Source organism: Nicotiana attenuata, chromosome 2, assembly GCF_001879085.1.
Source record: "Nicotiana attenuata strain UT chromosome 2, NIATTr2, whole genome shotgun sequence".
Taxonomy (NCBI): domain Eukaryota; kingdom Viridiplantae; phylum Streptophyta; class Magnoliopsida; order Solanales; family Solanaceae; genus Nicotiana; species Nicotiana attenuata.
In genome coordinates, this window is record NC_031990.1 from 91,632,766 (window position 1) to 91,696,083 (window position 63,318).

Consider the following 63,318-nt stretch of genomic DNA (forward strand, 5'->3'; position numbering starts at 1 on the left):
ACGACAAGTAATAGTGTAGACTAACTCAGAGCGAGGTGCGTACTAACTTTAACAAATGTCTTACACGGAGTATTCAAATGGGTAAAAATCGCTCGTATCCGCTCACTTGTCTTTGCACGAAAACTCTTCGTGTTTCCGAGCAAAAAGGGGCAGCTGTGAGCACGTGATTTTTTCCCTATATGAATTATTCCTACAGTTTCAAAACAAAATAATCTCTTTCTATTATTTGCAACTTCGTGGATTCTCGTGGCATTTTCTATTAATTGTTCGCATTTTTGTGTGTGCATTTTAATTAGTGGAAAAATACAAAAAAAAAAAATATATGTTGCATGTTCATTTAGAAGTTAAGTTTGCATTTTAAGAGTTACTTAGTAATCAATTGTTTTATAAAATAGAAAAATTACAAAATATAGTGTAGTTTGCACTTTTAATTTTAGTTTTGATTTTTGAGTAGTTTTTGTGTTAATTTAGTTTAATTAATTGCGCTAATTGTCATTTTGGGTTTAATTAGTTTTTTTAGTTTTAGTTAATTCAGTTGTAGGAATTAATTTAGATTTATATTTAAAGAAGTTAAAAAGAAGGTTGAAAAGAGAAAAAGAAAAAAAAACAAGAGAAAAGAATTTGGGTCTGTTTTGACATTAAATTGGGTCATCTCTGTCTAATTGCTCAGGCCCAAACGTTTATAGCCTTGACTCAGCCCAAGCCCCGTCCCAACCCGGTCTGCCGCCCAGCCCTAAGCCCAAACGATGTCGTTTTAGGTAGAACAAATCTTGGCCGTCAAGGTTTTCAGATCTAACGGCTATGAAGTAGGGTCTTTGTGATATAAGAGTGTCCAAAAATCTTTCCCCCCTACCCCTTCCTCGTCTCCAAGCCTCCCCTGTAACGCCACCGTCTGCCGCCGCCGAAAATCGCCCCAAGGCGGCGGCAGGTCTCCGACGACCACCAAATTCACACTACAAGTTCACCTCGCTCCCCCCGTGATGAATCCACCATTATCTTCCATCAAATAAGCCTGGAAATCCTCGAATCTAGATTTGAAACTATGAACCCTAGCGCCGCCACAAATTCTCCGGTGGCGGCGCCGCCTCCAAATCCAACCAAAATCACACCCTGTGGTCTCCTCACCCCCCCCCCCTCTTGCCGAATCCACAACCATTAGCCCTCGAATTATCCCCGCATGGCTCGAATTTCAGATTGAAGATTAGCCTGGAACCCTAATTTTCTCAAGGCTGGGGGTTTGACCATTATAGGGTTTAGCCGTGTGTTTTCTTATGAGAACACACGATTAAACACTAATTTGGTCAAACAATTTCAAAATAATTTGTCCAGGATTTAGCCCAGTTCTGGTAATCTGTTTCTCTCATTTTTTTCTTTATTTTATTTCTGTCTTCTCTTGGTATTTGATCGTTAGTTTTCTTAGATTTCTTTTCGTTAAGTTTTAGTTTCTTTGATTCAGTTTCAATTCATAGTTTGATTTTTTTTTTAAAATTTTGATTCACGATTCAATGTTTTTTTTTTGCATAGATAACATGACTCGGTGTGTGGTTAATGTGAGAATGTTCTCCTAAATCCTTGTTTAATTGATAAATGCCAATAATTTGTTTAATTCAGGATTAAAAAAAAAATATTAGTTCAATTGAATATTGTTTGATTAATACTGAACATGCTAGGGTCCCTGTTAGTTAACCTTGGTCACTTTAACCAGGTTAAGAGGGGATGGGGTTAGTTTAGCCTAGGTTAGTAATTTAAGGGTAAGGTCAGGGGAAGTGTAGGCATTTTACAGTAAAGGAATCTTGCATTAACAGATTAAGAAGCCCCTAGAAGCTTCTAGGTGGGGTGAGAACTGCAATTTCTGGTTTTTGATAGCATTTACTTGGGTAGCAAGGCAGGAGTTGAGGGGTAACTTAGCTAAAAAACAAAATTCAAAAGGGGGTAAAGGGGTAAATACTACTTTCTGAATACTGCCCTAAGACTTGCCTATAAAGGCATTGTTTTCTTGCCTTAGAAGGCAAACCTGATTGATAGAGAATTCTAAAAAAATATACAGTACGGAAATTACTGAAAGAATCACTGTTTTCATCAGGATTCTGCCAGGATTTTGATACTTTGATCTGTTAAAATTTGTCGTTTCATTTGAGGTGAAAATGGTTTGAATTTGGTCTTTTAAAAGCTTGGTTTGAGATCAGTGTTAAGTACTTTTGATAGAGGGTGAATCATTCTTGGGTTTTCATGGAGTTGATTTCTTGGTTGAGTTGTTTGGATTAGCTGGGTTTTGTTATTGATCCCTGCTGTTACGCTGCTGATACCTCACTATTTCTTTTCCTGTTGCAATCTCCAGGTATCAATTCCAATCTTATTATGATGTAGCTCTCAATTTGAGGGTGAAATAAAGCCAAATGTTGATTTCTATGAAGTTTACTTTTCCGTCCATTCATCTCCAATGTAGATTAGTTAGTTCTGATGGATTAGCTAGAATTTGCATGTTGTAATCAATCCCAGCTTGTTGAACTAGACACTAATGTTTGTAAGTCACATCTAATATCTACTTACACGTATATCAGCACTCTGTTCTCCAAAGTGGATTGATATAGTGTATTGCTCTGACTGAATCTTTAGGTTTGAATAATTGAAGTTTACTGCTGTGTTTAACTTGGCACAGATTTGAAGGGTTGGGACACCATTTGCTTAGCCTAATCAGTGATTAATCTTGCATACAATTCTGTTAAGCAATATGATGCGAGTTGTATGAGATGTTGTTCCTTCTACTGTTGGGTTTATTTGATATTTTTTGTGGTTTATTTGATGTGTTAAATTGATTTTGTCATGTTTGGGTAATCCTGGTTTCATATAAATGAAAAACTGGAACAGATTTTAATTCAAGGTCAGTATATTTCGTTTGCATGAGTATCAATTTAGTGGCTAAGAAATGTTAAAATTGGGGCTAAGTGATTTCATGACTTATGCTTCAGCGGTTGAGTTTTATTCAGTATTTTGAAGTTTTTTTTTGTGATTATTTGATGCAGATCCAGAAGTATGCAAAGCTAAAATCAGTTGTCAATGCATCTCCCTTTAGATATAAATTTCTTCTGTGTAATTGCTTAAACATGAATCCTGGACCTCCTCCCCTTCGATCTGGGTCCATTTCGTTGACACTGGGTCGGCTTCGAGCCCAGGAAAATTCTGGCCTGCCAGGGTCATTGCCAGTGATTTCAGAGGCTCCAGCTTACTCGCATTTCACATGGAATGGGCTCGTTTCAAGCCCAAGCTTTGAATTAGTTTTGGCTTTGTTCAAACAGTTGTCTATTTGACTGGGCGAATCAGATCCGGCTTCTATTTTAGAATAATTACAACCCTTTTTAAAGCTTGCTCTTACTTAATTAGGTAGTCTCTTTAAATGTAGATGAGAGGTGTGCCATATTAAGTAACGAATAGTTTATGGCCCTCCGAACCTTTAGTTTAAGTATCCTTTAAAATAGAATCGAGGTGCGCCGCGCCAAATAAAATCACAATCGCGTGACCCTCGTTTAATTAATGTTTAAATAAATCTTAGAATTCGAGGCGTGCCATTTAGCAAATTCCATGGCCCTCGCAAAGTTAATAACGCGTTAGTGGCTTTTAGGCGCGTCTTTAATAATTTTACCTTCCTAAACTCGGGTGCACATTTATGTGACCCAAATCCAAATCCCAACGAAGTTAAAATATGTCAAAAATCACGGGTGCATTTATGTGACGTGGTTCGAGACGCGTTTTAACGACGTTGCAATTTTTTTTAAAAATGTGAATAAAAGCGGTTAAAAAGTTAAAATTTTCACATAGGTTCATAATTGTTTTAAAATCAAATAATTAAGCCGAATACGACAGTTGAGCGACCGTGCTAGAACCACGGAACCTGGGAATGCCTAACACCTTCTCCCGGGTCAACAGAATGCCTTACTCGGATTTCTGTGTTCGCGGACTGTAAAACAGAGTCAATCTTTTCCCCGATTCGGGATTTGAACCGGTGACTTGGGACACCATAAAATTATCCCAAGTGGCGACTCTGAATTTTTTTAATAAAAGGATCCCGTTTCGATTGTCACTTTAAGTTGGAAAAAACTCTATTATACCCTCTCCTGGGGGTGTAGTGAAAAAAGGAGGTGTGACAGCTGTTATAACCTTAGAATTTAGACTCCTTGTTTATAACTGTTGCCTCCCCACAGCATGCTCCCCCTCCCTTATAAACTGCTCATTTTCTGTGTATTTTTCTGCAATATATTTCGTAACTGCACAGGTTTATCTTGTAGTCCGGTCTAGCCTCGTCACTACTTCGTCGAGGTTAGGCTAGGCACTTACCAACACATGGGGTCGGTTGTGCTGATGCTACACTCTGTGCATCTTTTTGCACAGATCACAGTGCCGGAGCGGCAGCTTTTGGACAGCAGTAGGAGCGTTGGGAGTTGACTTCAGTCCAGAGATTCCGAGGTAGCCTTGTTGACGTCTGCATGGCCCGGAGTCTCTTCTATCCTTATTTCGTTTGTTGTCCTTGTACCCGAACAAACAGTATTGTATTTTATTCAGACTCTGTTTTTAGTACTCTATAGATGTTCGTGAGTTAGTGACTCCAGTCTTAGGTAGAGGTTGTAATTGAGTTTCCACACTTGTTTTCCATTTATTTATATATTTGAGACTTTCGCTTCATCATATTACGTTTTGTTTCATTAAATGGACGTTAAATGCTAAAAGAGGTAATTGATAATTGGCTTGCCTAGCTCCTACTAGTAGGCGCCATCACGACCCCCGAGGGTGGGAAATCCGGGTCATGACAAACTATTTGCATAAAAGAATATTCTTTACAATTTTTCCGGTCATATGTGATTTTTTTTAGATTAGTTATTCCCACATATTTCAATTAAATTAGCTTATTAAAAGCACAAAACCCCTCGGTAAATATAATTTATTTAGTTTTCCAATGAACTTAGATATTAACTATATTAAATTAGTAATTCCAAAATGTACCTAGATATATGAAAATTATACAAAAATTTACATGAACAATAATGTTAGTGATAGATAATTAATTATTATATTCTATCTATGTATTTGTTAAGCTAACTATTTTTGTTGTGTGGGTAAGTTTGTAAGCAAAAATAATTCATTTAGTTACACGATTTTGTTTTAGGTAATTTTATGTAGCTAAAAGATTACTATTGCTATAGCAAGTTTTAACTTGTGGCAAAAAATAATAATTATTTGCGGAATTTTATCTCAAGAATAAATGTGTGGCTATATCATCTTATCATGCAAATTGCTGTAGCTATTAAACCAATTGTTGCCACGGTAATTTAGTTCTTGAAGCAAAAGAAATTTGTTTAACTATAATATTTTATTTTAGATAACTTGTTGTGGCTAAAAGGTTATTATTGCTTCGATAAATTTTAATTCGTAGTTAAAATTAATATTAGCTACGAAATTATGGTATAGCAATAACTCTGTGGCTATATTATTTAACTATTGCCACAAGTTTTTGATAACTTGAAGCAAAAATACGTATTTAGCTACTACTTTTTGCTTCAAATAATTTATTATGGCTAAAAGATTACTATTTCTACGACAACTTTCATGTGGCAAAAAATTATGATTAGCTATGAAATTTTACTGTAACAATAAATTTATAGCTATTTAGGTAATTATTGCTACGATTGTTAGCAATTATAGCAAAAAAGAGGAAATAGCTTTGCCAATTTAATTTTTGTAGCTAAGAAATTTTATAAATTTATAAATAGCCATGGAATTTGAATTTTTGTGGCTATTGTTAGGTACTTGCCATGATTTTTAAATCTATAGCTAAGATTTCGTGGCTATATATGCATAATGTTGTAGTGAACAATAAATACGAAACGAATATTAAAATGAGTAATGATCTAACCTAAGCATGAATAACATAATTAACGGGAAGATATAATACAAAGAAATAATTTTCACCTGCATGTTTTAACCCAATGATAATGCATAAGTACTCGTCACCTTGTATATACATTGACCCCACACATAAAACACGTAGCAATTAGACCAACAAGTCCTAATCCCTCAAGTCAAGGTTAACCACGATACTTACTTTACTTCGCAACCAAATCAGTGCTGAACTGCGGCTTTTCCTCTAGAATTAGCCTCCAACCCGATCAAATCTAACCAAATATAGTTCAAATAATTCAAAATAAGCTTTAGAAACTACCCATTAATGAAAGAGGTTAAATTTTGATCATTTTTACAAAAATCAACAAAAGTCAACCCCAGGCTTGCTTGGTCAAAACCAGATGTTGGACCAAAACTTGATTACCCATTCACCCCCGATCCTAGTTATGTGATTTATTTCTAAATCAGACCTCAATTTGAGGTCTCAATCTCAATTCTAAAAAAATTCCCAATTTCTACCCAAATCCCTAATTTCTACCATGGAATCCTAAATTTGATGATGAAATCTCATGAAAAGTAATGGGTAATTGAAATCAAATGGATTAAAGTTACTTTGAAAGTAAATTCTGTGTTCCGAGGCCTTAAAAACCTCTTTTTGTCTCACCTCGATTTGCGTGCGCAGTTTGGGCGCGTTTCAGGAAAGCTTTTATGTGAAAACTAAGTAAAATAAGGAAATTGGCTTTTAAAATTGAATAGAATTGACTTTGGTCAACATTCTTGGTAAACAGACCCGGACCCGTTATACCGACGGTCTCGTAGGGTCCGTAGTAAAATTTGGAACTTGGGCATATGCCCGGAATCAGATTCCGAGGTCCCAAGCCCGAGAAATGAATTTCTAAAGAAAATTGTTTTCTAGAAAACATAGAGGTTTTTAGAAGTGAATTGATGCATTTTCATGATGGTATCGGGCCCGTATCTTGGTTCTGGAGTCCGGTACAAGTTTGAAATAATAATTATGTTGAATCTGTAAAATTTGGTAAAGATCAGAATTGGTTTGGTATAAATCGGACCTATAGTTGAGAAAATAGTAATTTTGATGTTCTTGAGTGATTTCATGAATTTGAGGTTTAATTCATAGATGTTGATGTTATTTTGATGATTTGATCGCACGAGCAAGTCCGTATGATATTTTTGGACTTGCGTGCATGTTTGGTTTGGAGCCTCGAGGGCTCGGGTGAGTTTTGGATAGGCCACGGAGTGAAATTGGACTTAGGAAAATTGCTGGTGTGTTGCAGATGGGTAGCAAGCCTCTGATCTCGCAAATGCGAGATCAGGCATCGCAATTGCGATGGAAGCAGGGATCGCAAATGCGGTGATTTTGTCGCAAATGCGAAGATCCCAGGGCCAGCCAATTCTCGCAAATGCGAGATATACTTCGCAAATGCGAAGTCTTCAATGCATGCCCAAAAGTCGCAAATGCGACACTTTTATCGCAAATGCAACTGGTCCCTCGCAAATGCGAAGGTGATCGGATTTTCCCATGGTCTCGAATGTGACATATTCTTCGCATTTGCGAAGTCAGCAGGTCCTGAAGGGGTTCGCAATTGCGAACCCTGGTCGCAATTGCGACATCAGAGACGTGCTAAATGAATTTCAGACGGGATTTCAACCATTTTTACAACTTTCTTAAAACCTAAACTCTCTTGGGCGATTTTCTAAAGAAAATTTCTTCTCCAAATCAATTGTAAGTCATTTCTGACTCATTTTCTTTAATATATAATATCTTTTCACATGATTTCAACTCAAAATCAAGGGTTTTCATGGGGGAAATTGGGTGTTTTGGGTAGAAAATAGGATTTTCAAATATTAGGTATTTGGAAACAAATTATATACTTGGGTTCGTGGGTGAATGGGTAATCGGGTTTTGGTTCGAACCTCGGGTTTTGACCATGTGGGGCCGGGGTCGATTTTTGAGTTTTTGGGAAAAACTTTAGAAAACCTATTTTCACGCATTAGAATTGATTCATTTAGCATTTATTGATATCGTTAAGTAAATTATGGCTAGATACAAGCGAATTGGTGGTGGAAACAAGAGGTAAAGCGGTAGTTGAGGCTTGAATTGTGTTCGTGGCATTGAGGTAAGTGTTTGGTCTAACCTTAGCTTGAGGGATTAAGAGTTGTGTCTTATTTGCTATGTGCTAATTGTTGAGTACGAGTATAGACATGGTGACGAGTATCTATGATAAATGTGACTCGGTTTCGTATTGTTCATGCTTTATATGATGATTAATATTGTTGAACAAGGCTTGTGGAAGTATTATTGGTAATTGAACCTTGTAGAGCGTTGGCTCAAGTTGAGAATTGAGTTGTGAAGTAATTGTGGAAAAGAGAAGAGGTTTATGATTTTGTCTCCCTTGCCGGGATGTTATTGCTTTTGATATTATCTTCCTTGCCTGGATGTTATTACTTTTGATATTGTTTCCCTTTCCGGGATATTGTTGTTATACTATTGTTCCCTTGCCGGGATTTTGTTGAGATGTTATTGATTCCCTTGCCCAAATTGCTTTGTGATTGTGCTTGGGTGAAGAAGAGTGTAAAGCCCGAAGGGTGATGCCGTGCATGATTTTGAGAGTGTTAAAGCATGAAGGGTGATGCCGTGCACGATATTGTGAGGTAAAAACACGAAGGGTGATGCCGTGCCGCACGATGTACAATGCCGTGCCATGATATGAGTGATAATGCACGAAGGATAATTCTGTGCCGTGATTATGTGAGGTAAAAGCACGAAGGGTGGTGCCGTGCCGATTATATTGATTCTTATGGTGAGGACGAGAGTAAAAGCACGAAGGGTGATGCCGTGCACTTGTCTTTGATCTCCTGATTCTTGATGATAATTGAATTATGGTGTTCTTTACATTTATCTATTGGTTTTTTGTTGTTACTTGATATTCCCCGCAGCATGTTTTCCCCCTCCTATCTTTACCTGTAAATTTCTGCCTTTACTTTTCCGCTGTATATGATTAAACTGCACAGGTTTATTTGGTAGTCTGGTCCTAGCCTCGTCACTACTTCACCGAGGTTAGGCTAGGCACTTACCAGCACATGGGGTCGGTTGTACTGATACTATACTCTGCACTGTGTGCAGATCCCAGTGCTGTAGCTTTTGGACCACAGTGAGGTTGCTGCTTCCAGTTCATCAGGCGACCCGAGGTAGTCCTGCAGGCGTCCGCAGGCCTTGGCGTCTCCTTCTATCTTTCCATACTGTTTCTTTTATGTACTTCAGAAACAGCGTTGTATTTATCTTTCAGACCCCTATTTGTAGTACTCTTAGACAGTCTGTGAGATTGTGACACTAATTCTGGGTAGCTTATGTTTATGGATTTGTATCGGTATTATTATTAAATTGTTACATTTCATTCTTCCGCTTTATTATTTCCGCTGTTTATATAATATTTATTCACAACTGTTAAGGGATTAAAAATGAAAAGGGTTAAGTAATTGGAATAATTGGCTTGCCTAGCTTTCACTAGTAGGCGCCATCACGACTCTCGAGGGTAGGAAATCCGGATCGTGACACACTTACCAATGAATTTGGGAAGAAAAGTCTCTTGGAAAATGTTACGATCCAAAATCCACTAAAGGTCGTGATGGCGCCTAATACCGCCGTCAGGCAAGCCAACGATGAATGATTAACTTAATTACTTATTTTAGTATTTTGAAAAAAAAAAATTCATCAATTAAATAGTAAGAAATAGAATTTACAAGGTAAATGATAATATTTTCACAACTACAATAATGAACAACCCGTAAGCACCCCCAAAACCCGGTGTCACAAGTGCATGAGTATCAACTAGGAAATATAATAAAATACAATATCTGTCTGGAATACAAATTAGAATGGAGAACATAAATAACTCTGATGGAGACTCTGCAGGTTGCGGATCGTAACACGAAATGCAGCTCACGGTAAGTCCCCGCAACATCCGGATCTCTATGCCCAAAAGAGTACCAGAGATATATGTACCTGTAGAATGTTCAACAAGTGTAGCATGCGTACGTAAATCAACGCGTATCCAGTAAGTATCTAGCCTAACCCTAGAGAAGTAGTGATGGGGGGGAGGGGGGGGTCGACATCGACACTTACTAATGGCCCAATAAGACAGTTACAATAAGAAGTAAACAGATATGGGGCAGAGTAAACAAACGAAATAAACAAGTGTAAATACGTGTACAATCCTCCTCTGTACAATAGACTCAAGCTCTCAATTACCAATTACCTCCTCAACCGGAGCATATAATATAATGGACCTCACCAGATAGGTCGTCAGAAAGGAAGACTCATAGATACACTGACTTCTTGTCAAATATTACGCACGATTCCATGAGAGCATTTTATAAAAATACCGAGGTGTACGACCCGATCCCATCATAATCTGTGTACTGCCGAGGGTCGAATGACACGAATCATAGATGCATATATTATACTGCCGAGGAGAATGACCCACTCCCATGAGAATGTGGTACATAATCTTGTCGAGGCGAACGGCCCGATCCTACTAGAATAAGAAGCTTTAACGGGCCCTTGACCCTGCTCACGAATAAACGTATGAGTTATAATTTTAAGGAAAGCCTTTCAATGAAAACGTATAGCGCGGGAGAAATCCGTAAGAGGAACACAATTATTCCGTGGCTAATCATGACACTCGTCAAATCTCCACAATAGCAAGTTTATCGCTCTACGCACGTCTAGTCTCAAGTCGTAATGCGAAATAAAGGAATTAAACGAGCAAAGATAACCCCTGTAGTACAAGTGTGAACCTAAGTCTACCCGAACAATATCACGAATCTAACTACGTACGGGCTCTCATCACCTCGTGCGTACGTAGCCCCCGCAACAAGCCACACATATTATATACATCACCTGGGGCTAGTTTTCCCTTCACAGAGTTAGACAGGAGACTTACCTCGCTCCGAAGTTCCATAACCGGATCCAACGCTGCTCTAACACCTCACCCGGTGCCCGTCGCTCCAAAACTAGTCAATCAATGTGCAAATTCATAAATGTATACTCTAATACTCATTATAAATCTAATTATAACAATTTCCAACTTCGCTCGAAAAATCGATAAAGCCAACCCTTGGGCCCACGTACCCGGATTCCGAAATTTTTTGAAGATAAACATTACCCATAACATTACTAACTCAAATATATAATTTATTCTCAATTCCATGCCAAAATTCGTGGTCAAACCCCAAAATACCAATTTCTAGGTTTCCTTCAAAATCTCACAATTTCTACCAATTTCCATGCTTGAATCCATATAAAAACTATGTATTTAACTCACAATATGGAGAAATCACTTAACCCATAATAGTTGTTGAAGATGGCACTCCAAAATTGCTCCAAAATCGGCTCCCATGGACGAAATGAAGTGGAATTGAGCCAAACCCTTTGTTTTAAAAGAACATTGCCCAGCCTGACTACCTGCGGCCGCTTCACCGCATCTGCGGTCTCGCAGGTGTGGCCAAAACCTCGCACCTGCACATACTCTCTGCCCAGCATAGCTCCGCACTAGCAATGCCAAACGCGCCCCTGCGGTCTCGCACATGCAGAGACCTTCTGCTTCTACGACTCCAGCTGCCCAGCTCACATTCCGTTTCTGTGGAGCGTTCCTCGCATCTGCGGGCTCGCAGATGTAGAAACATCCTCGCATCTGTGGCCATACAACATCAGCGCAAATGTCGCTTCTGCGACCACATTGTCGCACTTGCGGGCTTGCACCTGCGGCCCTTTCCACGCAGGTGCGATTGCACCAGATATCAGCTGCCTCAGCACTTCTTCCAAGTCCAAACTCGATCCATTGATCATCCGAAATCCACCCGAGGACCTCAACCAAATATGCCAACACGTCTTAACATATGATACAAACTTAGTCAAAGCCTCAAACCACGTGAAACAACAACAAAACTACAAATTGCGCATCGATTCAAGCATAATGAACTATGGAACTTCTAACTTCCACACCCGATGCTGAAACCTATCAAATTACGTCCGATTGACCTGAAATTTTGCAGACAATTCATATTCGATATTACGGACCTACTCCAACTTCCGAAATTGAAATACGAACCTGATATCAAAAAGTCCACTCCCGGTCAAACTTCCCAAAAACCATCAAACTTCCAACTTTAGCCAAGTGACCCCGAAATGACCTACGGACCTCCAAATCCACATCTGGATGCGCTCCTAAGACCAACATCACCATACGGAGCTATTCTCTAGCTCGGAATCCCAAACAGACATCGATAACATTAAAATACACTTCAACCCAAATTTATGAAATTTTTCCAAAATACCAACTTTCCACAGTAAGTGTCGTAACGCTTCCGGGTCATCCAAAACCCGATCCGGACATATGCCCAAGTCCAAAATCACCATATGAACCTATTAGAACTTTCAAATCCCAATTCCGAGGTCGTTTAATCAAAACTCAAATCCTAGTAAATTCTTCCAACTTAAAGATTCCAAAATTAGAGATTCTTTCAAAATCGACTCCGAACTTCCCGAAATCCAATTCCGACCATACGTATAAGTCATAATATATTAAGTGAAGCTACTTAGGGCCTCAAACCGCCGAATGACGTGCTATATCTCAAAATGACCGACCGAGTCGTTACAGAAAATATCCTCTAAAATGATTAGGATTGAGAAATGGTGTAAAATAAGCTAAGTCTCAATTTTTCCCTATTTTACCCTGTTGCGGATGTCACAATTGCGAAATCATGTTCGAAATTGCGACATTGGAAGTGCGAGACATGGATCACAAATGCGAGACATGGATCGCAAATGCAAAACCTGTCTTAGAAGAGCAGAAGTCGTAAATACGACAAATTAATCTCAAATGCAAATAACCAGCCTTCGCAAATGCAGCTGATATCTTCACAATTGTGGAGAAGTCCAATTTTTCCAGGCAACGCAAATACGACCAAGTGATTTTAAAAGTGATCTCGAGCTGTTAGCAATTGGGAACCAATTCCTCGCAATTGCGAGGTTACCCCATCCCAGGCCCTGCTCGCAATTTCTGCCCCAGAACACCAGAGCTGGATGAACAACGACTACCTTCAAACCATCCAAACTTATCTAAAACACGTTCGAAACTCACCTGAACCCCTCGGGATCCAAACCAAACATGCACACAAGTGTAATAACATCATACAAACTCGCTCATGATCAAAACACCAAAATAACACCTAGAACTACGAATCAAACATTAAAATGCATGTAATTTTCAAAGAAACTCAAGAACATCCAAATTCACAACCAAGAGTTCGAACCTTATAAAATAACCTCCATTTTGCATGAAATTCTGCAAACAAGTTTTAAATAGTAAAATAAACTTATACTAAGTTTCGAAACTAAATTTCAAACCTGGTAGCAACAAAGTCAACCTACTATAAACCTAGGAAATCTTTAAACCTTCAAATTACTAGTTTTCAAAAAAGCACGTCAAATTAAGTTAGGGACTTCCGATCTCAATTTCGAGCATACGACCAAGTCCAAAATCATGATACGGACCCTCCGAGACCAGCAATATACCAATCCGGGGTTGTTTACATAAAATATTGACCATAGTCAACTCAAGTTATTTTTAAAGCTAAAATTAATTTTTCTTCAATTTTTTCACATAAAATCTTTTTTGAAAAAGATACAGACTGCGCACGCAAATAAAAAATACTAAACGAAGCTAATCAAGGTCTTGAAAAATAGAAATAAGGGCTAAAAGTCAAATTGACTTATCGGGTCATCATATTCTCCACCTCTAAAAGAACGTTCATCCTCGAACGGACGTAAAAAACTACCTGGACTGGTTAAACAATGGGGGTATCTACTTCGCATATCGGGCTCGGAATCCCACACAACTGCTTCGATCGGCTGACCTGTCCATTGCACTCTAACTGAATGATAACTCTTAGACCTCAACTTTTAGACCTGTCGTGATAGAATGGCCACCAGGTCTGCCTCATAAGTCAAATCCTTATCCAATTGGACTGAGATGGAATCTAATACATGGAACGGATTACCATGATATTTCACGGGACCAGTTTCTACCGCTCGCGGAGTTTGCTTAAAACAACAGTTATCAGTCGAGTATTCAGATGGCTCCGTATGAGGCTTTATATGGGAGATGGTGTAGAACACCAGTAGGTTGGTTTGAGCCGAGCGAGGCTAGGCTCTTGGGTGCAGACTTAGTACAGGATGCTTTGGTCAAGGTGAAAGTGATTTAGGAGCGGCTTCGTACAGTGCAGTCAAGGCAAAAGAGTTATGTTGACAGAAAGTTTTGTGATGTGTCTTATATGGTTGGGGAGAAGGTTCTACTGAAGGTTGCACCCATGAAGCGTGTCATGAGATTTGGGAAGAAGGGCAAGCTGAGCCCTCGGTTCATTGGGCCTTCTGAGGTGCTTCAGAGGATTGGGGAGGTGGATTATGAGCTTGCCTTGCCACCTAGCTTATCGGGTGTGCATCTAGTATTTCATGTTTCTATGCTCCGGAAGTATATCGACGATCTCATGTCTTGGATTTCAGCACGGTTCAGTTAGATTGTGATTTGACTTATGATGTGGAGCCAGTGGCTATTTTGGAGCGGCAGGTTCGAAAGTTGAGATAAAAGGATATAGCTTCAGTGAAAGTGTAGTGGAGAGGTCAGCCCGGGAAGGAGGCTACTTGGGAGACCAAGCGGGAGATGCGGAGCAGATATCCACAACTATTTGAGGCTTCAAGTATGTTTCTAGACCCATTCAAGGACGAACGTCTATTTAAGAGGGGGAGGATGTAACGACCCGGCCGGTCGTTTCGAGAGTTATAGCCCCATTTCCCCATTTTTGCTTCTTTTTGTGTTCTTCAGCTACATTATGATATGTTGGGTCAGTTTGTTCGGGTTTGGAGTGGTTTCAGAGAGGGTTTGAGACACTTAGTCTCTTTTGTGAAGGCTTAAGTTGAAAAAGTTTACCGGACGTTGACTTATATGTAAACGACCTTGCATTTGAATTTTGATGGTTCCGTTAGCTCCAATAGGTGATTTTGGACTTAGGAGCGCATTCGGAATGGGATTTTGAGGCCCGTGGTATAATTATGCATGAATTGGCGAAAGTTGGAATTTTGGCGATTTTGGTCGGTAGTGGAAATTTTGATATCAGGGTCGAAATGGACTTTCGGAAGTTGGAGTAGGGTCGTTGTGTCATTTCTGACTTATGTGCAAAATTTGGTGTCATTTGGACGTGATTTGATAGGTTTGGGCGTCGTTTGTGTAATTTGGAAGTTTACAAGTTCTTAGGCTTAAATCCGAGGGTAATTCGGTGTTTTGATGTTGTTTTGGGTTTTTCGAAGGTTCAACTAAGTTCGTATGTTGATATATGACTTGTTGGTATGATTGGTAGAGGTCCCGAGGGACTCAGGTTGATTTCGGGTGATTGACTGAACAAGTTTGGAATTGGAGGAATGCTGAAGTTGAACTCAGCTGCCATAACCGCACCTGCGGAGTGGGAACCGCAGGATGCTTCCTCAACAGCTATCTTTAGAATGTCCTATCTCTCTCTTCAACGCTTTAAAACGAGCTAGAAGGCTTCTCTTAAAGCAGAAAAATAGGAGTTATAGTAGTTTCAGCTATTCGATTTGAATGTTTGTGATTTAGTGGCAGTGGGTGGCAAGGTGGCTTTGTTGCCTATTCCATTAGGAACCGCGGATTTCTTGGTACATCACATTCATGCATTTATGATTCATGTGACGTTACTCGCAATTGACTCCAAAATCATTGTTGATTGATTCAATGAAAATAAAGAAGCCCCTAAAATGTGCGAGCCCGCAGAAGCGGAGAAGGAGCCGCAGATGCGGCCAAGGCTGAGGTAGGCAGGAGCTGCAGGTGCGATGGACGGGTTGCATCTGCGAGCCCGCATGTGCGAGACCTGGGGTGCAGATGCGGAAGAGGGGAATATGGCCAGTACCGCAGAAGCGGGCAAGGCCCGCAGGTGCGCACCCGCAGGTGCGATATTTGGACCGTAAAAGCGGATTCTGAGGGAGTAAGTGGGATCCGCACCGGCGATGGACCTTCCGCAGGTGCAGCATCGCAGAAGCGACAGTTGTACCGCAGATGTGGTATCTTTGAGCAGAAAGTATAAATTGCACACTTCGCAAATTTCGGTCCATTCTTCACCATTTTCTGTCGGTTTTGAAGCTTTTGGGAGCGATTTTGAAGAGGGATTCAAGGGATTATCAGTGAGGTAAGTTTCTTGAGCCCTAATACTCACATATGTGGTGATTTCCCGCTGTTTAATCATGTAATTAGTGAAGATTATGGGTGAAAATGACGGGTTAGGACTTGGGATTTTGGAGAGTTTGATTTGAGGATTTGAGGGGCCAAATGGAGTCGGATTTTGATGAATTTCGTATGTATGGACTCATGAGTGAATGGGCTTTCTAGTTTTGTGATTTTTGTCAGATTCCGAGACGTGGGCTCGGGGGGCCGGGTTTGGGTGAATTTCGGGATTTGTGTCCAATTAAGTAAATTTTCGTGTGGAATTGGTTCCTTGGCCTATATTGATTGCATTGTATTGATTTTGGCTAGATTCAAGATGTTTGAAGGCCGATTCGAGAGGCAAGGGCGTCGCGGAGTAGGATTTTGGCTTGGTTTGAGGTAAGAAACGCTTCCAAACATGTTTCTAAGGGTTCGAAACCCCGAACTATGTGTTATGTGATTAGTATTGAGGTGACATGCCAAGTGACGGGCGTGCGGGCGTACACCGTGAGAATCGGGACTTGGTTCATTCCGTGGCACCGTTTAGTGACTCTTTTTTGGTGATATCCGTGTTTCCATCATGTGATTAAGTAAATGAGCTGTAAATCATGCTAGATATCATGTTAGGGCTTTACGCCGATACTGTTGGGACCCGAGTGGTCGTTTCTTACTGTCATCTCACTAGTTTCATTGATATTCTATACTCAGTTTTATTCATGCATTTCATATCATGTCTCAATCTCGGTTATTATTTATTGGCACATCATGTCATTGTTCCGGGCTAGTTTACAGGGCATTGTGAGCCCGTGTGTGTGAGACTGGAGAGTGATGACTGAGTGACGCCGAGAGCCTGATTATGAGTGACATTTATGGGATCGGGCTGCACGCCGCAGCGGTTATGTTGATGATTATGATAGTGCTTGGGCTGTAGGAGCCCCTCCAGAGTCTGTAACACACCCCCAGTGAGCGTAGTTGATATTATTGAGGGATGGATCTTCCCTGGACACGGATCTTGTCTGAAGTATTTATACCTGGAGATGGATCTTCTCCATAGGGCTGGAATGGCCTTCCTCGATACTGAGTGGTTGTTTTCCGTGATGTGTATATATTCCGGGATGGATCTTCCCTGGGTCGGATGGCCATATACTGTACCGAGTGGTTGAGCACTTGATAGTGGAGGTACATGGTATATTTTCATGCATTCTGTGCATTGGCACGTAGAGATTAACTGAGCTTTATACTTCACATTGTCCAGATATGTATTTACTGTTCTGCTTGAGCTGAATACTTGAATTGAAAGCATGCCTACTTTTCTGCACAGTTTATTTCTATTACCTATTGAGCTTAGGTACTTCACTACCTCTCAGTCCATAGTTTGGATTTGTTACTTACTGAGTTGGTGTACTCACGTTACCCCCTCCACCTTGTGTGCTGATCCAGGTATCTCTGGCCACGGTAGCTGTTGTTGATTACTCAGTAGCGGATCATCGGAGATAGCGAGGTAGCTGCCTGGTGATCGCAGTCGTGATTTTCTCCTTCTTTATCTTCCCTTAGTGTATTTTGGTTATTATCAGACTATGTTAGTCTTGCTATTTTCATAACAGTTGTAGTCGTTGCTCATGACTAAGTGACACCCCGATGTCGGGCTTTCTTTTCCGCACTTTTGTTTTGATTTGAACTCCTTATTTAGGGTTTTATATTATATAGCTTGGAATTTGTCTTGAAAAAGAGAAAATCGTTTTGTTTTGGAAATGTGTCGGCTTGCCTAGTACCACGATAGGCGCTATCACGATAGGGTTAGTTTGGGTCGTGACAACAAATGCGAGACAAGGATCGCAAATGCAAACCCTGTCTCAAGAAGTCGCAAATACAACAAATTGATCGCAAGTGCGAATAACGAGCCTTCGCAAATGCGGTCAATATCTTCCCAATTGCGAAGAATTCGAATTTTTCCAAGCATCGCAAATGCGACTCAGCGATGGAAAAAGCGACCCTGAGCTGTTCGCAATTGGGAACCAATTCCTCGCAATTGCGAGGTTACCCCATCATAGGTCCTGCTCGCAAATGTGAACTCTTGTTCGCAATTACGAGCCAGACCTCGCATTACGAGATCTGCTCCAGAACATTAGATATGGAAGAACACCAGCTGCCTTCAAACCATCCAAATTTATCCGAAACACGTCCGAAACTCACCTGAACCCCTCGGGCTCCAAACCAAACACACACACAATTGTAATAACATCATACAAACTCGCTCGTGATCAAAACACCAAAATAACACCTAGAACTACAAATCGAACATCAAAATGCATGCAATTTGCAAAGAAACTCAAGAACTTCCAAATTCACAACCAAGAGTCTGAACCCTATCAAATCAACTCCGTTTTGCATGAAATTTTGCAGACAAGTTTTAAATAGTAAAATAAACTTATACCAAGTTCTGAAATTGAAATTCAAACTTGGTGGCAACAAAGTCAACCTACGACAAACCTAGGAAATCTTTAAACCTTCAAATTACTAGTTTTTAACAAATCACGTCAAACTAAGTTAGGGACTTTCGATCTCAATTTCGGGCATATGACCAAGTCCAAAATCACGATACGGACCCACCGGACCATCAAAATACCAATCTGAGGTCGTTTACATAAAATATTATCCGTAGTCAACTCAAGTTAACAATTGTTTCACATAAAATATTTTTTGAAAAAAGATACGGGTTGTGCACGCAAATCAAAAAATACTAAAGGAGCTAATCGAGGTCTCGAAAAATGGAAATAAGGGCTAAAACTCAAATTGACCTATCGGGTCATCATATTCTCCACCTCTAAACAAACGTTCATCCTCGAACGGACATAAAAAACTACCTGGACTGGTTAAATAATGGGGGTATCTACTCCGCATATCGGGCTCGGACTCCCACGCAACTGCTTCAATCGGCTGACCTCTCCACTGCACTCTAACTGAAGGATAACTCTTAGACCTCAACTTTCGGACCTGCCGTGATAGAATGGCCACCGGCTCTTCCTCATAAGTCAAATCCTTATCCAATTGGACTGAGCTAGAATGTAATACATGAGACGGATCATCGTGATATTTCCGGAGCATGGAAACATGAAACACCGGTGAACTACTGATAAGCTAGGTGGAAATTCAAGCTTGTTAAACACCTCACCAACTCTCTCAAGGATCTCAAAGGGTCCGATATACCTAGGGCTCAACTTGCCCTTCTTCCCGAATCTCATCACACCCTTCATGGGTGAATCCTAGAGCAAAACCCTCTCTCCAACCATGAATACAACATCACGAACTCTTCTGCCTAGACTGCGCTACACGAAGTCAATCCTGAATTATCTTGACATTTTCCAAGGCATCCCAAACTAAATCAATACCAATAACCGAGCCTCTCCCAACTCAAACCAACAAATTGGAGAACGACACCGCCTCTCATATATGTCCTCATAAGGAGCCATCTGAATACTCGATTGGTAGCTGCTGTTGTAGGCAAACTCCATAAGTGGTAAGAACTGATCCCAAGAACTCTTGAAATCTATAACATAGGCACGAAACATATCCTCCAATATCTGAATGGTGCACTCGGACTGCCCGTCTGTGTGGGGGTGAAATATTGTACTCAACTTTACTCGTGTGTCTAGCTCACGTTGTATGACCTGTAGAAATGCAATGTGAACTGTGTGTCGTGATAGAAAATAATGGGTACTGGCACACTGTGAAGACGAACAATCTTGCAGATCTAGATCTCAGCCAACCGCTCTGAAGAATAGGTAGCTGCCACCAGAATAAAATACGGCGACTTGGTCAACCTATCCATAATGACCTATACTACGTCAAATTTGTTCGAAGTTTGCGGGAGCCCAACAATGAAATCCATGGTAATATGCTCCCACTTGCACTCGAGAATCTCAAGTCTCTGAAGAAAACCACCAGGCCTCTGATGCTCGTACTTCACCTGATGGTAATTCAAACACCAAGCTACATACGCACCTATATCTTCTTTATTCTTCTCCACCAATAATGCTGCCTCAAATTTTTATACATCTTGGCAGTACTCGGATGAATGGAATACCGCGAACTGTGGGCCTCTTCAAGAATCAACTTACGAAGCCCATCCATATTGGGCACACAAATCCGACACTACATCCGTAACACCCCATCATCTTCAATAGAAACCTTCTTGGCATCATTGTGCTGCACCGTGTCCTTTAGGACAAGCAAATGGGGGTCATCATACTGACACTCTCTGATGCGCTCATATAAAGAAGACCGAGAGACCATGCAAGGAAGAACCTAGCTAGGCTCCGAAGCATCTAACATCACGAACTGATTGGCCAAGGCCTGAACATCTGATGCTAGCAGCCTCTCACCAACTGGAATATATGCAGGGCTACCTATACTTACATCCTTTCTATCAGTGCATCGACCCACCACGTTGGCCTTTTTGGGATGATACAAAATGGTTATATCATAGTCTTTTAACAGCTCTAACCACCTCTGCTGCCTCAAATTGAGATCCTTTTGCTTAAACAAATATTGTATACTCCGATGATTTGTGAATACCTCACATGACACGCCATAAAGGTAATGCCTCCAAATCTTCGATGCATGAAAAATAGCTGCCAACTCTAAGTCATGAACAGGGTAATGCTTCTCATGAACCTCAACTGCCGATACGCGTATGCAATCATCCTACCATCCTGCATCGATACTCTACCAAGCCCAATACGTGATGCATCACAATACAAAGTGTAGGATCCTGAACCTGTGGGCAACACCAACATTGGGGCTGTAGTCAAAGTAGTCTTGAACTTACAAAAGCTCAACTCACACTCATCGAACCACCAGAATGGGGCACCATTCTAGGTCAATCTAGTCAATGTGACCACAATAGATGAAAACCCCTCCGCGAACCGGCAATAATACTAGGAAGCTCCGAATCTCAGTATCTGAAGGAGGTCTAGGCTAGTTCTAAACTGCATCAATCTTCTTAGAATACACTTTAATACCCTCGGCAGATACAACATGTCCCAAAAAGGCATCCGAGTCCAACCAAAACTCACACTTTCAAAACGTGGCATACAACTAACTGTCTCTCAGAGTCTGAAGTACAATCAGAAGATACTGCTCATGCACCTCTCGACTACAGGAATATATCAAAATATCTTCAATAAAGACAATCACAAAATAATCCAAATAGGGATTAGATACCCGATTCATAATATCCATAAATGTTGCTGGGTATTTGTCAAGCCAAATGACATCACTAGAAACTCATAATGCCTGTACCGAGTCTAACAAGCTGTCTTAGTGACATTTGATGCGCTAATCTTCAATTGATGATAGCCAGATCTCAAATCAATCTTCGAGAACTCTTTGGCACCATAAAGCTGATCAAATAAGTCATCATTCCTCGGCAACAGATACTTTTCTTGATAGTGACTTTGTTTAACTACCGATAATCTATACACATCCTCACCGAACCATCATTCTTCTTCACAAACAGCACTGGCATATCTCAGGGCGAGACACTAGGTCTAATGAATCCTTTATCAAGCAAATCCTGCAATTTCTCCTTCAGTTCCTTTAAATCTAGTAGGGCCATACGATATGATGGAATAGAATGGGCTGAGTGCTAAGAGCCAATTTAATACAGAAGTCGATATCTCTGTTGGGTGCATCCCCGATAGATATGCATGAAACACCTCTAGAAATTCATGCACGACTCGTACTGATCCATGGAAGGAACCTCCATGCTAGGATTATGAATATAGGCCAAATATGCTAGACATTCTTCTCGACCATACGTCGAGCCTTCACATAAGAAATAACTCTACTAGTAGAATGGCATGGGTCCCCATCCACTCTAATTGGGGAAACCCCGACATGGCTAAGGCATCGTCTTTGCGTGATAGTCCAATATAACGTGATAAGGTGATAGTCAATCCATGCCCAAAATAACATTGAATTCCACCATATCAAGAAGTAGGAGATCTATACTAGTCTCAAGGCTCTTAATAGAAATCACACATGAGCGATAAATACAATCTACAATAATAGGATCTCCCACAAACATGGACACATATACAGGAGCACTCAAAGAATTACGAGGCATAACTAGATAGGAAGCAAAATAGGATGACACGTAGGAATAAGTAGAGCCCGGATCAAATAAAATTGAAGCATCTCTATGATAAACTAGAACAATACATGTGATGACGGCGTCGAATGAATCAGCCTCAGGCCTAGCTGGAAATGGATAAAAAGTTGGGCCCCACCACTCTAAGCTCTACTTCCCGGACAACCTCTAGCTGGTTGGCCTCCACCTCTATTGGCCTGACCTCTATCTCTAATAGCCTGACCTTCACCTCTGTCAGTCTAACCCCCACCTCTAGCAAACTGAGTGGGTGGTGAAGAAATCGATGCCGGGACCATGGCATGAGAACTCTGTTGTGGCATACTGCCCTGTGATCTAGGGCAAAATCCAGCAACATGCCTCAGATCTCTAAAGGTACAACAAGTCCTCGGCTGCTACGACTGCTGATCCTGGAACTAGCCATATCGACATGGATAACCACACTGATAACTCTGGATTGGAGGTGCACCAATAGGAGCTGATGGTGCACTATAGGCTAGCTGCTTAGGATGAGATACATAAGGACCATGACTACCTGAAGCACCGTGGGATGCCTAAAATGCTGATTGAAACGGTCTAGGAGGATGGCCTCTACCAAAAGAACCTTTGCCTCTAAATGAGGCACCACTTAAGCTGTTGAAATGACGACGCCTCTTCTCATATACCGTCCCCCTATACTGACCATGAACCATATCGATCCACCTAGCAATCTCTACTTCCCTCTGGAAATAAATATCATTTCCGGTCTCCTTGGCCATCTATATCCTAATACTGAAAGTAAGTCCATCCATGAATCTCCTCATTCTCTCCCTCTCAGCAAGGAGTACGATAACCGCATAGCGAGCTAGGTCCACAAATCGGGTCTCATACTGGGTAACAGTCATGCTACCCTGCTGAAGGCGCCCAAACTGCTTGCGATACTCCTCTCTCACAGTGAAATGAATGAGCTTCTCCAAAAATAGTTTCAAAAACTGATCCCAGGTAAGTGAAGCTAAACCTGATGGTCTGGTCAGCACATAATCCTGCCACCATCTCTTGGAAGAATCGGTCATCTGGAACACTGCAAAGTCGACCCTATTGATATCAACAATACCTATATTGTGCAACACCTCGTGGAAACAGTCTAAGTAATCCTGTGGGTGCTCAGAAGGTGTACCACTAAAATGAACAGGAAAGAGCTTGGTAAACTTATCCAACCTCATCAAGCCCTCGGAAGACATCTCGGCCTCTCCCCGGTTTGTACAGCAACAATAGGCTGAACTACCCCAATTGGCTAGACTGCTGGAGTCTGATATATAGGATCCACCTTGTTCGGTGTGTGAGCAACGAGGTTCTATGCTCCTCCCCCATGCTAAGAAATAGCTGTTGCCACCGGAAATGCACTGGTTTGGGCCACACTTTCCATTAGTCCCACCAAACGGACTAGAGCGTCTTGAAGCACTGGAGCGGCTATAAATCCCTCTGGGACCTGAATTGGTCCAACTGATACAGTTGGAGCTGGGATCTCCTCCTCATGATCAACCTTAGGCTCCACAGTGCTACTGCTCAATCTCTAGGCTAAGCTCAGCCTCAGCCTCAACCTTGGCCTCTGGCTCGACCTTGGCCCTGGCCTCTGCCCCTGGTAGTAGCTGCAATAGGGGGCTCCGGCTCCTGCCTAGCTTGAGATAGTTGTGCGTGTTCTCGTCATCTGTAAGAGAACAAGAATAAAATGATTCAAACATCAATGATAGAATAAAAATCACACGATAGAGAAAGAGGGATGTGAAATTTTCCCAAAACTCCAAAGCCTCTAGAAGATACGTACAGACGTCTTCGTACCAATCCTCCAAACTCTACTAAGCTTGCTCATGATTCGTGAGACCTGAGTAACCTAATTCTCTAATACAAACTTGTTACTACCCGGAATCCCAACCTCGGGGTCGTAATGGTGCCTAACATCCACTTGCTAGGCAAGCCGACGTTAAATAGATAATTATCCAATATTTAACAGTTAAAAAAAATAATGATATTCAACGAGAAATAAATGGAAAATCTAACACAATACAAATATAAACAATGTGATACTAACTACTCCCAGAAATTCGGAGTCACGAGTACACGAGCAACTAAAAGTCTACAAACATAGTTTGAAATAAACAACTGTTTGAAACAGATAAACACTAAAAGTAGGAAATGGAAGGTGACTTCAAGGTCCGCAAACTCTAATAGATCTACCTCAAGTCTCTGAAGTGAATGTGATCCGAGCCGTCGCATTTCAAGCACAGGTGGGATGGCAACACCCTTCGTGCTTTTTAGTCTTGCTCGCCAAGCAACAATATAAATCCCGATGTTAAAAATAAGGCGGGCAATAAATTTTACTTCAAATATGATGCCATGATATCAAACTTCAACCTCACAAGATCCAACATCTTTAAAATGAACAATAAATACAAAACAAATAATTAAAATAAGTAATGATCTAACCTAAGCATGGATAACATAATTAAAGGGACAATATAATAAAAAGAAACAATTTCCACTCATATGCTTTAACCCAATGACAACGCATAGGTACTCGTCACGTCGCATATATGTTGTCCCCACACATAAAACATGTAGAAATTAGACCAATAAGTCATATCGCCTTAAGTAAAGGTTAACCACGACACTTACCTCACTCTACAACCAAATCAATGCTCAGCTGCGATTTTTCCTCTAGAATTAGCCTTCAAACCAATCAAATCTGACCAAATATAGTTCAAATAATTCAAAATAAGCTTTAGAAACTACCCATTAATGAAAGAGGTTCAATTTTGATCATTTTTAAAAAAGTCAACCCCAGGCTTGCTTGGTCAAAACCCGATGTTCGAACTAAAACTTGATTACCCATTCACCCCCGAGCTCGGTTATGTGATTTGTTTCAAAATCTGACCTCAATTTGAGGTCTAAATCTCAATTTTATAAAAATTCCCAATTTCTACCCAAATCCCTAATTTCTACCATGAAAATCCTAAATTTGATGATGAAATCTCATGAAAAGTAATGGATAATTGAAAAGAAATGGATTAAAGTCACTTACTAATGAATTTGGAAAGAAAAGTCTCTTAGAAAATCGCCTTTAGAGAGATTAGGGTTAAAAAATGGTGTAAAATGAGCTAAGTTTCGATTTTCCCCTATTTTAACCAGCTATGGATGTCGCAATTGTGAAATCATGTTCGAAATTCGAACATCACAAATGTGAACCTTGTCTCTGAAGAGCAGAAGTCGCAAATGCGACAAATTGATTGCAAATGAGAATAACCAGTTGTTACGACCCAAAACTCAACATGTCGTGATGGCGCCTATCACACTACTAGGCAAGCCGACAACCACAAATAACTATGCATTTTTAATTTGAAAACAAGATGAAATAGGTTTACAGGGATAACTCTCATAAATAGTCGATAAGAAATACTGCGAGTCAAATACAATTTCCCAAATTCGGGTGTCATTGAGTATATGAGCATCTAAATGACAATACAATCAAGATATTCAAATACAACTGTCTGGAATGACCGAACATCACTAAATAAAGTAAAAGAAGGAGAGTCGAGGTTTGCGGACGCCAAAGCAGCTACTTTAAAAGTCTCCAAGCAGATGAAGCTCCAAATATAGAAACTATTGTACCCAGAAGTACCTTGATCTGCACACAAAGTGCATGGTGTAGTATGAGTACAACCGATCCAATGTACTCAATAAGTAACAGGACTAACGTTGGGTTGAAAACAGTGACGAGCTTAAATAGGTACAGTCCAAATCAAGATTATAACAGTACGGATATGACAGGAAAAAAAATGACAATAATAACTCAGAGAAATCTCATAGTCAATTTGTACACCGTACATAAATGTAGACATGCTTCTAAAGCAATGGCCTCTGACCTGAAAGGGAAAGCATTGGGCCTGATTGCCACCTCATCGACCTTCCCTCTAGGGTGACCTCTAGCTGCCTGAGCCCCACCTCGAGATGACTGTGCGGTGATGAAGTAACTGGTGCGGAAGTCAATCGGACCCCTCTGCTAAACTGGACGTCCCAAGAAACGGGGACAATACCTCCTCAAATGTCCAAACTACCCACACCCTTAGCAACACTGATCCATCAATGGTGGTGGAGACTAAATCAGACCCCGAAAACCAGAATAGCTACTAGAAGAACCTGGTGCTGATGAACCCTGAACTAATGGAGCACGCTATGAACTCTGAGCTGGGAGGGCACTGTGTGAACCATGGCTAGCTAATGCACCACGATGAACCGGATGAGCCATCTAAGCGGGCCTATAAAGATGACCCATACTGTGATGGGACTGACCCCCAAAAGAAACACCCCTGAAACCACCCAAACCACGAGGTCTCTTAGCCTCCCTCTCCTCACGCTCCTGACTATGGACCTTCTCTAGCCGCCTAGCAATATCAACTACCTCGTCAAACCTAGCACTCGATGCAATATCCTAAGTCAAGATAAAGCACAGTCCACAGTTGAGGCCATCAATGAACCTCCTAATCCTCTCCCTCTCTGTGGGTATCAACCAGATCGCGTGACGAGCCAACTCTGAAAATCTCATCTCATACTGGGTCACGAACATACCTTCCTAGCGTAGCTACTCAAACTGCCTTTGCAACTCCTCCTTGCGGGTCTGTGGGACAAATTTCTCCAAGAAGAGAATGGAGAACTCGTGCCATGTAAGTGGTGCAACACTTGCTGGCCTGCTCAACTAATAAGCCTCCCACCATTTGAAGGATACCCTCGACAACTGAAAAGTAGTAAATGAGACTCCACTAGTCTCTAGAATACCCGTCGTGAGAAGGGTCTACTGGCATCGATCTATGAAATCCTGAACTTAATGATGGAGGCCTGAGCCTCCCAAACTGCTCTAGCCTCTTTTGCTCCTCATCACTCATCGGTGGACCAACCGGGGCTAGAGAAGTTGCGACCTGCTGGGCTGGTAGTACCCCTAATGTGTGAAGTCCCTAAACCACCAGCTCTACAGTACGGGCGGCGGGAGTCTGAGCACCTCCTTAGTGCATACAGTGAATATCTGGACAACAATCTCCCGAAGTCCTGGAATCACTATGCCCACAGCTGGTGCCTGAGGTGGTCCCACTGGCTCAACCATATGTGGGATCTGCTCCTGAGCTGGAGCAACTAGTTGATCTACAGGTGCTGCTCTAGCTCATGTACGAGCTGTATATCAGCCTCTACTACGGCCCCAGCCTCTCGCGGCCCTAGCTGGTGGTACTGGTTGCCGTCCGCCCGATCCAGTAGAACGTGCTCTCACCATTTGTGAGACAATAGAATAGCAGAAATTTAGTTTTCAGAATAAGCAAATCCGCACAACAAGAATACAAGAAAGTGAGGTTTTCCTAATGGTTCGGTAGCCTCTCAAAGATAAGTACAAACGTCTTCATTCCGATCAGCAAGACTCTACTAAACCTGCTCATGACTCATGAGACCTATGTAACCTAGACTCTGATGCCAACTTATCACAACCCAAAACTCAACATGTCTTGACATAAATAGGCAATTCGACAACCACAAATAACTGCACATTTTTAAATTGAAAACAAGATGACAAAGGTTTAACAGTGATAACTCTCATAAATAGTCGATAAGAAATACCGTGACGCAAGTACAATTTACCAAAATTCGGGTGTCACTGAGTACATAAGCATCTAAATGACAATACAGTCAAGACTTCAAATACAACTGTTTGGAAAGACTGAACTGTGCTAAATAAAGGAAAAGAAGGAGAGTCGAGGTCTGCGAAAAAGAAGGAACAGTGCTAAAATATGCCAAGTGTGACTGATATGAGGAATTTTACATCTCTATATCTATATGTCAAATGCGCATGTCACATGCAATGCATCACAATGATAACCTCACGTACTAACACTCTGAGAGTACTCAATCTAACTGTCTCAACTCTCACTCATCGGACTCAGTCGCTCAGCACTGTACGGTACCTACGCTCACTGCTGGTATGTCAGATTCCGGAGGGGCGAATCCTGTCCAAGCGCTAATATAAAGCTAATATGGCCTATTGAAGCGTGCAACTCGATCCCATATTAATAATATATAAAGCCTATAAGGCCTGCTGCAGCGTGCAACCCGATCCATAATAATAATATATATAAAGCCAAGAAGGCATGTTGCGAAGTGCAGCCCGATCCATAATAATAATATATATAAAGCCAAGAAGGCCTGTTGCGGCGTGCAGTCCGATCTACAATCTCACTCATAACACGGCTCTCAAGCACCAACTGAGTCATCAATCTCTCCAGTCATTTGGGCTCACCAATCTCATACTAAACATCCCAAACAATGATACATGATGCAACAATAAATAACAACTGAGACTTGATATGCAAATGATGGATGTGACTGAGTATATAAATACCATTTAAGTGAATAAATCAACAGCAGAAATAACCCTAGTGCATCCCAACCGATTAAGCATATAGTCTAAGCATGATTTCTAACATGGATTGCAGCTCAATTAGTCTAACACATAGTGATCACATAAATGGCAACAAGGTTTGATAACTACACGGTACCACAGAATCGACCAGGTCATAATTACCACGGTGCACGCCCACATGCCCATCACCTAGGATGTGCATCACCTCAACACCAACCGCATAACACGTATTTTGGGGATTCATACCCTCAGAATCAAGTTTAGAAGTGTTACGTACCTCAAACCTCACAAATCTCTACACCAACAAGCCCTTGCCTTGCGAATCTGCCTCCGAACAATTCGAATCTAGCCACAAACAACTTAATACAGTCACCACAAGCTATAGGAATCAATTCCATATCATAAAACTAGGTTCTTTAACAAAAGTCAAAAAGTCAACCCAAAACGTCAACCCCGAGCTCACGTCTCAGAATTTAACAAAACTAACAAAATCAGAACACCCATTCAATAACGAGTCCAACCACACAAAAATTACACAATTTCGATATCAACTCGACCTTCAAATCCTCAAATTAATTATGGTTTATGAAGTTTCACCAATTCCCCTAATTTTTCCAACCCAAAACACTAATTAAATGGTAAAAACAATGATAGATTCATGTATAACAACCAAAACCGAGTTAGAATCACTTACCCCAATCAAAACCTTGAAAATCCCTTCAAGAATCGCCCAAATCCGAGGTCTCTAGATCAAAATATGAGAAATGGGTTCAAACCCTCGATTTTGATATTTTAACATTGCTGCACAGTGACTACACATCGCGATAACGAAGAACAAAACCTTAAGTAGCCAAAAATCTTATACGTGAATGAACTCTCCAGTTCGCGAACGCGGTGACTAACTTCCCATACCTATGGATCGTGGAAAGACTCACGTGATCGCGAATAACAACACGGGAAACATTATTATGCCCCCTCTTCCTTCTTCGCGAATGCGTCTCCTCTCACGCATTTGTGTAGCACAACCCCTCAAAGCTTTGCGACCACAGACGCAACCTCGAGAATGCACAAAGCAAATTACTGCCTGCCGGACTTAACCCTAAGCGATCGTGGTCCTCCTTTCGCAACACGGAAGGGGAAACCAACATCACTGACTACAGAAATCACACAAGTACAAAAATGAACCGAACATGATCTGAATCACACCCGAGGCCCGCGAGACCCCATTCAACCATAACAACATATCCTAAAACATCGTACAAACTCGTGAAGTCTCAAATCACATCAAACAACACTAAAACCACGAATCACACATCGATTCAAGCCTAATGAACTTATGAACTTCTAACTTCCAACACTAATGCCGAAACATACCAAACCAACTCCGTTTAACCTCAAATTTTGCACACAAGTCATAAATGATACAAAAGACCTATTCTAACTTCCAGAGCCAAAATTCAAGCTCGGTAACCACAAAGTCAACTCTCGATTAAACTTCTCAACTCTCAAAACTTCAACTTTTCCAACTTTCTCCAATTCAAAAGAAAATCACCTACGGACCTCCAAATCATTATCCGGACACACTCCAAAGTCCAAAATCACCATAAGGATATATCGGAACCATCAAAACTCCATTCCGGAGTCATTTACACAAAAGTCAACATCCGCTCAACTCTTTCAACTTAGGCTTCCAACCTTTGGATTATGTGTCCCAATCCATTACGAAACATCCCCGGAACCATACCAACCACCTCGAAAAGTCACATATCAACAATTGAGCATATAATAAGCAATAAATTGGGGAATGGGGCTGCAATACTCAAAATGATCGGGTGGGTCATTACATTCTCCCCCTCTTACACAAACGTTCGTCCTTGAACGGGTCTAGAGTCATGCATGGGGTCTCAAATAGGCGTGGATATATGCTCCGCATCTCCTGCTCGATCTCCCAAGTGGCTTCTCAATTGGCCGACCTCTCCACTCTACTTTCACTGAAGCTATATTATTTGACCTCAACTTTTGAACCTGCCAATCCAAAATGGCCACCGCCTCCATATAATAAGTTAAATATCCATCTAACTGAACCGTGCTGAAGTCTAAAATATGAGATGGATCGCCGAAATACTTCCGAAGAATGGAAGCATGAAACACTGGATGAACACTCGATAGACTAGGCGGCAATGCAAGCTTGTAAGCTACCTCTCCAATCCTCTCAAGCACCTCAAAAGGGCCAATATACCCAGGGCTCAACTTGCCTTCTTCCCGAACCTCATAATACCCTTCATGGGCGAAATTATTAGCAATACCTTCTCCCCCCACCATGTAGGAAACATCACGAACCTTTCGGTCGTCGTAACTTTTATGTCCAAACTCTGTCGTGTGAAGCTGGTCCTGAATAAACTTAACCTATTCTAAAGAATTCTGAACTAAGTCAGTACCCAATAGCCTAGCCTTACCTAGCTCAAACCAACCAACCGGGGACCCACACCGCCTCCCATATACCAACTCGTACGGAGCCATCTGAATACTCAATTAGTAGCTGTTGTTGTAGGCAAACTCTGCAAGCGGCAGAAACTGATCCCAAGAACCCTTGAAATCCATGACACAAGCGCATAGCATATCCTCCAATATCTGAATGGTGAACTTGGATTGTCCGTCCGTTTGAGGGTGGAATGTTGTACTCAAACTCAACTCGTGTGCCAAACTCTCGCCGCACTACCCTCCAAAATAGCGATGTGAACTGCGTGCCCCGATCTGAAATGATGCACATCGGCACACCGTGAAGGCAAAAAATCTCAGGATATAGATCTCAGCCAACCGCTTCGAAGAATAGGTAGCCCCAATTGGAATAAATTGCGCGGATTTAGTCAACCGGTTCACAATGACCCAAATAACATCATACTTCCTCAAAGTCCATGGAAGCCCAACTATGAAGTCCGTGGTGATACGCTCCTATTTCCACTAAGGAATCTCAAGCCTCTGAAGCAAACCACTCGGCCTCTGGTGCTCGTACTTTCACCTGCTGACAATTTAAGCAGCGAGCTACAAACCCCACTATATCATTCTTTATCCTCCTCCACCAATAGTGCTGCCTCAAGTCCTTATTCATCTTTGTGGCATATTGATAAATGGAATACTACAAACAGTGGGCCTCCTCAACAACCAACTTACGTAACCCATCCGTCTTGGGCACACAGATCCGACCCTGCATCCTCAGCACCCCATCATCCCCAATAGAAACCTCCTTGACATAACCATGCCGAACTGTGTCCTTAAGGACAAACAAATGGGGGTCGTCATACTGACGCTCTTTGATGCGATCATATAAGGAAGACCAAGAAGCCATGTAAGCTAGAACGCGACTAAGCTCTGAAACATTTAACCTTACGAACTGATTGGCCAAGGCCTGAACATCTTATGCAAGTGGTCTCACACCAACAGGAATAAATGTAAGGCTACCCATACTCATCGCCTTCCTACTCAAGGCATAGGCCACCACATTGGCCTTCCTGGAATGATACAAAATGGTAATATCATAGTCCTTTAGCAACTGTAACCATCTCTGCTTACTTAAATTTAGATCCTTTTGCTTGAACAACTGTAGAAGACTCCGATGATCCGTAAATACCTCATAAGACACATTGTAGAGATAATGCCACCAAATCTTCAATGCATGAACGATGGCTGGCAACTCCAAATCATGAACGAGGTAGTTCTTCTCATGAGGCTTCAACTGGCGTGAAGCATAAGCAGTCACTCTACCCTCCTGCATCAAGACACACCCACTACCAATCCGAGAAGCACATAATACACTCTATAAGAACCTAATGCTGAAGGCAAAACTAGAACTGGATCTATGGTCAAGGCAGTCTTGAGCTTTTGAAAGCTCTCCTCACACTCATCGGACCACCTGAATAGAGCACCCTTCTAGTTTAACCTGGTCAAAAGCAATGCAATGGACGAGAAACCCTCCACGAAGCGACAATAATATCCGGCCAAGCCAGGAAAACTCCGAATCTTAGTAGCTGAAGACGGTCTGGGCTAACTCTGAACTGCCTCAATCTTCTTCGGATCCACTTTGATCCCCTTACATGACACCACGTGCCCCAAGAACACCGTCGAACTGAGCCAAAACTCACACTTAGAGAACTTGGAATAAAGCTTCTCCTCCGCCAACCTCTGTAGTACAATCTTCATATGATGTGCATGCTCCTCCTTGCTGCGTGAGTACACCAGGATATAATCAATAAATACTATGAAAAATGAATCAAGATATGTCTGGAACACGTTCATCCAATGCATGAATGATGTTGGGGCATTGGTTAGCCCAAAATACATCACAAGGAACTCATAGTGACCATAACGGGTTTTGAATGTCGTCTTCAGAATATTCGAGTCTCGAATCTTCAATCGGTGATACTCTGACCTTAAATAAATCATAGAGAACAGTCTCGCTCCCTGAAGCTTGTCAAATGAGTCATCAATGCACGGCGAATGATACTTGTTCTTAATTGTAACTTTGTTCAACTGCCTATAGTCAACGCACATCCGCATAGTACCATCCTTCTTCTTCACAAAGAGAACCGGTTCACCCCAACGCGACACACTAGCCTAATGAACCCCTTATCAAGAAGCTCCTAAAGTTGCTCTTTCAATTCCTTCAACTCTGCTCGAGCTATATGGTACAAGAGAATAGAAATGGGATGAGTTCCCGGCACCAAGTCAATACCAAAATCAATATCCCTGTCGAGTGGCATGCTTGGCAGGTCTGCAGGAAACACGTCCGTAAAGTCGTGCACTATCGGAACAGAATCAATACTAGGAGTATCAGCACCAATATCCCTCACAAAAGCCAAATATGACAAACACCCATTCCCAACCATCCGTTGAGCCTTCAGATATGAAATCACTCTACTCGGAACATAGTCCAAAGAACCTCTCCACTCGATCTTAGGTAGCCTCGGCATCGCCAACCAGAATAGCATGACATGGGGACAACCAATCCATACCTAGAATCATGTTAAAATAAACCATACTAAGCAATAAGAGATCAACTGTCGTCTTCAATCCCCCAATGGTCACCACACACGATCGATACATATGGTCAACAATAATAGAATTACCGACCGGCGTGGATACATGAACAGACAAAACTAAGGACTCACGAGGCATATCCAAATAACGAGAAAAATATGATGATACATACGAATAAGTGGAACCAGGGTCAAATAATATAGAAGCATCCCTATTGCATATTGAGACAATACATATGATCACTGCGTCTTAAGCAACAGCCTCTGTCCTGGTAGGGAAAGAATAGCATCGGGTCTGACTACCACCTGATTGACCTCCCCCTCTAGGGCGACCTCTAGCTGCCTGAGTCCCACCCCGAGCTGGTTGTGCGAGTGATGAAGTAACTAGTGCTGAAGTCAATTGGACCCCTCTGCTGAACTGGACCTCCCAAGAAATAGGGACAATACCTCCTCAAATATCCAAACTCCCCACACTCATAGCAACACCAATCCGTCAATGGTGGTGGAGACTGAATCGGACCCTGAGAACCAGAATAGCTATTAGAAGAACCTGATGCAGATGAACCCTGAACTGATGGAGCACGAGATGAACTCTGAGCTGGGAGGGAATTGAGAGATGGTTGTCCCAGACGAGCACTTATGAACCATGTCTAGCTAATGTACCACGATGAACCGGACGAGCCATCTAAACGGGCCTATAAAGAAGACCCCTACTGTGATGGGATTGACCCCCAAAAGAAACACCGCTAAAACCACCCGAACCACGAGGTTTCTTGGCGTCCCTTTCCTGACACTCCTGACTATGGACCTGCTATAGCCGCCTAGCAATATCAACCACCTCGTCGAACCTAGCACCCGATGCGATCTCCCATGTCATGATAAAACGTTATCCATAGTTGAGGCCATTAATGAACGTCCTAATCCTCTCCCTCTCAGTGGGTACCAACCAAATCTCATGATGAGCAAACTCTCAAAATTTCATCTCATACTAGGTCACGGACATACCCTCCTGGCGTTAGATGCTCAAACTACCTATGCAAGTCCTCCCTGCGTGTCTGTAGGACAAACTTCTCCAAGAAGAGAATGGAGAACTCGTGCTATTTAAGTGGTGCAGCACCGGCTGGCCTGCTCAACTCATAAGCCTCCCACCATCTTAAGGCTCCCCCCGACAGTTGAAAAGTAGTAAATGAGACTCCACCAGTCTCAAAAATACCCGCCGTGCAAAGGATCCGCTGGCATCGGTCTATGAAATCTTGAGCTTCCTTTGACTCAGACCCATTAAATGATGGAGGAATGAGCCTCCCAAACTACTCTAGACTTTTATGCTCCTCGTCACTCATCGGTAGACCAACCGGGGCCTGAGAAGCTGTAACCGGTTGGGTTGGTAGTACCCCCGATGTCTGAAGCCCCTGAACCACCTGCTTTGGAGTACGAGCGGCAGGTGTATGAGCACCTCCTTTGTTCTAAGAAGTGGCTGATGCGGCCTCAACTGAAACCGCCTAAGCAAGGCTAGTGCATACAGTCAATACCTTGGTCAAAGTCTTCCGAAGATCTGAAATCACCATGGGCACAGCTAGCGCCTGAGCTGGTCCCACTGGCTCAACCGCAGTTGGGATCTGCTTCTGGGCTGGAGTAACTAGTTGATCTACATGTACTGATCTAGCTTCTATACGAGCTGTATATCATCCTCTATCGTGGCCCTAGCTAGAGGTACTGGTGGCCGTTCGCCCGATCCGGTAGCAAGTGCCAACATCATTTGTGAGAGAATAGAATTTAGTAGTTTAGTTTCCAGAGTCAGCAACTCTGCACGACATGAATACAAGAAAGTGAAGTTTTCCTAATGGATTAGTAGCCTCTCGAAGACAAGTACAAACGTCTCCATACCGATATGCAAGACTCTACTAAACCTGCTCATGACACGTGAGACCTATGTAACCTAGGCTCTGGTGCCAACTTGTCACGACCCAAAACTCAACATGTATTGATGGCGCTTATGACGGTACTAGGCAAGCCGACAATAACAAATAACTATGCATTTTTAAATTGAAAACAAGATGAAAAAGGTTTAACAGTGATAACTCTCATAAATAGTCGATAAGAAATACCATGACGCAAATACAATTTACCAAAATCCGGGTGTCACTGAGTACATGAGAATCTAAATGACAATACAATCAAGACTTCAAATACAACTGTCTAGAAAGACTGCACATTGCTAAATAAAGGAAAAGAAGGAGAGTCGAGGTCTGCGGAAAAGAAGGAACAATGCTAAAATATGCCAAGTGTGACTGATATGAGGAATATTACATATCTATATCGATATGTTAAATGTGCATGTCACATGTAATGCATCACAATGATAACCTCATGTACTCACACTCTGAGAGTACTCAATCTAATTGTCTCAACTCTCACTCATCACACTCAGTCGCTCAGCATTGTACGGTACCTACGCTCACTGCTAGTATGTCAGACTCCGGAGGGGCGGACCTGCCCAAGCGCTAATATAAAGCCAATATGGCATGTTGCAGTGTATAGCCCGGTCCCTTAATAATAATAATATATAAAGCCTAGAAGCCCTGCTGTAGCATGCTGCCCGCAGTCTGATCTGTAACCTTACTCATTACACGGCTCTCAGGCCCCAACTCAGTCATCAATCTCTCCAGTCTCTTGGTCTGACCAATCTCATACCAAACATCCCAAAAAATGATACATGATGCAACAATAATAACATTTGAGACTGAGATATGATATGCAAAAGATGGATGTGACTGAGTATATAATTACCATTTAAGCAAAAAGATCAACAACGAAAATGACCCTAGTGCGTCCCAACCGAAGAAGCATATAGCCTAAGCATGATATCTAACATGGATTGCAACTCAATTACTCTTACATATAGTGATCACATGAATGGCAACAAGGTTTGATAACTACACATTACCACGAAATCGACCGGGTCACAATTACCACGGCGCACGCCCACACACTCGTCACCTAGCATGTGAGTCACCTCAACACCAACCACATAACAGTATTTGGGGATTCATACCCCCAGAACCTATTTTAGAAGTGTTACTTACCTCAAACCTCACAAATATCTACTACAACAAGCCCTTGCTTGCGAATCGGCCTCCAAACGACTTGAATCTAGCCACAAAGAACTTAATACAATCTACACAAGCTATAGGAATCAATTCCATATGATAAAACTAGGTTCTTAAACAAAAGTCAAAAAGTCAACCCTGAGCCCATGTCTTGGAATCCGACAAAATTAACTAAATTGGAACACCCATTCAATAACGAGTCCAACCACACCAAAATTACGTAATTCCGATCTCAACTCGGCTTTCAAATCCTCAAATTATGGTTTATGAAGTTTCACCAATTTTCCTAATTTTTCCTATCGAAAACACTAATTAAATGGTAAAAACAATGATAGATTCATGTATAACAACAAAAACCGAGTTAGAATCACATACCTCAATCAACTCCTTGAAAATCCCTTCAAGAATCGCCCAAATCCGAGTTCTTTAGCTCAAAATATGATAAATGGGTTCAAACCCTCGATTTTGATATATTAACATTGCTGCGCAATAACTACACATCGCGGTCGCGAAGAACAAAACCTTCAGTAGCCAAAATTCTTATACGTGAATGCACTCTCCAGGTCGTGAACGTAGTGGCTAACTTTCCATACCTACGCGATCGCGGAAAGACTCACACGATCACGAATAAAAACGCGTGAAACATTCCCAGGCCTCCTCTTCCTTCTTCGCGAACACGTGTCCTCTAATGCGTTCGCGTAGCACAGCCCCTGAAAGCTTTATCGACTGCACCCGCAACCTCGCAAATGCACAGAGCAAATTCCCACCTGCCGAACTTAACCCTACGTGATCGCGGTCCACCTTTCGCGAACGCGAAAGAGAAAACCAGCAACACTGACTTCAAAAATCACACAAGTCCAAAAATGAACCAAACATGATCCGAATCACACCCGAGGCCCCTGGGACCCCATCCAAACATACCAACATATTCTAAAACATCATACGAACTCATTCAAAGTCTCAAGTCACATCAAACAACATTAAAACCATGAATCGCACATCTATTCAAGTCTAATGAACTTATGAACGTCTAACTTCCAAAACTAATGCCAAAATATACCAAACCAACTCCGTTTAACCTCAAATTTTGCACACAAATTATAAGTTACACAACAGGCCTATTCCAACTTCTAGAACCAAAATCCCAGCCCGGTAACTAAAAAGTCAACTCTCGATCAAACTCTCAACTTTGTAAACTTCAACTTTTCCAACCTTATCAAATTCTAGACAAAATCACTTACGGACCTCTAAATCAATAGCCGGACACACTCCTAAGTCCAAAATTACCATACGGAGCTATCGAAACCATCAAAACTCCATTCTGGACTCATTTATACACAAGTTAACATCCGGTCAACTCTTTCAACTTAGGCTTCCAACATTGGGACTACTGTCCCAATCCATTCTGAAACATCCCCGAAACCAAACAAACCACCAGGGCAAGTCACATATAAACAATTGAGCATTGAATAAGCAATAACTGGGGGAACATGGCTATATACTCAAAACGACCAGCCGGGTCGTAGCACCATCTTTCACAAATGCGGCCAATATCTTCGCAAGTGCGAAAGAGTATTTTGCCAGGCATCACCAATGCGACGTATTGATCGTAAAAGCGATCTTGAGCTGTTCAAAATTACGAACCAATTCCTCGCAATTGCAAGGTTACCCCATCACAGGAACTGCTCGCAAATGCAAACTCTTGTTTGCAAAAGCGAGCCTCGCAATTGCGAGCCTGACCTTGCAATTGCGAGATGTGCACCAGAACACCAACTCACTTCAAACTTATCCGAAATACGTCTTAAACTCACCCGAGCTGCTCGGGCTCAAAACCAAACATGCACACAAGTGCAATAACATCATACAAACTCACTTGCGCGATCAAAACACTAAAATAACACATAGAACTATGAATCGAACATCAAAATGCATGAAATTCTTAAAGAAACTCAAGAACTTCCAAATTCACAATCGAGCATCCGAATCCTATCAAATTAACTCCGTTTGGCACCAAATTTTTCAAAAAAGTTTTAAATAGTAAAATGAACCTATACCAAGTTCTACAACCAAAATCCAAACCCGGTAGCAACAAAGCAACCTACGGTCAAACCTAGGAAATCTTTAAACCTTCAAATTACTAGTTTTCAACAAATCACGTCAAATTAAGTTAGGTACTTTCGATTTCAATTCCGGGCATGCTCCCAAGTCCAAATACGATACGGACCCACCGAGATGCCGATCCGGATTACATAAAATGGTTATCGTAGTCAACTCAAGTCATTTTAAAAGCTAACATTCATGTGTTTCTTCAATTTTTTCACATAAAATATTTCCGAAAAAAGACTAGGACTGCAGACGCAAATCGAGAAATACTAATATTTACCCCTAAAATAGTACAAATGAATTTATAGCATGGTTTATAGACAAGTGAACTGATTTGATCTAAAAATAATAAATAAATTAAATAAAATACAAAACTTAGTGTTGAAACCATGATAAATAGAAGATAGCTTGATTCCAGGAGCAAGGCTTCCGGCGGTAGCTATATGAATAATGTTAGACAGAAAATTAAATATTCTTTACCATGAAAATAGTGTGTTGCATAAGTTTGTCAGATTGTTTTCTCCTTTACAATGGTTGTTGAAGCCACTATTTATAGCTATACCTAGGGAACAAGGTCCTAGGATCAAGCCCCTCTTTAATTGACAATAATGGGGGCCATTGATGAATATGTAGCGACAGGTCATGAATGCCAAAATTCTGTAACGACTCCATATTTAATATTTAGAAATATTCTTCATTGAATGTCATCTAGTGACAAGTATTTGTTTTTTCTCGTTAATAATGTTCCCTTCAGGATTACTCGGTACCAATCGAAGTTGTTGTCCTCGGTCTTGGTTTCCACTCGCTTATTCTTCCATCTACACCCTCCATTCCACGTGTCACTCTATCATTCGAACATTTAATATGAACCAATTTTACCCTATATAAATAGTCCTCCTGCTTTCCGGTGGTGTATCTTTGTGTCACCGGGAAGTTGGTGAAGATTCCTTTCTAGGTGAATTTTTTTTGAACCTTTCTGGAATGTTTAGGACGCTTGATAAGACGCACGACTCCCGCATTGAATACTCCGGAACGTGTTACTCCATGATTTAGCAATATTTTTTGCTACTTCTCAAGGTAATCATGGTCACAATTTTAGCTGCCTATTCTTTTACTTATAAGCCTCACTCTTCTTCTTTCACTTCTACAGGTTTTATAAACTCTTCTCAACTTCTCTGCATTAAAATTCTTTATGCTTCATGTTGATACCCAATCTTTCCCTCATATATTTTAAAATGTGCATGCATACTTTCAAAATATTGTGCATACAATTACAAACATGCACAAAAATATTTTTACAATTTTTTCTATAATTTTTAAAGGCCTTAAATCCATTTATTTCTGCCTTTTTAATTACATAAATGTTTAAAATTATCCCTCATATTACTTTATGATGATTTAACCATCTAAATTAATCATTTAGGCTCATATAAGTGTTCAAATATTTTAATTGTATTTTTTACAATTACATTTGTATTTTTAAGACTATAATTGCCTATTTTGCAATAGTGGCCCACATATATGCATAACTACATTATCTATACAGAAAATAACTTTTTATTTTTTTTTATAATATTAAGTAATTATTTTAAATCACCTTCATGCATAAAAATAATATTTTATCATTTAATTAGCTATTTTTAACTTTTTTTTGGTAAATTGGGTATTTAACAAATAGCCCCTAATTATACCCAAAATCGGACCTTCCCCAACCCAATTTAATTTAACCTAAGCCCAAACCACCCCAGCTTAAAATCTAAAGACCTCTACCCGACCCAAGCCCCTTCTAATCTTGGCCGTTAATCTCTGATATCAACGGCCCCCATTCCCCCTTTCCTTTTTTAACCCAAACGAGCCCCTAACCCTAGCCATTATCCAAAGATAGCCGCCCTTGAATCCCCCTTCTTCTCCGGTTCTCTCTGAATCTAACCCTAACCCTAGCGCGGTCACCTAAATCTATCCCAAACCCTTCAATTATTACCCGTTCCATGGGGTTCCCTAGTGATTTGAGGCCCCTACCTCTTCTGGTTGTTCGATTTTGTTGTTTCATGAAGGGATCTCGAAGAGATCCACCCAGATTTTGTTCGAAACCGCTTAAGAATCCACCTATGGATCTCCGTTTTTGAGTAGTATTATCTTGTGTTTATGGCTCGAATCTCTGGTTCCAAACCAGATTTTCTTTTATCTCTGTCACTTTCTCAAAACCCTCATCTCTTACACTTTGAATCTATTCAGATCCTTGTAGATCTGAAACATTTTCGAGTTTATACGGTAGTTTTCTTTAAAATTTTTCTGTTCTCTTTATCATCGACTGATTTTAATGTTCCTCCAAATTAGGGTTTTGGTTTGTCACGACCCCAGTTCACCCTCCATGAACATGTTGTGATGGCACCTAGTTCCTACAACTAAGTAAGCGTAACAATGCGGAAATAACAACCTAACTTGCGAAATGGTTAAATAAAGCTAGACATATTAAAATAATAACTGCATATAAGGCCGCTCGGCCTATACAACTCAAAACAGAATGCGTAAGTCTACAACTCAATCCCAAAACCCAGAAACTCACAGGAACCACAGGCTAATAGAAATACTGTAAATGCTCTAATCTCCAGAATGTCTACATCAAAAGTATGATAGAATCTAAAAACTACAGATAGAATAAGGAAGGAGACTCTTCTGTCTGCGGACGCTGCAGATATACCTCGAAGTCTCCGTAGCTCTCCTTGCCTCAAGGATAGTGCGCTTGAGGGAGGTACCTGGATCTGCACATGAAAGACATGCGCAGGAAGGGCATGAGTACACCACAGCGGTACTCAGTAAGTGCCAAGCCTAACCTCGGTTGGGTAGTGACGAGGAAGGTCAGGGCCCTACTGAGGCTAAACAATATAATATAAATTAACAGTATGAAAATAGGCAGTAACAGTGAGTACAACAGTGGAATAAGACAAACTAAACAAAGCAATAACAAATACACAAAGAACGGAGCAAACACAGAATAAGTACAGCTCAATACCAATGGTAACAAAGAGGATCTCCTAGGATACCGTCCTGTAGTCCTTTTCTCAACTGTCCAGTGGATCTCCCGGGATACCGTCCCATAGTCCATCATAAGTGTATATCCGAAGGATCTCCCGGGATACCTTCCCATAGTCGACCTATCAATGTGCAGGGGGGATCTATCGAGAATCTAACCCGCAGTCCCAAAGTAAAAGTGCAGGAGGATCTACCGGGAATCGAACCCGTAGTCCCAAAGTAAACAAACAGGGGGGGAGCTACTGGAATCCCACATCCGTAGTCCCAATGTAAATGCACAACCACAACCAGAAGATACTAAGAAAGGAAGTACAAAGACAAGCAACAGGTAGTACTAGCCTAGCATGCTTCACGTAGTACAGTCAAGGCAGCTTAAACAATTAGGCAAGTTGGATCAACTAAACATGCTTTTCTAATCTAACACAGGTTATAATTACAAGTACAATAAAGCAAATATGAAAGAAACTCAATCGCAATATCTTAAGTAAAACCGGATTTTCAACAACTGGCTCAAGTACGCGCTCGTCACCTCGCGTACAAGGCACTCAAAATACCAAATAACAATATCCTAAGGGGAAAGGTCCCCCACTCAAGGTTAGACAAGCCACTTACCTCGAACCGGCTCAAAATCAACTAGAAATCACACCTTTGCCACGAGTATCCGACTCCAAATGGCCCAAATCTATTCAATTCAATTACATATTGTGAATAACATCGCAACCAACTGGTTTTACTATTAAATTCAAAGCTACGGCGTGAAATTAGGTAAAATGACCAAAATGCCCTTCAGGCCAACGCCTCGGAATCGAATAATTTTCACATTTTCAGAATCTTCGTACTCTCACGAGTCTAACCATATCAAAATCTCCCAAATCGGAGGTCAAACACCCACTCAAAGACCCAATAGTTTAGCCTATGAAGTTTCACCAAATTTTCCAATTTTTGATCCCAAATTCGAATTTTAATGATGGATTTAACTACAAAATGATGAAATATAACTAGAAGGGATTAAAGAAACGTCACCCCATAGTCTTCTCTTCAAAACCCTCTGAAAATCGCCCTTCCCCGAGCTCAATTTGATTTTTCTAACTTATGAAATCTAACCCTCGGAATTTCTATATCTGCACAGGCATTTCCGCTTCTGCGGACAAGGGACCGCTTCTGCGGTCCCGCTTCTGCGGAACAAGAGCCGCTTCTGCGGTTTTCATTAAAAAGGCAGGGACCGCATCTGCGATAAAAGGGTCGCAGGTGCGACACCGCATCTGCAGGGGAACATCCGCTTCTACGGAAACTAAGGAGATACAGGAGCCCGCATCTGCGATGCCTGAGCCGCTTCTGCAGCTCCGCTTCTACGAGAATAGTACCGCTTCTGCGGTTTCTGAGGGAAAGGGGCAAAGCCGCTTCTGCGTCCACTTAGCTGCATCTGCGGTTCCCAAGCCGCAGATGCGAAAATACCAGAAGAGGAACACTTCAGCTGCTGCAACACTTCAAAATTCTTCCGCTAACCACTCGAAATCACCCCGAGGCCCCCGGGACCTCAACCAAAAGCACCAATAACACCTAATACCTCATTCAAACTTGTACCAATCCTTAAACCACCTAAAACAACGCCAAAAACTCGAATTAAACAAGGATTTGAGCCTAAGAACTTCAATTTTTATCAAAATACGCTTTCGATCAAAAACCTAACCAAAACACGTCCAAATGACCTAAAATTTTGCACACACATCCCAAATGACATGACAGAGCTACTGCAACTTCCGGAATTCCAATCCGACCCTCGGATCAAAAACTCACTATCGGACCGGAAACTTCAAAAATTCAAACTTCGGCATTTCAAGCCTAAATGAGTTACGGACTTCCAAAATACATTCCGAACACGCTCCCAACCCCGAAATCACCTAACGGAGCTAACGGAACCATCAGATTTCCATTCCGAGGTCGTCTTCACACTGTTCCGACTACGGGCCACTTTTCAACACTTAAGCTCTCATTTAGGGACTAAGTGTCCCAAAACTCTCCGAAACTCAACACCGAACGTCCCGCCAAACCAAAATAGCAGAAATGAACTTAGGGGAAGCAGTTAGTAGGGGATCGGGGCGTTAATTCTTAAGACGATCGGCCGGGTCGTCACATCCTCCTACACTTAAACATTCGTTCGTCCTCAAACGAGCATAGAGAACATACCTGAAGTAGTGAAAAGATGAGGGTAACTGCTGCGCATATCCTGCTCGGTCTCCCAGGTCGCTTCCTCGGCCAGCTGAGCCCGCCACTGAACCTTCACTGAAGCTATGTTCTTTGACCTCAACTTTCTGATCTGCCTGTCTAATATAGTGGCTCCTCAACATAGGATAGATCCTTGTCCAAGTGGACTGAACTGAAATCCAACACATGCGACGGATCACCGTGATACCTCCGGAGCATCGAAACATGAAATACCGGATGAACTCCGGCCAAACTGGGAGGTAAGGAAAGCTCATAAGCAACCTCCCCAACTCGTCTCAAGATCTCAAAAGGGCCAATAAACCTCGGACTCAGCTTTCCTTTCTTCCTAAACCTCATGAAGCCCTTCATAGGCGAAACCCGAAGCAGAACCCGCTCACCAACCATGTATGAAACATCACGAACCTTCCTGTCCGCGTAACTCTTCTGTCTGGACTGGGCTGTATGGAGTCTATCCTGAATCATCTTAACCTTCTCCAATGCATCTTGAACCAACTCTTTGCCAATAGCCTGGCCTCACCCGGCTCAAACCAACCCACCGGAGATCTACACCTCCTACCATATAAAGCCTCATACGGCGCCATCTGAATGCTAGACTGATAACTGTTGTTGTAAGCAAACTCCGCCAATGGCAAGAAATGATCCCAAGACCCTCCAAACTCAATCACACACGCACGGAGCATATCCTCAAGAATCTGAATAGTGCGCTCGGACTGTCCGTCCGTCTGGGGGTGAAATACTATGCTCAACTCCACCCGAGTGCCTAACTCCTGCTGCACGGCTCTCCAGAACCGCGATGTAAACTGAGTACCTCTGTCCGAAATGATAGAAACTGGAATACCATGCAGACGGACGATCTCCCGGATATAAATCTCCGCCAACCGCTCCGATGAATAAGTGGTACACACAGGAATAAAATGAGCGGACTTGGTCAGCCGATCCACAATAACCCAAATGGAATCAAACTTCTTCAAGGTCCGTGGGAGTCCAGATACAAAATCCATGGTGATGCGCTCCCATTTCCACTCCGGAATCTCTATCTGCTGAAGCAACCCACCCGGGCGCTGGTGCTCATACTTCACCTGCTGGCAGTTGAGGCATCTAAACACATAACCAACTATATCTTTCTTCATCCGCCTCCACCAGTAGTGCTACCTCAAATCCTGATACATCTTCGCGGCACCCGGATGGATGGAATACCGCGAACTATGGGCCTCTGCTAGAATCAACTCTCGAAGACCATCAACATTGGGCACACAAATCCGGCCCTGCATCCTCAATACCCCGTCATCTCCAATGGTCACATCCCTGGCATCTCCACGCTGAACCTTGTCCTTAAGGACAAGTAAATGAGGGTCCTCATACTGCTGCTCCCTGATACGATCAAATAAGAAAGACCGGGAAACCACACAAGCTAGAACCCGACTGGGCTCTGAAAGATCCAATCTCACAAACTGGCTGGCTAAGGCCTGAACATCCATCGCCATAGGCCTCTCTGAAGCTGGTAAATATGCCAAACTCCCCAAACTCTCCGCCCAGCGACTCAAGGCATCCGCCACCACATTGGCCTTGCCCGGGTGATACAGGATAGTGATGTCATAGTCCTTCAGCAGCTCTAACCACCTCCTCTGACGCATATTAAGATCCTTTTTGCTTGAGTAAGTGCTGCAAACTCCGATGGTCAGTATAGATCTCACAAGGCACACCGTACAAATAATGACGCCAGATCTTCAAGGCATGAACAATGGCAGCTAACTCAAGGTCGTGGACAGGGTAATTCTTTTCATGTATCTTCAACTGTCTGGACGCGTAGGCAATCACCCTACTGTCCTGCATCAACACCGCTCCAAGGCCAAATCTCGAGGCGTCACAATAGACAGTATAAGACCCCGAACCGGTAGGCAACATCAAGATTGGGGCTGTAGTCAAAGCTATCTTGAGCTTCTGAAAGCTCGCCTCACACTCTTCTGTCCACTGAAATAGGGCACCCTTCTGGGTCAATCTAGTCATAGGGGCAGCAATATCGATGAAAATCCCTCCACGAAGCGACGGTAGTAGCCCGCCAAGCCAAGGAAACTGTGAATCTCTGTAGCTGAGGACGGCCTGGGCCAACTCGGCACGGCCTCTATCTTCCTCGGATCCACCCGAATACCCTCACTCGAAATCACGTGGCCTAAAAATGCCACAGAACTCAGCCAAAACTCACATTTTGAAAACTTTACATATAACTTCTTCTCCCTCAAGGTCTGAAGCACGGTCCTCAGGTGCTGCTCATGATCTTCCCGACTCCGGGAATACACAAGTATATCATCAATAAAAACAATAACGAACGAGTCAAGATATGGTATGAACACACTGTGCATCAAATGCATGAAAGCTGCTGGGGCATTGGTCAGCCCAAATGACATAACAAGGAACTCGTAATGACCATACCGAGTCCTGAAGGCAGTCTTCGGGATGTCTGGCTCCCGAATCTTCAACTGATGATAGCTTGAGCGCAAGTCAATCTTAGAAAACACCTGTGCGCCCTGAAGCTGGTCAAATAGATCATCAATACGAGGCAAAGGATAACGGTTCTTCACTGTAACCTTGTTCAGCTGGCGATAATCAATACACATACGCATAGAACCATCCTTCTTCTTGACGAACAAAACAGGAGCACCCCACGGTGAAACACTGGGTCGAATAAAACCCTTACCAAGCAATTCCTGTAACTGATCCTTCAACTCCTTCAACTCAGGAGGAGCCATACAATATGGAGGAATGGAAATGGGTTGAGTGCCCGACAACAGATCAATGCCAAAATCAATGTCTCTATCGGGCGGCATGCCCCGAAGATCAGCTGGAAACACATCGGGATAATCCCGTACCACTGAAACTGAATCAACAGAAGGGGTGTCAACACTGACATCTCTCACATAGGCTAAATACGCGGCACACACCTTCTCAACCATGCGCTGAGCTTTAAGAAAAGAGATAACCCTACTGGGAGTGTGATCTAAAGTACCACTCCACTCAATATGCGGAATACCTGGCATAGCCAGCGTCACGGTCTTGGCGTGACAATTAAGAATAGCAAAATGGGGTGACAACCAGTCCATGCCCAAAATAATGTCAAAATCCACCATACCGAGTAACAATAAATCCGCTCTGGTCTCAAAACCACGAATAGTAACCAAACATGACCGATAAACGCGGTCCACAATAAGAGAATCCCCCACAGGAGTGGAAACATAAACGGGGGCACTCAAAGAATCTCGAGGCACACCCAAATGCGGAGCAAAGTAAGAAGACACATAAGAATAAGTAGAGCCCGGATCGAATAGAACCGATGCCTCTGTATGACAAACCAGTATAATACCTGTAATGACGGAGTTGGAGGCAACAACCTCAGTACGAGCAGGAATAGGATAATATCTGGCCCGGCCCCTCTCTCGAGGGCGACCTCTATCTCCCCGACATCCGCCCCTAGCCGGCTAGGCAGGTGGGGTAGCAGCTGGAGCTGTGATCATGGCCTGGGAACTCTGAGGAGCACGCTGTGGCTGAGCAGTCTGTGAAGATGCACCCCTACCAAGTCTGGGGCAGTCCTTAACCATGTGGCGTGTACCACCACACTCGAAACAAGCTCTGGGAGGACGCGGTGGCTGTGACTGACTAGAGCCAGGTCTGCTGGACTGGCCTCTGGAAGCACGCCGCACAGGAGGCGTGCTAGAAACTGGAGGTGCATAATAAGGCTCCTGAGGTGTAGGTGGAGCTGGAGTACTGCCGGCTGCTGGAAGAGCTGAATGAACAGGGCGACCCGCATAACCACTGCCATAACGACCTGCTGATGGGGTACGGGCACCAGAGTAGTGACCCGACTCTCGAGACCTCTTGTCCTCCCTCTCCCCTCGCTCCCTGGCGAGCATACCCTCAATCCTCCTAGCAATGCTCACTACCTGCTGATAAGGGATGTCCATCTCCAACTCTCGAGCCATGCTAGATCTGATGGGTGGGATAAGACCCTCAATGAACCTGCGAAACCTCTCCCGAACTGTAGCAACCAAGGACGGTGCATACCTGGCCAATCTGGTATAACGAATAGCATACTCCGAAACGGTCATAGCACCCTAGCGCAAATGCTCAAACTCTGCGCGCCATGCATCCCTGAGACTCTAGGGAACAAACTCTCTCATAAACATATCCGAGAACTGGGTCCAAGTCAGTGAAGCAGCCTCGACTGGACTGTCTATCTCATAAGTGCGCCACCAATCATAGGCGGCTCCCCGAAGCTGAAAAGCAGTGAAAGAAACCCCGCTGGACTCCACTATGCCCATAGTGCGAAGAATACGGTGACACTCCTCTAGAAATCCCAAGGCATCGTCTGATGCTAATCCACTGAACACTGGGGGATCATACTCCTTGAACCTCTTAAGTCTCCGCTGCTCGTTCTCCGAAGCAGCTGACCCATCCTCGGGCTGAACTGGCGCTGCAGGCGGTGCGGGAATAATCTCGGGAGCCTGCTCAACCTGCACTCGCTGCTCAGGAGTGCGGACGGCGGGAGTCTGTGCTCCTCTCACTACAAGAAAAATGGCTTTTAGCGAAGGGAAATCCAGTCGTTAAAAGTTCAAATCCAGTCGCTAAAAGTCAATAACGACCGAACAAAATCCGGTCGTCGCCGGTCGCTAAAGGCTTTAAAAGTTAACGACCGGATTAGAATCCAGTCGTTAAATTCCTTTAACGACCAAAAAATTTCCAATCATTATTCCTATTTACCGACCGGGTTTCCCTTCGCAAATTGCAAAATTTCCCTTCGCTAATGCACATGTAACCATTTGATATTCCTGTTGTTAAAGAGTTTTAAAGACCACATTTTCCTTCGCTAATGTGAAATTTTAATAAATATAATTACACTAATTTTCCCTGTAGTTATCTAATAATAATCATTACCATATGTTTTCTCACACACATATATACAACAACCACACATCTAACAATATACCAAATAATCAAAACTCATACTCTATAAAATTTCATTGTCATTACAAAGAATAGAAGGATCACACTGTCTATAAATATACCCATCCAAATTACATGACACTATTTTTATCAACTCCTAAAAATAGACAGCAGAACTATAGCACGATGTACAAATAACATCTATAAACCACTGCGAACAATGACAACATCTTTAAACCACAAACGGAACAAAAATACTATTATGCTTCAACTTGCTCCGCACATTCTTCAAGGATAGATTCTTCAAACTTCAAGTTCTTTATCTTAATCTGTTAAAAGAAGAAGGCATGTCACATTAGTGAAAAAACTCCTACTAGCTACTTTATTTAGAAAATAAATAAATAAATTAATCACCAAATCAACTAAAGAATTGGAGCAAATATTGTTAAATTAAATTGATGCGGCCAATGAAAAGTTTTAAGAAGTTTATATTTTATGTTCAAGTATGATGAAATTTAGACTTCAAGCCAGAGAAGTTCTGAAATTTCAAGGCAGAGAAAGGTTGATAATCTGGCTACTGCTTAAAAAAAAAAAAAAGTACAGCAAAAAGCAAGTACAAAAGCCCATAATAAATAGAACGAATCATAAATGACCAATACTGGAAAAAATGTGAAAGAAGTTAATTATCCATCTTTCCTTCAATTCAATGATACAAGATATGAGTAAATTCATTTACAAATACTCTTCATGTAATAGTTGATAGACACTTAAAATTTGAATAAAAAACAACACTGCTAAGATGTTGCTTCAAGAAAACCTGCATCCAAATTCCAACTTAAGTACTTGAGAATCTCTGTCTCTTACTGATTTAATACATGTTCGTAATCCATCAGCTATGCCTAAATCCCAAATTAGTGAAGGTCTGGCTATATGAATCCTTTGTTCGTAGTTTACCTATTTGGCTATTTATACATTGTTGATCTATTGCAATCCTACTTTTTCTCCGGGTTTCAGACATGCTGTGCTTTGACATAGGTGGAGATTCTTTTATACCCAAATTAATCCCAATGTTATGAACCATGGATAATAAATTATCATTTCATTATATGTTGTTCAGCCAAAGATTTTGCATTTACAATTAGGAGTTCACAAATTCTCGCATTAGTAGCGTTTCGGTATATACGCATGCTTACGAATATTTTTGGCATGCCACTCTTTATACAATAACATACCTAGCATATTCCCACATGTGGGGTCTGGGGAGGGTAGTGTGTACGCAGACCTTACCCCTACCTAATGAAGATAGAGAGGTTGTTTCCATTAGACCCTCGGCTCAGAATAATAATTCAAAAGGCAATATTAGAAAATAGAGAGCCAGAAGAAATTGCAGAGCTCCTTTCAGTTAATGATACATCACCAACAAAAGACATCCAGAACCATCAGTAAACTATGATATATGTTGGAAAGCAAGATAATACATCATCCACCTCAATACCAAAACATGTCAAAAGTAGTATATTTCAGGAAATTACCAAAAAGCAAAATGAAAATTTTACAAAAACATTAAGGGGGTGCATAATGGGGATGGTGGATTTAGTGCGCATAAATACCTATTCGGAAGTGAAGGCAGCAGAAAGGAATTCTTCATCCTCTAAAAATATTTGCAGATTCTTTGTTTTCATCAAGAACCCAACAGTTGCCTGATCAAATTCCAGGATGAATCCCAACTTGATCAATTCAGCCAGTTGGTGCACACAATCATCTTTCTGCCTTAGAATTCCCTCGGCAACTACTTCTGAGAAATATGTAGCAAACTCAAGCTTACATCTGCAACCACCTTATTTTTCCAGCTTTTGTATAAAAATCTTTGCATTTTCTCTATCCCAGCACATCATTCGGCTCACTTTCACGTTCAGGAAATCACCAGAAGAAAGTGACGGACAGTAATCCATTGTTATTTGTTCTGGTGTCGCAAAAAAGCTAATATCCACGAGGCTTTTGAGAGCTCCATGTCTCGTACGCGCTTCCATTTGAAGTGAAGGATCAGCAACGAAGCCAAGGATTAACTTAATCAAACCCTTTCCGATGAAGATTTCCTTCGGCTGCACCTGCTCAAGTCCAACACAATTAATAGAAGACAAGCCATATTTCAGAACAAATTCAGACAAATTCGGAACACCAATTTTGCCATAAATTTCAAGCAGCTTCTGCCGAGGTGAAGATGGCAAGCTTGGTTGTGGATACCAAATAAACAAGGGATGAGAAGAAGACTGTTCAAATAAATCATTCAGAAAGAGATCATCAGCAATAAAAACATCACGTTTATCAAGGAACAAAAGTTCGTTCGAGTCTGAACCCACAGGAAGTTTTGACAAGTTCTCAGATAGAAATTTCTCGGTTCTTGAGCTCCAGTGCTTCACAATGAACTCCCAGAAGGTTTGACACTCTGATTGTGACAAACTGCGGTCCGCATTTTCCCAAGACTTCCAAAGCTTGAGAAAATCATCAAGAGAAGGATTGCTTTTGACACCTAATTTGGAGAAGAAACTGAGCAGTTCCTTGTCATAGTGCTTCTCTAAAACATGCAGCTGCAGGCCAAAGAAACAACTTTTGTCGTGCAGAACACAATCATCAGGATTTACCCACTCTCCGTCGTTACCAGCATTTGGAATCCATATGTTTCTAGGATCTTCTTTAGTTGGTTCCCAGTTGAATTTACTCAAGTACTTGTAAATCCGAGTGATAGTAACGCAGCCGGAGTGCCAATACATGCCACACTCTTTATTTGACCTACAATACATGCTACTTGGTGCTAATGATGGGTAAGTAGCACATGTTAAACTTGAATCTCTTTGATTAAACCAACTAACTACTTTGTAACATGTAACAAGGAAGAAGTAGCTCTGTTAAAGCAAGTAATAACCTCTTCATTTAGAAACATCACCAATTATCTTTACAGTTAGAATATGAGACACTAGAACCATTGTTTACTAATCCAATATGACTTGGTCGAATTGGAATGCTAACTCAGAAAGCTTAAACTTTAACAACTTCGAAGTAACAACAACAACAACAACATACCCAGTATAATCCCACTTGTGGGGTCTAGGGAGAGTAGAGTGTACGCAGACCTTACCCCTACCCCGAAAAGGGTAGAGAGGTTGAGAACAACTTCGAAGTAGAAGCACGATAATATATCAGGTGAAAGTGAGTGTTTAATGACAACAATTCAATGAAACATACAAAGTTTTTGAGGAATTTAAACAAAAAGCTTATCAAAAGAGCCCTGGCGAATAATGGGAACTAGATTGTCCAATAAATAAAGGACATAAAAAATTAATGTTTCAAGAAGAAACTTTCTGCCAAGTACATAAGTTAACGTTTTATTGAAACAAAAGAAACACAACGATTGTGCAGTGAGTAAACAGAATCCTTATAAAAGTGACAGTTTCCATATCAAGAAATCTCACAAAAACTCAGTTCCAATCTAATCTAAGATGATAGGAATGGAACTTGTATTTTGTACTTCTAGAGCCTTGACATTTTAACTCGACAGTCCTAAGAGCTAAACCAGCCCAAAGAGACATCAAGTAAAATTTGAGTTTCAGTTCTAAAATGTTGCAATGCGCTAATATGAAGAGCAAAAGGAGAGCAATCAACCACTCATTGTGTGTGTGTGTGTTTGGAGGGGGGTAAGCAATAGCTCAACCAATATAGCTGTCTATTGAATTATCCACTCATTTCTTATAAATGCAGTAGCATAGACAAATAACATACCGCAGAGAGAAGTTGCCGTGACTTGACATCCCAAATGCGTAAGTAGCTGTGTTAAAAAGGATGAAGAATCCGAACCTGTTAAGATGTCGATGCTCCAAGTCCAAATGAAGTCTTTCTCCATTCTAAACCATTCTCCTCAAGCAAGACTTCCAAAGGCTTTGCATCCCATAAAATGATTTAATTTCTCTGAGCTCCTGGTGTGCACACACATGTGACATACCCATATTTAAATATGAAGATTAAAGATTGAGTTTTAAGTTAGGAGTATTACAGGATTCACCTTCTATTTGATTTTTCAGAAATACCTTTCCCTTCATCTAATTGGTATATGCTTGTTTTAGTATTATACCATAGTGTTTGAGATGATATAAGTTAACTGGCTCCCGAAACATGTGACACTATGCTCTTTTATCATAGCAAAATCCAATGGAACAAACAATAAACTGCACAGCTTAAACCTAAAAGATAATGTCATAAACAGTTGTCTTTGTTCTCAAAAGAAGTTTGAGTTTGAAGTATTTCTTTCAAGTTTCGTCCCCTGTTGTATGACTCGCTGAATTCTCTGCAGTAAAACACGAACATAAACAACCCCTTCTGTTGTTCCAGTTTAACAAGAAACTTCGCAATTTATTTTAACACTAACTAGAAGAATCGTGTAAAGAAAAAAAAACTACCTAAATTACGTACATATTTATCAAGATGTCTTTTATTAACGTGTGGAAACGATTATTACTATATACAGACCGACAACTTCTTTGTATAAAGTTAAGACTCTTGGGCTTTCCTGGTTTCAACACTTCAAGGGAGCATAACAAGCTCTTAAAAATATAGATTACAAGATCCCAAACGATGCTTTACAAAACAATTAGAAAGAGAACTACTGATATGACAGACAATTAACGATTCATTGTAGTATTCATTATAAGACGATAGAATCACTAAAAAATTAAATTGATACCAAAGAAAAAAAATCACAAATGATAATCCAACAATCTTTGGTCTTGTTGTGCTTCAAAACATCCTCAAACACATGAATTACCAATCTAACATCCAAATTTTCTACTACTGCATAATATATCACTCCAGTTATATTACACAGAAGTGGGCACCATTAATAATCACATGATAAGGTTCTGCAAAGGAATTAAATAACATCCTTTCCCAATAATTCTAGATTATCTACACTTCTTCTATCAATTGATAACAACAAGTGGGAGTTTAAGAAGTATGGCCACTAGAATTTACCGTTGGTGTACAGTGAATGGGAGTTTCAGAAGTATGGTCTGTTGGTTGAAGGTCCTTGTCCTCTCTCTGCTATCATCGACGTTGAAAAGAAAGATTATAATGTCTACTTATGTTCCTTCAATTTTCGTTCAGAAAATATGAAAATAGAGGACTCAAACTTTGTTTTTGTTCTCATCTCTCTTAGGTTTCCTTGAAAGAAATGAAATGTAATTGGAGATTCCACATCATAAATAAAAAAATAATATCTCTTCCATCTCAAATCCTAAATTGAACAAAATACCAATTTATCTGAAAACCTTAGGAATCAACTGAGTTGAAATCAAATGAAATTGAACTTCAATTAAGCACATTACACACTCAAAGAGAGAGAGAGAGAGAGAGCGCGCACCAATTAAAGATGAAGGACATCAAGGCGGTGGTAGCGTAGAGTCTGTGCGATCCTCATTTTGCAATTTGGGGCTTAGGGTTCTTTGAATAGCGCGAAAGAAAAGAAATGAAAATCTAGTGGAGTGTATGGCGCTTTTTTATTTCGGATATATCCGCCAAATTTGTAATACCCATCGACCGGATATCTAAATATCAATGAGCCGTATATTATCCTTTTTTAATTGTAGAATTAAAAAGTATCATTAACGACCGGAAATATATTTGGCCTTTAAAAGTATACTTATAACGCCCGGATCCACGTCCCTTCGTTAGAAAATGGTCGTTAAAAGCCAAGTTTCTTTTAGTGTCTCCCGGCCTGGGATGTGGCTGCAGCAAGGGGAAGCAACCCTACCTGAGCCAAGGTGGTGTACATGCTCATGAACTGAGCCAAAGTCTCCTGGAGCGCTGGAGTAGTAGTGGCAGTAGTACGTGTGCCAGTTGCCTGGGCTCCGGCTGGACCTGCTGGTGGTACCTCGGCGGCAGCTCACGCAGGAGCGCTGGCTGCACCACGTGCGCGTCCTCGACCTCGCCCCCGGCCCCGGCCTCTGACGGCTGCAGTAGGGGGCGCGGGTGCCTGATCATCTTGAGTAGTGCGTGTCCTCACCATCTGTGAGAGAATAGAAGTCAGAAGTTTAGAAATGATGCCAAAATATCGCACGACAAGGAATTCAAATGGAATTAAGATTTCTTTCCTAAACAGTTACATAGCCTCTCGTAGATAAGTACAGACGTCTCCGTACCGATCAGCGAGACTCTAATAAACCGGCCTGTGTTTCGTGACTCCTATGAACCTAGAGCTCTGATACCAACTTGTCACGACCCCAGTTCACCCTCCATGAACATGTCATGATGGCACCTAGTTCCTACAACTAGGTAAGCCTAACAATGCGGAAATAACAACCTAACTTGCGAAATGGTAAAATAAAGCTAGACATATTAAAATAATAACTGCATATAAGGCCGCTCAGCCTATACAACTCAAAACAGAATGCGGAAGTCTACAACTCAATCCCAAAATCCGGAAACTCACGGGAACCACAGGCTAATAGAAATATTATAAATGCTCTAATCTCCAGAATGTCTACATCAAAAGTATGATAGAATCTAAACACTATAGATAGAATAAGGAAGGAGACTCTTCGGTCTGCGGACGCTGCAGATATACCTCGAAGTCTCCGTAGCTCTTTTCGCCTCAAGGATAGTGTGCCTGAGTGGAGGTACCTGGATCTGCACATGAAAGACATGCGCAGGAAGGGCATGAGTACACCACAGCGGTACTCAGTAAGTGCCAAGCCTAACCTCGGTTGGGTAGTGACGATGAAGGTCAGGGCCCTACTGAGGCTAAACAATATAATATAAATCAACAATATGAAAATAGGCAGTAACAGTGAGTACAACAGTGGAATAAGACAAACTAAACAAAGCAATAACAAATACACAAAGAACGGAGCAAACATAGAATAAGTACAGCTCAATACCAATGGTAACAAAGAGGATCTCCCAGGATACCGTCCTGTAGTCCTTTTCTCAACTGTCCAGTGGATCTCCCGGGATACCGTCCCGTAGTCCATCGTAAGTGTATATCCGAAGGATCCCCCAGGATACCTTCCCGTAGTCCAACTATCAATGTGCAGGGGGGATCTATCGGGAATCTAACCCGCAGTCCCAAAGAAAAATTGCAGGGGGATCTATCGGGAATCGAACCCGTATTCCCAAAGTAAACAAACAGGGGGAGCTACCGGAATCTCATACCGTAGTCCCAATGTAAATGCGCAACCACAACCAGAAGATACTAAGAAAGGAAGTACAAAGACAAGCAATAGGTAGTACTAGCCTAGCATGCTTCACGTAGTACAGTCAAGACAACTTAAACAATTAGGAAAGTTGGATCAACTAAACATGCTTTTCTAATCTAACACAGGTTATAATTACAAGTACAATAAAGCAAATATGAAAAAAACTCAATCACCATATCTTAAGTAAAATCGGATTTTCAACAATTGGCTCAAGTACGCGCTCGTCACCTCGCGTACAAGGCACTCAAATTACCAAATAACAATATCCTAAGGGGAAAGGTCCCCCACACAAGGTTAGACAAGCCACTTACCTCGAACCGGCTCAAAATCAACTAGAAATCACGCCTTTGCCACGAGTATCCGACTCCAAATGGCCAAAATCTATTCAATTCAATTACATATTGTGAATAACATCGCAACCAACTGGTTTTACTATTAAATTCAAAGCTACGACGTGAAATTAGGTAAAATGACCGAAATGCCCTTCATGCCAACGCCTCGAAATCGAATAATTTTCATATTTTCAGAATCCTCGTACTCTCATGAGTCTAACCATATTAAAATCTCCCAAATCGGAGGTCAAACACCCACTCAAAAATCCAATAGTTTAGCCTATGAAGTTTCACCCAATTTTCCAATTTTTGATCCCAAATTCGAATTTTAATGATGGATTTAACTACAAAATGATGAAATATAACTAGAAGGGATTAAAGAAACGTCACCCAATAGTCTTCTCTTCAAAACCCTCTGAAAATCGCCCTTCCCCGAGCTCAATTTGATTTTTCTAACTTATGAAATCTAACCCTCGAAATTTCTATATTTGCAGAGGCATTTCCGCTTCTGCGGACAAGGGACCGCTTCTGCAGTCCCGCTTCTGCGGAACAAGAGCCGCTTCTGCGGTTTCATTAAAAAGGCAGGGACCGCATCTGCGATAAAAAGGTCGCAGGTGCGACACCGCATTTGCGGGTGAACATCCGCTTCTGCGGAAACTAAGGAGATACAGGAGCCCGCATCTGCGATGCCTGAGCCGCTTCTGCAGCTCCGCTTCTGCGAGAATAGTACCGCTTCTGCGGTTTCTGAGGGAAAGGGGCAAAGCCGCTTCTGCGTCCACTTAGCCGCTTCTGCGGCGCCGCATCTGCGATTCCCAAGCCGCAGATATGAAAATACCAGAAGAGGAACACTTCAGCTGCTGCAACACTTCAAAATTCTTCCGCTAACCACCCAAAATCACCCCGAGTCCCCCGGGACCTCAACCAAAAGCACCAATAACACCTAATACCTCATTCAAACTTGCACCAATCCTTAAACACCTAAAACAACGCCGAAAACTCGAATTAAACAAGGATTTGAGCCTAAGAACTTCAATTTTTATCAAAATACGCTTTCGATAAAAAACCTAACCAAAACACGTCCAAATGACCTGAATTTTGCACATACATCCCAAATGACATGACGGAGCTACTGGAACTTCCAGAATTCCAATCCGACCCTCGAATCAAAAACTCACTATCGGACTGGAAACTTCAAAAATTCAAACTTCGGCATTTCAAGCCTAAATGAGCTACGGACTTCCAAAATACATTCCGAACATGCTCCCAACCCCGAAATCACCTAACGGAACCATCGGATTTCCATTCTGAGGTCGTCTTCACACTGTTCTGACTACGGGCCACTTTTCAACACTTAAGCTCTCATTTAGGGACTAAGAGTCCCAAAACTCTCCGAAACTCAACACCGAACGTCCCGGCAAACCAAAATAGCAGAAATGAACTTAGGGGAAGCAGTTAGTAGGGGATTAGGGCGTTAATTCTTAAGACGACCGGCCGGGTCGTCACATGGTCCTTATTATTTTCTATAGATATGAAGTGTTCTCGAGTTCCTATAGCATTTTTCTTTAAAGGTTTTCTGCTTTCCTTACTGTTAATTGATCCTAATGTTCCTAATAACTAGGGTTTTCACCTCGTCTGTTTCCGCAAACCTTTTTCTAAAACTCCTATGTGTTTGATTAACTTTTGTTCCAATGATTTCTTTCATAACCGTGTTCCAGTCTTAGTTTGTTTGATGGCTTCATTACTCGCTTCAATATTTACCTATTATTTTTGAATAATTGAATGATTAACCAAACCGTCTAGGGTTTGAAAGGGTTTCATTTTACTGAGATGATTACTTACTCTAATTTTGTCTGCTTTCTTAGTTTGGTACTCCTAATTGACGTTAATTGCCTTAATTGTTCCTATTAAGCTTAATTTAGGGAGTGGTTGTCTTACCAACCCCCAGATTGGGCTCTAATTTATTTGGGTTACCTTATTTGTGTGATTAATTGCCCTGTTGCTTGCCGTATTTTCAGTGTTCTAACTCTAATTGGCTATCAGACTACCATTTGCCTTATTCAGACCTCAATTCCGAATTATTTTGGATACAATCTGATAAGTTGGTATTTTACCAACTTATCTCTTCTTAATACTTAGGCGTTTGTATGATTTTGATGAGAAGTTAAGGCATTTTCTGAGGTTTATTGGCATATTTCAGGTATCATATGATTTGGAGAAGGTATAGAAGAAAATAAGTCAAAAAGTGCTAAAAGGGGAAAAATGGACCACTGCCAGTGATTACACTGTGCGATCGCAGGGAACTGTATGCGATCGCACAAGTCAACGACAGCAAAGCAATGCGAACGCGTGTAAACAAGTGCGAACGCAAAGAAGGAAGCCTAGTCAGCGGCTGGTCAACTGAGCTATGCGAACGCGTGACACTGTATGCGATCGCATAGCTTGGAGAAATCATTCACCGCGAACGCAATAGTACATATGCGAACGCATAGTGTATTTTCTGGGCCGTTCTGGGCAAAAATGGAATTTCACGTTTTTAATCCCCAAAAATTTTTATACACGACCTAGCAGATCTTTTGGCATATCTTTGGCTTATTTTCAGTCTCTCAACACTAGAAAGAACAAGTTTTGGAAGCTAGGGTTTGCACACACATTGGGTTTTGAAGATTTCAGGCTTGTGGTTAAGGATTTATTACCTATTTATATTTATTTCTTCATTTTCTTGTTTTGTATTGAATATTTAAGTGTGTAGCATTTATTTCCAACACTTGAATCTTATTTATGGAAATATTCATAATTAAAGTGTGGATTAAATACCTTGTTGTGCTTATGTATTGAATGATTTTCATTTATTTATGAAGTGAGTTGTTGTTTCTTTAAATATTCTTGTTCTTTAATGTTTCCAAAGGGATTAGCTAACCCTAGGACTCGCCCATTTACTCCGAACTAATTTTGAAAAAGATAATTTGGGGTTGGAAAAGATTAATTAACAAGAACTTGAGTCGTTAACCCTCATTTTATAGATTCTACCTAGGGATAGGATTGAACTACTTGTAGCCATCCGGGTGTGCTTAATCTCCTAATTGTTTTAGGGATAATTCAATTAGGAATTCTTTGGAAGAAGCTAATTTAGAATTATTATCCGTGGCTAATTAACATAAACTCGCTCATATTTGTAAAATCATGAAATACATTGGATCGTTACTTGAGTGTAATACCCGATGCATCCATACTTGTAGCCATTGATCATTTTTCTTGCTTTCTAGGTTAGTTTACATTTCTGCATTTAGGTATAAATATTTTCTCAAAACAATTCTTAGTGTTTGGCATTGCATCATAAGTGATAATTCTCTTACATTCCTAATCGCCTACATATTATTCTCCGTGGGATTCGACCCCGACTCATAATTGGGTAAATTATATTGCATGCGACCGTGTCCATTTAATTTTTAGTAGTCGATTTGGACGTCATCAAAATTGGCGCCGTTGCCGGGGAGCAATTTGACGTAATTTAGGTTGTTTGAGAAATAAGCGTAAGCGCTTTGGTCCAAACTTGTGAATATTTGTGTAATTAATTTTTCTTACCTTGGTCTATATTTTTTTGTTTGTTTCTTGTTTATTTTCTTATTTTTGAAAAATGGCATCATGTAATAAAAATTGGTCGGATGGTAGTTGTTCATACTTTGATGACCCTTGTCCTTATTGTGGAGGATCACACTCGTGGCAAAATTGTTTAAATTCTCGGGGGTGGATTGTGCGCACAATCATAAATCCATGAGTGGAGTATTTGTGATAAGTGTGATTGTCAAAACGGTCATTGGGAGCTTATTTGTCCTTCCCTTCCCCAAGCCCCCGCTATGATGATTCTACTTTTTGTGATGAAAATTATAGGGCTATGGAAGTGAAAGAAGTTGAGCATGGTCAAAATGGAGAGTTCAAGCTCATGCTAGAATGCCTACTTGAAGGGGGAAACAAAGAACAAAGTGCCTTGGAGGAGCTTTTGGAAAATAGTCTCCAAAATGACTTGGCAGTTGCAAGGCTGCACTCACAAATGGGAGAAATGCTTGAAGCTTTAGAGGTCCAAAAATCCTCGGAATTTAATGATAGCCAAGAATTTTCCTTAGATGTGGAAGCCGAAAATCCTTCCTTGGCACTTGATCAAAACCAAGAAGAACTCTCAAATGCTCAAAATGAGAAGATGATGATCATGTTGGAGACCATTCTTGCAAATGAGGAGAAGCACAACTTTGCACTCGAGGACTTGAAACAAAACTTGACTCACAATGATGAACATATCCGCGCTTTGGAAAATCAAATGAAAATATTGGTTGAGGCTCACTATGCCCACCAACTTGAGAGTGTAGAAGGAAGTCAAGAAGAGTCCGATTTCGAGGAAGAAAGTGAGCTCTGCTTTGAGGAGTCAAGAATTGAACATCCGCCAACCGACTCCATGAGTGTTAATGATGCCAAGAAAAATATGGAATTAGAGTCATCCGGTGTAAATGAAAAGTTAGTTGAGATTGACTCTAGTTCGGGGGAAAAAGAGGATGTCAAAATCCGGGAAAAATTGCAAGTTGGAGGTTTGAAGTCACATTCCAAGCATTTTTCAACATTGGAATTGTGTGGTGATATAGAAGTTGAACTACACGAATCAATGAAGGACTGTGAGGAGGAAAAACTCATACCATACATCCTACAATTTGAGGGAACAAGAAAGCAAAATGACATTCCTCACATGAGAGCCAAGAAGTGCAAATGAAGAATTTAAGGCTTGGCTTGATCATCGGCTTACCACCCCCCACCGCTCGTGGTCACAAGCTTGATTCCAAGTTGGGTGCCCAATTCATATCGTCCAAGTGGCGAGAAAAGTGGTAAAGTTGACTTGAGTCGTGCCACGACGTTAAATGCGGCGCTTGGTGGGAGGCAACCCATCGTTTTTCAAAATTTTAGTCATTTTTAAAATTTTCTTTTTTAGAATAGCTTAGAATATTATTTGTGACTAATTTGCCAAGTTTTAGATTTTTTGGAGTTAATTTGAGCAGGTCGGAGTGGTCCGGAGGGCCAAAACCAGTAGCTGCAGAATTTGTGCATCAATCTTCTGGTGTAACCGCATCTGCGGATCTTTGACCGCAGAAGCGGTCACGCAGAAGCGAGCTCACAAGCGCAGAAGCAGAAAATATCGCAGAAGCGGTCACTAGCCGCATAAGCGGCGCCGCAGAAGCAGTAAAATACCGCAGATGCGAAAATCGAGCAGGTCTTAAATTAAAAAAATAGAAGTCTCATTCCTTCACAGGTATATTCTGCATACTGCTCCTCCCAGCCCTAAACTCCCCCATCTCTAACATACTCCAAAACCTCCATTGCTTGTGAATTGTACTGCACTCACACGATATTCAGGTATTTTCTCTTGGTTCTCATCTACTTCTCTCTTCTTTCTTTGTCTTCTCTTTTCTCCTTATTCTTTTTCTCAGGCCTGCCATGGCTGTCCCCTATTTCCCCATTCCCCTCTGATATGTGTGAAAATAGGGTGAGGAAAATTGGTTAAGAGTGCATTTTTGTGTGCTGCTAGTGTTGGATCACATTTGTGGGAAATCTGAGTACCCAAATTGTGTAAATAAGAGGCTTTAAAGTGCTTGCAAGATGTTCGACAAATTGCTTAATAGAAAATCTCTTGCTAAATACCACAAAGTCGGTCTCATTAGAATCAAAATTTCATGTACTGCACTAATTTAGAAGCCTTGAGTATAAATTAAGTGCCAAAATTGGGTTTGAGAATCAAAAATTGAAAAAAAAATCTGGGCAGTTGAAGAACTTGACGAATACCACAGATGCAGTCAGTGTTTCGCAGATGCGGTATCGCACCTGCGATGATTTTCCGCAGGTGCGATTTTTGGCCAAGCTGAGAAAACCGCAGATGCGGTTAATTTTCTGCAGAAGCGGAACCGCACCTGCGGCTTGTTTTCCGCAGATGCAAAAACTGGGCAGATTGCACAATTCCAGTAGCTTTGCAAGAGGGCCTTCCCGGGCCCGTTCAACTGGATTCTTTGGCCTAATTGCAGTATTTTGAATTGCTTAACATGATTCTATCGCCCGACTGACTTTGTTTTGATTTTGTGAAGGTACTTTGATTGAAATTGGACCCGAACATGGATGAAAATGCTCAACACCAACATGAAATTGAGGAGTAGGTTGAGGAACCGTATGATGAATCACGCTTCATGTCAGCTGACTGTCAGCGTAGATATTTGGACGACCTCGTCAACAAAAGGATAGTGCTTGAAAAGGGGATCAACAAAGAAAAATTGGCCGAGAAGCTCCCAGATTTCTATGCCCGTCTCCATATATCCGGATGGTCATGCTTCATTCCCACTCCATGCAAAGCTAATGAGGAGTGGGTTCGCGAATTCTATGCTAACCTTAAGCGCACAGATTTTGCCAATCCACAAATCGTCATCAGAGGAAAATTGGTACGGTTTGGGATAGAGCAGAAATGACACTCTTGGGATTCACAACTATCCAATGGAGCCGGTGCAAGAGAAAGATCAT

At 41.5% G+C, this 63,318-nt stretch overlaps 1 protein-coding gene across 11 annotated transcripts; it reads right to left on the reverse strand.

Annotated features, from left to right (window-relative positions):
* LOC109215057 lies at positions 49,238-54,765 on the reverse strand. Of its 11 annotated transcripts, none has more exons than XR_002066305.1 (5): positions 54,610-54,765; positions 54,222-54,287; positions 52,977-53,170; positions 50,810-51,989; positions 49,238-49,528 (listed from the first exon to the last, which is right to left on the reverse strand). XR_002066305.1 is itself a non-coding variant. In XM_019379081.1 (2 exons), the coding sequence occupies exons 1-2, from the start codon at positions 53,003-53,005 to the stop codon at positions 51,038-51,040; spliced, it is 981 nt and encodes a 326-aa protein (XP_019234626.1). In that variant the 5' UTR covers positions 53,006-54,765; the 3' UTR covers positions 50,581-51,037. The 11 variants fall into 11 exon arrangements, 1 of the variants encoding a protein (XP_019234626.1); XR_002066307.1 differs by having other exon boundaries at positions 54,222-54,290; XR_002066302.1 differs by lacking the exon at positions 54,222-54,287.

Coding starts and splice junctions, on each gene's coding strand:
- LOC109215057 (XM_019379081.1), bottom strand. CDS start 53,005: ATGTCAAGTCACGGCAACTTCTCTCTGCG. Junction 51,990..52,976: donor CACGGCAACTTCTCTCTGCG/GTATGTTATTTG, acceptor CATGTATTGTAG/GTCAAATAAAGAGTGTGGCA.